The sequence below is a fragment of the Magnolia sinica genome, chromosome 4 (assembly GCF_029962835.1).
Source record: "Magnolia sinica isolate HGM2019 chromosome 4, MsV1, whole genome shotgun sequence".
NCBI classification, from domain to species: Eukaryota; Viridiplantae; Streptophyta; class Magnoliopsida; order Magnoliales; family Magnoliaceae; genus Magnolia; species Magnolia sinica.
In genome coordinates, this window is record NC_080576.1 from 29,974,309 (window position 1) to 30,046,397 (window position 72,089).

The 72,089-nt window shown below is 40.2% G+C and overlaps 1 protein-coding gene and 2 non-coding genes across 4 annotated transcripts; all 3 read right to left on the reverse strand.

Annotated features, from left to right (window-relative positions):
- Nucleotides 1-631: 631 nt before the first annotated feature.
- On the reverse strand, nt 632-27,873 carry LOC131242942 (proteasome subunit beta type-7-A-like). 2 transcript variants are annotated; one of them, XM_058241929.1, is made up of 9 exons: nt 27,714-27,873; nt 26,129-26,285; nt 8,613-8,754; nt 7,856-7,952; nt 7,676-7,745; nt 7,487-7,591; nt 6,861-6,959; nt 6,690-6,780; nt 632-1,021 (listed from the first exon to the last, which is right to left on the reverse strand). In XM_058241929.1, exons 2-9 carry the CDS (start codon nt 26,270-26,272, stop codon nt 945-947), a joined length of 825 nt encoding a protein of 274 aa, XP_058097912.1. In that variant the 5' UTR covers nt 26,273-26,285; nt 27,714-27,873; the 3' UTR covers nt 632-944. The 2 variants fall into 2 exon arrangements, with proteins under 2 accessions (XP_058097912.1, XP_058097911.1); XM_058241928.1 differs by having other exon boundaries at nt 26,129-26,281; nt 27,714-27,872.
- A 23,366-nt stretch (nt 27,874-51,239) lies between these two features.
- Nucleotides 51,240-51,346, reverse strand: LOC131244783 (small nucleolar RNA R71). The gene has a single exon (XR_009170560.1). It is a non-coding gene; the product is annotated as a small nucleolar RNA R71 (small nucleolar RNA).
- Nucleotides 51,347-56,252: 4,906 nt separating this feature from the next.
- LOC131244817 (small nucleolar RNA R71) lies at nt 56,253-56,359 on the reverse strand. The gene has a single exon (XR_009170590.1). It is a non-coding gene; the product is annotated as a small nucleolar RNA R71 (small nucleolar RNA).
- Between the last annotated feature and the right edge of the window lie 15,730 nt (nt 56,360-72,089).

Sequence of the window (72,089 nt, forward strand, 5' to 3'; positions counted from 1 at the left end):
CTGTATCGGCTAGATTTTTAGGATCCAAGGTAAAAGGAGGTGCTGGCTTTGATGGGCTGGATCTAATTTTAATCCCCTAACCCCATGTGGATAGATTTAGCCCTTTCTGGAATCCAGGCAGGAGACATGCATTTGAGCATTGCATGCCTAAGCACATTTGTTTTGACCTATGCTTTTAGAACAAGAAAAGGTTGATAGGATCCACTATATACACCACCGCATGCCTACCTGGAGCAATTGGAACTGTTGATCTGGCAGCTCACCATGGGGTAGAAGGCCATACCCAAAAACAATGGTGATTTTACAATCATAGCCATCCATTCGCATGTAGACCGTTGCTCGCTTTTTTAGTTCAATCATTTTATATATATCACATTCTTGTTGTGGCCCACAAAACGACAGTTGGATCTCCCGATTACCTGAAAGAGTGTCACATGTTTGGCTGGTTCACCTCCATCCCATGAGCCTCCATAGCCGGCCCATAAGACCAATGACAATGTTCTCTCTTCAACTCATGTATATGGAGCAAAAACCAAACATCTTGAATGGACACAATCCGAACCTACTGCTTTTTTCTTTTATAAATTTTCTTCACGCTGCTTGTTTGATTGATGGGAACTGCAAGAACTGATAACTTTTGAAGCACTTAACTGGAGTGTTAGTGTGAAACTAATGCAGATCTAAAAACATATGGTTATGGTTTAAGACATGAATGTCAACAAAGAGGGGTGATTGAAACCCAAGAATCCTATTCAATACAACATATCCACCTGGCTAGCCAACAGAAAGGAAAAATGAAAAGATAGAGGCCATCAAAAGAGGATAGAAGAAACAATTCATGTGTTTTGAGGGGGGGGGGGGAGGGCGTTCTAGGAAGAGGACATGAAGGTCCATCCATCTGATTCCTCGTCAAAACATACGTTCTCATCCATCATAAAGGTGTCTTACTCTTCCATTGCATCTCCTTCAACCACTTCCACTTTGTTCTTCTTCAAAGGAGTGATTTTTGTGGACAGAACCTCTGTAACATACAACATTGTAGCTAGGAATTAGACAAATCTCTCATGATACTTTAAAAAGCAAAGCAAAACTTTGGTCCTTTCACTTGATATATCAATGGTATTAAATTAATTTTAAAAAAAAAAAAAAAAAAGAGGTTACGTTGCGGCCATAATGGCTGTTACATAAGGATAATGGTGGTGACACTTTAACACTCAATTAAAGAAAAGGCTCATAATGGACCAATACAAGCCTATACATTTTTTTCCTTGAAAAAATTGCAAACATTACAGGGCCGCAAATGGCCCTTATCTTAAGGGCCATACAGCTGGACAATACAGCCACCATTACCGTTATTGAATATTAAAAGGCCAATATAGATGGCAAAACTGAGCCGAATGCCTGAACTAAAGAAGAAGAATCATAGCATGTCCATTTGACATGTAAATAAGCACCCTAGTGGAGTACAAACATATATGAGACTTGCTATTAGAGAGACCACCTTGTTTCATTTATTATTTTGAAAATAAAAAATGCACCATCTCACATCTTTCTAATTAGTAATTAGATGCATCCTCTAATAAATTAATTTGCTTTGCAAGACGAACGAGATCACCAACTCTATAGCTAGAGAAGAAATAAAAAGAGGGTCAATTTTCACAGGCAACCCATTCCATCTTCCTTACCTCTCTCTTGTAATTTTTATTGTTCACCAAAAGAGGCTATAACAGGGAAAGCACAAACTCCAAAAGGATGTGGGAGGAGGTAGTAAGAAAAGCCTATTGTTTAACTGAGGATATGGTCCTCGATTGAGTGGAATGGCATAACAGGATTCATGTAGTAGTCCCATTTTGAAAGAGACACTTCCACGCTCTTGCCTGATTCCCTTCATGCTCAATGCACACGACCGAACCATCTGATTATAGTCTCCACTCTTCATCACTTCATAATCCTATGGGAATACTAGGCTGCTTTGATTGACCCATCCTTCCTACTCATCACTGCAGCACTTAACGTCTCTTCATGCCACTTTCTAACTGCCCAACACCATCCCATATGGCATTGCAGGTCTAATCATTGTCTTAGAAACTTCTTAACCTATAGTTTCATAGGCATGCACTGATCCATGATCACACAACACTGCAGAGCCACATCTTCACTTACACCATCCAGCTCAATTCTGAAAACATCGTCATTTATATCCCATCCTATTGAAAAACAGAGCCAAGGTAATGAAACATTGGTTTAAGAAATCTTTCTTCACCGCTATACTATGCTTACTAAAGGTAACGAAACATCAATTTGAGAAATTTATGCCTCTAGTTAGTATGAAATCTTCACCTCCAGAGCATACAACAGTTCTATGGAAATACAGAGACCACACCTTACCACAAGCTAGGATAATAGAAGGGGAGAGATCACGGAGGAAGTTAACATCGCTGACGAATTTTCATCAGCAGGGAAGAGGTGGAGAAAAACCAGCATCTTTCTTTTTAATTGGTAGAAAAATTAGTCTTCCCAAGTTCAATCAGTTTGGAAGGCAACCCAAGAGTAAGGGCACAAGCCAATCTCTCAATTTCAATGAATTATAGATTCACTATATAGTAATAAAAGATGGGGACAAGGTAATAAATGCCAGTCAAACAGGGATATTTCACAACTTTAGAGTATCAAGGACACTTGATTTCAAAATTATCTTGGAGAATAGTTTGGATTAAGCTATCTCATCCCATCATCCCATTATCTTAGCCTTGTCCCACCTATTCGGGTTCAGCTTTATGAGTCCTGTTTTGAAAAAGATTGAAAACAAGAATTCTCAAGATTGCATGGCAAAAATTCGACAACCAGCATATGATTGCAGATTGGAAATTTGTTTTCTATATGTTGGACAGATTGGGGTTTGGTTCTAGATGGAAAAATTGGATGTCAAAATGCATGGCATAAGCCCATTTCTCAGTGCTAGTTAATGGCTTGCTGAAGGGGTTCTTCAAAGGTTCCCGCAGTCTAAGGCAGGGCGAACCCCTATCACCTTTCCTATTCATAGTGGTGGTAGAGGCTCTTAGCAGGATGCTTGATAAAGCTAGAAGGTCAGGCTTCATTGAAGGTTTACAGTTGAAAACACGGACTTTCAGATCACCCACCTTCAGTTTGACGATGATACTCTTCTGCTCGGCAGACCAAGCTCAAGTGGACAATATGAGCACGATTGTCCAATGCTTTAAAGCAGTCTTGGGGCAAAAGGTCAATATTTCAAATGTGAGATCCTCAAGAGTTAAATCTCGGAGATGAGGAAGTGGAAGGTCACCCCAACTCTTTGGGATGCAAGAAAGGAAGCTTCCTTACAAGTTACCCTGGCCTTTCTCCTTGTATCGGGAAACCAGCGTTGTACTTGTGGGATGTAGTAATAGACAGAATTAAATGCAAACTCTTGGGGTGGAAACGCAGAATATAATCTTTAGGCGGCCACATCACATTGATTAAGGCAATGCTATCCAATATGCCTCTATACTTCGTGGCTCTATTCCACTGTCATCTCGTGTAATAGAAAAGATTGAGAAACTCCACAGAGACCTTCTATGGAGGGCGGCAAACAAAAGGAGGAAGTTCCATTTAGTGGTGGTGGTTGTGGGTGGGTAGGCGGGTGGGGGGAGTCAAGAGGCCTTGGCATAAGGTCAAAAGTTTATTGTTACAAGGTTATATCTTGCGAATATGGCGAGGATGAAGGGCATTGGTTTGCTGCAGCATCATCCAGATACAGGGTGTGGAAATCAGTCTAGAGGGTGGCTGCCTCTTTCAGAGAGCATGTCTCCTTCTCCCATGGCAATGGGACCCACATTCACTTCTGGAAGGAGTGGTGGTGCGGGGATACTGTCTACGTGGAGAGTTTCCATTGTTGCATATGGTGGTGAGGGAGAAGGATGTCTTCATCTCCCAGAGTATTTTGAGGGTGGGGGGACCATGGTTTGGACTCCCACCTTTAGAAGAAATTTCATAGACTATGAGATCCTTAACTCTGTCAGATTGATGGAAAGGTTACAAAATCAAGGTATTCTGGAGATGGGACGGGACAAGTGGGTTTCGGATCCTTGCAAGACTACTAGAGGCTTTTCAGTCAAGTCAATTCTACTCAATCCTCAAAAACTCATAATGCAAGTCAAAGATCCCATCCATCACATTTGGAAATACCCAGGCCCACCTCAGGTAGTGGCTTTCACCCGGTTGGTGGGAAAGAACAAAATTTCTAACTATCGAAAATTTGAGGAAGAGTATGATCCTCCCAAATGGGTGCACCATGTGTCTGAAAGACAAGGAAACAGTAAACCATTTGTTCATCCACTGCATTTTAGCTCAAAAGATTTGGACGAAGTTTTTATCCCTGCTGAGTACTAGCTGGGTGATGCCTTGCAGTATTGGGGATCTCTTTTCCATGGGGCTCTGCTAAATTGGGAAGGAAGAGAGACAATATGGCGCCTTTCCCTCATTCCAGTGCTTTGAGCAATATGGCTCGAGCACAACTACAAGGCTTTTCATGACAAGTCGTAATGCAAGGGCATTTTCACACCAGACTCGAGTGAGCTGGCCTATAGGATGCAGGGATACACTCAGGGTGGGCGGCCCGTGTGAGGCAGACCCTACCCATGTGAAGTGGGTGGCTCATGTGAAGCGGAACCCATGTGAAGTGGGGCCCACAAGGGGGGTTCGGCCGAGGTCCTAACCCATGGGATGTGGGGCATGGGCTATGAGAAGGGATCGATTCACCATGCTCTATCAGTTTGAGCATTTACAGCAAGTGGTTAGTTGTCCTACATCAAAGTAGTATCAAAGTGGGAGGTCTCGTGTTCGATACTCCTCACCGGGGGTGATTAATGTCGGGGCATTTTCACACCGGGCTTGAGTGGGGTGGCCTTGGGATGTAGGGGCATACTCGGGTGAGCAACCCGTGTGAGGCGGGTGGCTCGTGTGATGCAGGCCCCACCTGTGCGAAGCAGGTGGCTTGTGTGAAGCGGAACCCATGTGAAGTGGGGCCCACGAGGGGGGTTCGGTCGAGGTCCTAACCCATGGTATGTGGGGCTTGGGCTATGAGATAAAGGGATTGATTCGCCATGCTCTATCAGTTTGAGCTTTTAGAGCAAGTGGGGGCTTGAGTGGCGTGGCCTGTGGGATGCAGGGGCACATTCGGGGTGGGCGGCCCGTGTGAGGCGGGCCCCACCCGTGTGAAACGGTTGGCTTGTGTGAAGTGAAACCCATGTGAAGTGGGGCCCACGAGAGGGGTTCAGCCGAGGTCCTAACCCATTGGATGTGGCGCTTGAGCTATGAGATAACGGGATTGCTTCTCCATGCTCTATCAGTTCAAGCTTTGAGAGCAAGTGGTTAGTTGTCGTGCATCAAGTCGGCACCTTTGGGGCAAGTATTTCACAAAGCTAGAGGAATGGTCCTGGAATCAGTGCATGCTACCAAGGTGTTCAAGGATAGCTGGGTAGAGCTTTTCCAAGGCTCAGGAGTTCTATCATTTTTGTACTAATCGGATGATTTCTCATCATCCACATTATCTTTGTTCTCCTAGCTTTTAATAAGAGTTCACCTACAAGAAAATTTGACAAGCAAACCACCCAATGTTGTCAAAATCGTTACCGCATCGCAAATCGTAATAAGGGTTGAATCGTATTGAATCATAAATCGTATTGTAAATCATAAGATTTTTATTATGATTTTCTTAAAAATATGAAAAATATAAATAAATTAGAGAAGAAGAAGAAAAAAAAAAAAAAAAACCTCAACAATCATCCTTTTTGCCATCAATATGCACCAAGTAATACCATATCATGACAGTGTTAAAGGATTCTTATATTTCCTTTCTTTTGTCTTTCAAGAAATTTTTCTTTAAAAAACTTACAAGGATCCTTTAATAATTTATGTTCTTACTACCTTTTTTGAATGTAAAATTTCATTGGAAAAGCGGCATTTGTGTTTGTTGACCGACGGAAAAATATATTTTGATTTTTAACTATCATTCCACAATACATGCAAGTCAACATGATCATAACCATTCATAAAAACATTCTGGATAGGTCATACATCGATTTGGTGTTTTGACCACTTAAGAAGTAAGAAATCATTAAAAAGAAAAGCTTTACAATTTTCATTGAAGAGAATATATATCGTTTAATCTCTTATAAACAGCAAAATAAAAATAATTTACCTTTTCTAAACGATTCCTTTTTTTAAGTTTTTTCTAAATGATTCTTAAAGCCCCCACCAATTTAAAAACATAAAATGAAAGCCAAGTAAAGCTTAAAATGGGGGGGGGGGGGGGTAGACAAGTATGATTTGAATTGTAAATTGGGATTGAAATCATAAAATCATAGGATTCATATAAAAAGGAATTCAATGGTGGGATTCAAATCGTTTTGCTTAAGATCATACTCAAATCGTAAATCATAGGATTTTGACAACACTGCTACCACCTAACATCAACCGTCCACCTTAATTGGGCTAAGGTTCTAGGGACCAGCAGACACAACTACTACAAGGCGGAATTTGCATTAAACTATACATCCATATATAAATAATAGCAAAGACAAAGGAAAAACAAATTCATCATAACACTTATCATGTTTGCATTGGCAAAATGTAATTTAGAGATGTTCGCATTGATAATATGTAATTCAGATGTAAATGAGGTTACTAACCAGTCTGTCCCTTAGTAAAGGAATAGCCCCTTGAACTGACATAGGTCCGAGGATTTGGCAACTTGTGATTTCTCAAGTACTCGGTGCAGCCCTGTACATCAAGATTTGACAAGAATAACTAAAGGTCCATGGAAACACCAATAACAATATAATGTTTCATCAAGTACAGACCTTGGTTATTACGCAGACGTCAACATTGCTACCACTCCCCAAGTCATTGAAAATTCCAGAGCAAATCGCCTCAGACACAAGCTTTATTCCTTCGTCTCTCTACAAAAGAAATCCCATCACCTTATATTTCATGTTAACAGTATCCAGAGATCTAGTATTAAGGACGCACGTTTCTATCTTCATCAGTGAAGGCATGAGAATTCACAATTGTGCAATTCTAACTGAAAGATGGCAAAGAGAAACACATCCAAAAATAAATAAACTACTTCCACAGTTCCACTGTCATGTCAAATCTTCTATGATAAGAGATGAATGGAATGGTTTCCAAGAAATCAAATAAAATAAAGACCAGAACAGCTTCTACCATGAAATCATGTTAAATGGTCTAATTTAGTCTGAGACTCCTGTTTGCTATCCTTCTTGAAAGGCTAGCTTGGTTCATGAGGATGTGTCACTCTTTCTCGAAAGGATCTCAGCAGCTACAGGCTGCTCTGTTCTGGAAAAGCATCCATGCAAGCCCTACCTCTTTGGCACGGCCTTCTGTGTTCTTTCTCAATGACAGCATAACAATGATGATGCAAAACATTGACTAAGGAGCAAAATGCAAATCTAGCAAGCAAACTTACAGTCAAGCCCTCTCTGTATTTTGACTCAAAGATGGCCATCGCAGCAAGAGAACCAGAACCCATGGTTGCAAATGGCAGAGTGTCAGTTGAACCGTGAGGGTAGATCTGCACAAGATAATTGTTCAATCACAAAAATTTATGCAAAAAATGCTGCATCCTTCATATGCCTATATGCAAAATCAAACTTACAGTGTGCAAATGCGGTCCAGTAAAATCAACACCGCCAAGGACTAAAGCAGCACTAACATAACCTTGGTAACTGGCCAAGAGTTAAATATTGTCAGCCTCATCTAAAGTATCATGAAGTGTACAAAAAGCTCCACTATCACAAATATAGCATTTTTGAGGTCTGGAAAAAGATATGTTTACCTAAAAAGATGAGATTTCAAAAGGGTAAGAGCAGTAATGACCCTTGATTCACGGCCGGTTGCATAGCGGTGTAGCTGAAGCTGAGAGCTTACCATATCTAGATAAATACAAACAGAAATCAAGATGGAAACCAATATCACTACGAAGAATACAAGTGACGGCGAATGTGAATGGCAGCTACAAACAGAAATCAAGACGGAAACAAATATCATATAAAGAATGCTATTGAAGGTGAATGTGAATGCCAGCTAAGACGGTGCATGACTGCATGTTACTGCAGTGTGCAGAGATAGCAGACAAGCATCATGATAGCTCCCACCAGTCGTAAACATTTTCTTTTAGATGGTAGGCATAAAGAATTCATCAATTGTGAAACAGGAGGTACTATATGGCACTTGGCCCAAACTGAAGACACTTTTATTTGGACCAGCATTCCATACGAGTAGGGTCAATCCTTCAGTGACCTAGCTGATTGGACATTCCATCAGACATTCCCAGCCACAGAGTGGACATTTTCTCGATGCATTTTGTTAGCAATATTTTACTTCAAACCATTCATTCAGGCAGAAAATACAATGAATAGGATTTGTCTGACGGGAGTTCTTGCAGCACCCAGCATGCACATTGAAACCTGGAACACTTCCAAAAGTCGATCACTTGAATGGGATGCTGGCACAATATGAATAATCCATTACTTTTTACTTTTGATCATTCTTCATTACATGCCAAGTGTTACATTTTTCCTCCATAAAAATACCTGTTACGGCCTCTGTATCAGCAGCAGTTCCTGCACCACAACAGTAAATGTTTGGAGCCATGTAATGAATTTTTTCACAGTTCTTATCACAAACGATTGGTCCCTCTGTTGCCCTAGTGTCGGCGCCAAGAATTACGCCATCCTGAAGAGAAAAATTGACAACAAGGAGATAATACCATAAACTATTGGCCAGAAAGAAAGAATGGCTAACTCACTGCCAAAAACTGGCTTCAATTAAAACAACGAGCTGTAGTAATAGATTCTATTGAGGTTAACCAGATAGAAAGTTTGTGGTTCTCAAATTTTGCTGAGGATGTGCATGTTAGAGAGATGGAAAGCATAGGATTGGGGTCTAAGGTTAGAAAAGTAACACGCTAAAAAGCTGATGATTGGCATCCAGCCAGGAGAGGAAGGCATGCTGGCTTTGGCGAAGAATTTGGAAGGTTGGATCTCTTCCGTCGACATACCTTGGCTTACCACTGTGTGTGGGTAAACGGGCTAAGCAGTTTTGGGATGTTGTCTTGGAGACAGTGCAATGAAAAGTTTCTGATTAGAATACCACGCACTTCTCTTTGGTTGGTCTCATTTCAATTTAAGTTGTCATCTCTAACATGCCCATATACTAGGTAGTGACGCAGGACAACTACCCACATGTTCTAAAGGCTTGAACTAATAGAGCGTGGCGAATCAATCCCTTTATCTCATAGCCTAGGTCAGGCCCTCGGCCAAACCCCCCTTGTGGACCCCACTTCACCTAGGTTTCGCCTCACATGAGCCACCCGCCTCAAACAGGCCGCCCACCCCTAATGTGCCCCTGTGATGTTGACATCAGAGGACCTACTCGAGTGTACCAGATACGGAAACAACTACCCACATTAGCGTAGGTTTCTTTGTGGATGGGAGACGAGTTCCGGATGGGACCCGCTGGTCCATTTTGAAGACCCCACATGCATTGGACGTGCATCAGGAAGACCCCACTTTGGGATGATACATGTGGGCTTCTTAAGAAACCATTTTAGTCATAGGATTTTCATTTCATGTCGATTCGATCGTTGGATCTTGTCGATTAGGCCATCAGGCCACCAAATCTTCCAGATCTAGGCCCCTTGGACTCTGATCTTACTTCATTTATGTTTTTTGTTATTTTTAGGATTTATTTGATAGTTGAGATTGATAATAAGTGTTTTGGTTTTCTTATTTTGGATGATAGGGTCATTTCACTTAAATGAGTGGCATAGTTGTAATTATTCTAAATTTTTAATTATAAAAGCACGGGAGGGGTTAGAGGTCCAACCCTAATGGTGTTATTGAGAATTTAAAAAATAAAATAAAATAAAATAAAATTTAAAAAGCTCTCGTGTGAAGGAATTTTCCTCCTTGTGTTTTAGGTTTATGAGAAACCTTCCCTTCCAATTAAATTGTGGAAGGATAGAAGCTTGTTTAGTGGTGGATTCCCCAAGGTACATTGTTCATCTTTCTCTTCTTCAAAAGGTATTCTTCTTCTTCTCGTCTTCCTCTTTTCCCTTCCATTACAACCTTTTTCCTCCTCGTGTTTTAGGTTTATGAGAAACCTTCCCTTCCAATTGAATTGTGGAAGGATAGAAGCTTGTTTAGTAGTGAATTCCCCAAGGTATATTGTTCATCTTTCTCTTCTTCAAAAGGTATTCTTCTTCTTCTCGTCTTCCTCTTTTCCCTTCCATTACAACCTTCTAAACCCATCAAAACCAAACTCAATCATATATCTTTTTTTTCTCCTTTACATATATGTCCCCTGTTTGGGGTTTTCCCTATTTGATTTTCCTCCAAAACTACCTAATCCCTGGATCTTTTGAATCTCTAAAAACCCCATACCTAAATCTCCATCCATGAATACAAAACCGTAATGAAAATCTGAATTTTTGTGAAACGTTCCTTGCTAGGCCATTTTAAAGACCCCACTTTGGGATGATACATGTGGACTGCTTAGGAGACCATTTTAGTCATAGAATTTTTATTTTGTGTCGATCCAACTATTGGACCTTGTCGATCAGGCCATCGGGCCACCAAATCTTCTAGATTTGGGCCCCTTGGACTCTAATCTTGCTTCATTTATGTTTTTTTGTTATTTTTATGATTTATTTGATGGTTGAGATTAATAATAAGTATTTTAGTTTCTTTATTTTGAATGATGGGTCATTTCACTTGAGTGGCATAGCTGTAATTATTTTGGATTTTTATTATAAAAGCATAGGGGGGTGGACGTCCAACACTGGTGGAGATTTGAGAAGAAATAAATTAAATTAAATTAAATTAAAAAATAATAATAAGTTCTCTTGTGTGAAGGAATTTTCCTCATTGTTTACTAGGATTTTTGAGAAACCCTCCCTTCCAATTGAATTGTAAAAGCGTAGAGGCTTGATTGGTGGTGGATTCCCGAAGGTGCATTCTTCTTCTTTCTCTTCTCCAACAAGGTATTCTCTTTCATCCTCTTTTCCCATTCCCATACAACCTTCTCAACCCATTAAAATCCAACCCAATCCACATTCTCTCTTTCCCCTTTCCTATCCACATGTGGACCCGCACGTGCACAAGCACCCATGCACGTGCGTCCGTACGATCAGACATGTGTGGGCCCCCCGTTTGATGTTTTCCCCCCTTAATTTCTCTCCAAACCTCCCTAGATCCTTTAAATCCTTAGAAACCCCAATCCTAAATCTCCATCCATGAATCCAAAACCCTAATGAAAACTTGATTTTTTTATTTTTTATTTTGAAACTTTCCCCAAATCAAAATTTTGCTTGCATCATTATCTATCCACGTGGTTGTTGCACTAAACATGCTAGATTGGAAGTCCCTACTTCCAAGTGGGACACTCTTGAATTATTTTATATTTTCGTGCACCGCATATGTGGTAATCTTCGCGTTATAAATCTGAATTTCCATATCTATTATGTGGATATGCTTGATTTTTTGTTAATTGCTGAAATTTATGTGTAAATGATCTCTCATCTTGCATCCTAGGATAGTTTCCATCATCCTACATCAAATTTGGCATCAAAGCAAAGGTTTAGCGTAGGTAGTTGTTCGACAAAATTCCTATACCCATCGTAGAGCATATAGGTTGCATATAGCTTGCTGAATTTTCTAATTTTACTTGCTGAATTTTATGCTTAGGTATTTTTCAAGTCCTATGTTGCTGGAATTTTCAGATTTAGTGACTTTAAGACACAGTTGTTAAATTTTCAGTTTTAGCCTTATTAGAATCATTCTAAGGTTGTCCATAGGGTTAAGGTACTAAGGGTCACCATACATAGAACTCATGTGCATCATATAGCATCACATTAATCACCGTCAAATCTGATTATTTTTGGTGCACCGCATTCATCATATAGTGCACATTCAACTAGGTTGTTTCTCATTAAGATCATTTAGTGTATGCAAACGTGAACAGGTCTTGGTTTTGATCTATTCCCCACCATGAACCCGGATCATATTGCAAAGCTCTCGAAAAGATTAACCGCTGTTTGACAGCCATTGAAACGTACAATAAAACCATTGCTGCGCAATTGACTGCCAGAAACCAGCGTATCATGTGGCTAGAGGCTACCTCTCACGGTACCCCCGTCACCAGGGAAAACCACCAGTCTCAAGCAGGATGGCCAACAGATGAGGACCCAGTTGAGCAGGGTCCAGTCCCAATAGAACCCATTAGGAGTCATAATAAGAACTTTGGTCAGGGAGTAGGTCATGCAAGACCGCACGCTCCGTAGAGAGTCCTGTGATCATTATGACCCTGAGGAAATGGTTATGAAGAGCATCAAAGTTGATGCTCCCAGTTTTGACGATCGCTTGAACCCGAAGCAATTCCTTGACTGGCTAGCTGACATGATCACTTCTTCGAGTGGCATAATATGTCAAATCGCCGTCGAGTGAGGTTCGCTAGGATGAAGTTGAAGGGTCAAGCCAAGTTGTTCTGGACCAATATAGAATGGAAGGCAGAGCGGCATGGAGATGAACCCATTACATTATGGGTTGAGATGAAAGAACTTTTAAAAGAAAAATATGTCCCGCTCTCCTACTGTGATCACCTTTTGGACTAGTGGCAATCCTTGAGGCAAGGTTCGATGTCTGTATCGGATTACATCGAGAGATTCGAGGAATACATGATGTGATGTGATGTCGATGAGTCCCTTGATGTGACCCTGTCTAGTTTTAGGATAGGCTTGCGCCTTGAGATTAGGCATGAGCTCATCCCTGATGATGTTGAGATTAGGAGTTTGAACGATACCTAAGTGCAACTGACTATGAAGCGGTTTGGGTCTCATAATTCCAATGGCAAGATTGCTCCTCAAGGAGCCAAACCAAAGCCTCAACTAGTGCTCCCACCTATAATAGAGATGTTAAAGGTAAGGGTCTAATTAACACTAGTTTGAAGGGAAGTGAGCACATGCAGTGTTTCTGTTGCAATGGTCATGATCACCTCGCAAAGGAATGCCCAAACAAAGAGAGGTAAAGCTCTTATGATAAATGAGACAAGTGAGGATGACGAGGACAATTGCAACGTAGAGGAGCATGAGCTTGATTTGGTGCTAGTGATGCGGAGTTTGATGATCAGGAGACCCACACTCTCAGTAGTCAAATGCGCCTTTGCCCAAGCTAAAGAAAATGATGATTGGCACAAGAACACGATCTTTTGCTCATATACCAAGTGTGGAGAAACGAATTGTAAAGTGATCGTGGACAGTGGCAGATGTGTCAGCATCGTCGCTACTAGCACTGTGAGTCGACTCGGCTTGAAAGTTGCGTCTCACCCTCAGCCCTACAGAGTGTCATGGGTTGATGAGTCCTCCATTTCGGTCTCACAACGATGTTGCATCCCCATCCAGTTTGGGTCATATAAGGATTCGTTTTGGTGCGATGTAGTTCACATGGATGTCAACCACATCATCTTAAATAGGCCCTAGTTATTTGACTTGGACGTTACAATATTTGGTCGCTCGAATATTTGTACATTCATGTTTGATGGCAAGAAAATTAGATTGAGTCCTCTTCCACCCAAAAGCATACCGGGAGAGAAGGAGACCACCAAGAAGGGTAATCTTGTAACTTCGAGGAAGTCCAAACATGTCTCTTCATATCATTAATGCAAAAGAATTTGAAAAGGAGACTAAGGAGTTTTGGAGGTGTATGCCCTTGTGACTAGAGAGGCTGCCCCCCAGGTTGGTGTAGAGTTGCCTAATGAGGTGATTTCAGTGATGGATGAGTTCAATGATGTCCTTCCTAATAACCTCCCGAATGAGCTTCCACCTATGAGGGTCGTCCAACATGCCATTGATTTTGTCCCCGGGTCAACTCTCTCAAACCTTCCTCATTACAGAATGAACCCCACAGAGCATGAGGAACTCAAGAAGCAAGTTGAAAAGCTTCTTAGGAAAGTGTTCATTCAGGAGAGCATGAGTCCATATATTGTGCCCGCCCTTCTAACGCTCAAAAAGGATGGTACGTGGCATATGTGTGTGGATGGCAGAGTCATCAACAAGATTACCGTTAAGTACCAGTTTCTTATACCGCGTCTTAACAATATGTTGAACATGATGGTCAATGCCATAATTTTCTCTAAAATAGACCTTAAGAGTGGGTATCATTAAATTCGTATTTGCCCAAGTGATAAGTGGAAAATGGCCTTCAAGACAAAGGATGGGTTGTACGAGTGGCTAGTTATGCCTTTTAACTGACCAATGCCCCAAGTACATTTATGCGGGTAATGACCAAGGTGTTGAGACCCTTCATGGGAAAGTTCCTAGTCATGTACTTTGACGACATCCTTATTTATAGCATGACTAAAGAATAAAACCTCCATCATCTGAGGCAAGTGTGTGGGATCCTTAGGGCAGAAAAGTTATATGCCAACCTCAAGAAGTGTTCCTTTTTGTCTAGTAGTGGCATCTTCTTAGGTTTTATCGTGTCATCTGAGGCCATGTCTACAATCAGTTGGCCTGAGCCACATAATATTCATGAGGTGCATAGCTTCCATGGCTTAGCCACCTTTTATAGACATTTCATTAAAGGGTTTAGTTCCATCATGGCTCCCATTACCGATTGCATCAAAAAATGAGAGTTCCAATGGACAAATGCAGCCTCTAGGGCGTTCAAAGAGATTAAGGTCAAGTGACTGAAGCTCCTGTCATGCAACTTCCAGATTTTTCCAAGGCTTTTGAGGTCGCTTGTGATGCATCTGGTGTAGATATAGGTGGAGTGCTTAGTCGGGAACGACACCCTATTGATTTCTTTAGCGAAAATTAAATGAAGCGAAACAAAAGCATTCTACCTATGACAAGGAATTCTGTGCAGTAGAATAGTCCATGCACCATTAGTGACATTATTTATTACCACAGGAGTTCGTCTTATTCTCTGACCATGAGGCTTTGCATTATTTCAAATCGCAAAAGAAGTTGATCTCCAGGTATGCCAAGTGGGTCCAATTTCTCCAAGAGTACACTTTTGTGTTAAAGCGCAAGGTCGGGGTTAAGAATAAAGCTATCGATGCATTGAGTCGTAGGGTTGCATTACTCCACTCCACGAGCGTCGAAATCACTAGGTTTGAGCGTTTAAAGGAAGATTATCCTAGTTGCCCAGATTTTGGAGAGGGGTACGTATCGTTGTTAGATAATTAGTCTAGGGGTAGTCGTGAGTTAGTCCTAGTCAGTGAGTTTTTGGTTTATAGATGATAGATTGTGTATACCCCGTACGTCCCTCCATGACGTTCTTATTTGGGAGCTTCACGCTGGAGGGATAGTTGGTCATTTTGGGCGTGACAAGACTATTGCCCTAGTAGAGGAGTGCTTTTTTTTTTTAGCCAAGTCTCAAGCGAGACGTGACTAACGTTACAAGGCAATGTAGGACTTATCAGCTGGCAAAGCAGAGGAAGCAAAACACCAGTTTATATACACATTTGTCAGTCCCCCACGCCCCATGAGTTGATATTAGCATGAATTTCGTACTTGGGCTCCCCAAGATGATTAAAAAGGACGATTCCATTTTTGTAGTTGTGGACTAGTTTTCGAAAATGGCTCACTTTTTCCCACGTTCTAAAACATCTGATTAAGATATTCTTTGGGGAGGTAGTTCGTCTGCGTGATTTGTCGAAGACCATTGTGTCAAATTGAGATGTGCGGTTTATGAGTTATTTTTGGAAAACTCTATGGCACATGATGGGATCTAAGTTGCAATTCTCTTCAACATACCATCCTCAGACTGATGATCCGACAGAGATTGTCAATCAAAGCTTAGGGAATCTGCTACGATGTCTGGTGGGAAACCATATTAGGACCTAGGATGCAGTTTTGGCCGCAGCCTAGTTTGCATGCAACAATTCCATCAATAGGTCCACAGGAATGAGTCCATTTGAGATAGTATTTGGGTACAAGCCTAGAACGCCTATAGGTCCCATACCCATGTCCGTTTCACACAGACTATCTGAGTCCGTAGAAGCATTTGTATAGCATATTCATGACTTGCATAGTGATATCAAAAAGCGCATTAATGTTAGTAACCAACATTATAAAATCTCTGCACATTCACATCGTAGGTTTAAGGAATTTTAGGTGGGTGATTACATCATGGTCTGCATTAGGCCCGAACGATTCCCACAGGGAACTGTGAGGAAATTACATGCCCGCAGTGCAAGTCCATATAAAATTTTGACAAGAGTGGGCCCTAATGCGTATGTGGTGGATCTTCCATTTGATATTGGCGTTAGTGCAACATTCAACGTGGAAGACCTTGTGCCATGTGACGGGCCCACATGCATCTTCTAACCCTCCAGCAAACATTTCTCTTATTTCAGATGATGGTGTTCTTGTCCCCAGCCCCAGCACATGGCCTTTACTTGACTTTACTTCACAACAATTGCCTTCTCTTCCATCACTACCAGGTAAGAAAGAAGAGACTGAGGCTATTTTGGACCACCAAGTGGTCTCTACCCACCATGGAGAATATCAAAAATACCTCGTGAAGTGGAAAAACATAACAAAGTCAGACAACACCTGGATTATAGAGGCAAAGTTCCAACACATTGATCCTGGCCTCCTCGAGAGTTATCACATCTTTATTTCATCAGTGGCAAATTCTTCTCCGCTGGGGAGAATTGGTGGGGACATCGGAGGACCTACTCAGGTTTACCAAAGACGAAGGCGACCACCCCACATCAGTGTAGCTTTCTTTGTGGATGAGAGACGAGTTTCAAATGGAGCTCGCCGGGCCATTTTGAATACCCCACATGCATTAAACGTGCATCAAGAAGACCCCACTTTGGAATGATGCATGTGGGCTGCCTAGGAGACCATTTTAATCATTGAATTTTTATTTTGTGTTGATCCGACCGTTGGATCTTGTCGATCAGGCCATCGGGCCACCAAATATTTGAGATTTGGGCCCCTTGGACTCTGATCTTACTTCCTATATGTTTTTTGTTATTTTTATGATTTATTTGATAATTGAGATTGATAATAAGTGTTTTAATTTCCTTATTTTGGATTGGGGGGGGACGTCCAACCCTAGTGGAGATTTGAGAAGAAGAGAGAGAGAGAGAGAGAGAGAGAGAGAGAGAGGCTCTCTTGTGTGAAGGAATTTTTCTCGTTTTCTAGGGTTTTTGAGAAACCCTCCCTTCCAATTGAATTATGGAATGGTAGAGGCTTGATTGGTAGTGGATTCTCCAAGGTGCATTCTTCCTCTTTCTCTTCTCCAATAAAGTATTCTTTTTTTCTTTTTCTTTTTTAACACAGGTACCCGCCACACACCCACGCACGCCGTAGTGGGATTTCACCACCAATGGGTTTCGAACCGAAGACCTCGTGTTGAAACTTCTTGGAGTCTACCACTCGGCCAAGGACTGGAACCCTCCAACGAAGGTATTCTTCTTCTCTTTCAACCTCTTTTCCCCTTCCCATACAACCTTCTCAATCCATCAAAATCCAACCCAATCCACCTTTCTCTCTTTCCCCTTTCCTATGACCCGCAATTGTACACGCACGCATGCACATGCGTCTGTACGAGGGGCCTCATGTGGGCCCCCCATTTGGTGTTCTCTCTCCAAACCTCCTTAAATCCTTTGAATCCCTAGAAACCCCAATCCTAAATCTCCGTCCATGAATCTAAAACCCTAATGAAAATTTGAATTTTTTTGCGAAACTTTCCCCAAACAAGAATTTTACTTACATCATTATCTATCCACATGGTTATTACACTACCCACGCTAGATTGGAAGTCCCTACTTCCAAGTGGGCCACTCTTGAATTATTTTATATTTTTGTGCACCGCGCATGTAGTAACCTAGGATCTTCATGTTATAAATCTGAATTTCCGAATCTATTGTGTAGATATGCTTGATTTTACATGTTGATTGCTGAAATTAATGTGTAATTGATCTCTCATCTTGTATCCTAAGATAGTTTCCATCGTCCCACATCACTATCCTTCTTTTACATGTTGTCATTCACATTGACAAGTTAAGCATGAATGATAGTTATGCTCTAACCCTTTTTTTTTTTTTTTTTTTGGGGGGGGGGGGGGGTGTATTTTAATCTTTTTACCCCTAGTGGCACCATTATAATCTCCTTCTTCTTATTAATATAAGTAGACTAGCATATCATAATGATAGACTAATCCAATCTCTCCCCACGTTTCCTCTCTTCTCCTCTCGTTTCTCCTTCTCTCTTCTTAATCTTGTCTTTATTTTCTCCTCTCTTTTTGTTCTTAAATATGAACTACAATACGATGTTGACATTAGCAAAGGACCAGTAGCAGCAATCATTTTAGAATTTTGTAGAACATCACTCTGATACCAAGTTGATATTCAACAACAACAACAACAACAACCAAAAAAAAAAAAAAGAAGAAGAAGAAGAAGAAAACAAGGAAAAGATTAAGAAGAGAGAAAGGAGAAACAAGAGGAGGAGAGGAAATGTGGGGAGAGGTTGGATTAGTCTATCATTGTGATAGACTAAGCTATTATATTAATAAGAAGAAGGAAATTACAACAGTGCCACCATAGGGTAAAAAAGACCAAAATAACCCCCCTTCCAATGTAACTAAAAAATTTCTTTTATGGTGGACCGGGATAGAGAAGAGAATAGATTATGAAAGCAGATCATTTGTTTGGAAATATGATGTCCGAGAGAGATGTATTACCCTCGTGTCATCATTGTATAGGACATCGGGATGGAGTGGCTTTTATGAAAGGAGTGACTTTTGAGGTCGACAATGGAGTTATATGGTAATTCCATGTTCTAGCTTGATTTTCCTAGGGTTATATAGAATAGACCCACTCAGACTGTCAGACTCTCAATGTTTTAGTTTGAAGAGGAGTAGGGAGGTTTGGTCCTAATGCTTTCATAGGCATCTAAAGGATGAGGAGACTGAGTGCATTCCCTTTGGTGGAACGGGTTGGGAATTTCTAGCCCTCTCTCACCGCCGTTGACAGATGGAGGTGAAAGTTTTATTCATCAAGGAGGAGATTCTCAGTGAAATATGAATTATTGCTTTCAGATGATAGAGTTGATAGTGCCGCCTTGTCACCAATGAGCCTAATATGGCATTTTACCAGGAGCCCCAAGGGTGATTGGTGGCGAAAAGGAATATCCTTGCTATTGATAAGCTTAAAATGAGAAGCGATCACAAATGGATGCATTCTCCATCCCATCCCCCAAAAAATTAACAAAATCTAAGATTAAAAAGATCAGACTTATCCAACAAACTCGCATTTTTCACAAATTCTAGTAACATAAAAGGATCGGGAAAAAATGGCTTTGCTTAGAAACAAAAGTAACATTCTCCAAAACAACTGCAATTGAATTACTTTCTCTATACACATGCATCAAAATTGCTCTTTGATATCATCTTATTCACATCAAAGATGTGGAGAAGATTCTTACCCTATTTGATCTGGGGTGGGTCATGCCATGAGAGCTCTGTGGCCTTTTCTCATCTTGGCATTGAGAGTTCTCCATGACAACTCTCCTCGTCGGCTAGGTTGTGGTTGATTTACAAGGTGAAAGTAATAAATGTACTTTCAACAACAGATGCGATTTCAACTAGGTCTTTTTCTATAGAAGAAAGGGTCATTTCATGAGTGATGGGGCTCACTCTTTTTGCAAATTTGAGAGAGAAGATCTCATAGGAGACAGGATTAATTTGAGATACTATTCTAGTGTTGGTGAAATTATGGGATGGCTCCTCACCATCATTTCCTTGTTGTGTCCCTTCTCTTTGTATCTTTCCCTTGTTTTTAATAATATTTAGCATAGCTATTTGAAAGAATGTGAAAACTGGGGGAGAGAGATAGATGATTGATCCGAGATCCATATAAACTACGGGAGAATCCACTATTTTATCACATATCAGTATTTTCATATCAGAGATTCCATGATTATGCTTCTTCATAGAGGCAATTCAATGACCAAATCCGAGAGCCATCAAGGACCATGAGCTATGTTTTAAACTGAGGAACCAATCAGCCTCCTTTTTGCTTCAAAGGATGTCCAAAGTAGAAATTACTATATTGATTGATGAAAATCTCAACTGGCAACTCAAATAAATTTAGTTTTATATTGCCTCAATACTAAATAAATAAATAAATAAAATTTAAAATTTTAAAAATTTTAAAAAAAAAATTAAAAAGAAAGATAGAAAGAAAGAAAAAAGGCTGCTTGTCAATGTTCCCAATCAGGAAAAATGTTGGACACCTTACCAGCAAGAATATTAACTATAAATTTCCCTCTCTAACTACACAGGCAAACAAAATGTTTAGCTTAGACGCCATGTCACAAATCTCTTTAAATGTGAACATCAACTTCCGAGGTTCCAATTAGACAAAGAAGCACACAAGATGGCACTTTTCAGTAACCTTCCACAATTAACACCCCAGAAAATTTGCTTCGAAAGATTCTCCATGCTTCCCTAATCCCTAATGGCCTTTGGCTTCAGCCACATTAGCTACCCCCAACCACCCGCCCAACAGGCCCCAAAGAAAAACACATGTGAACGTAAGACCCACTGCTACCACACCTTCCCAGGTTAACAATGAAGCACCCATCAAAAGAAAGCTTCCACATGCAAACAGGCAGATTTTGCCAAAATAGATGGACTTATCCCGCATCAGCTTGCTATCAATCAAAGCTGCCCAATCCCTAAGCATGGTAAAAACCACAATTCCCCAAAAATCTTCATTCAATGAGGGACTCGATGAACTACACCTTATCCTTCAAACAATCTTAGACATGAACACATCATTAAAGATGTGATTAATCATCACCTTCCAAATTTCTCGATGCTTTGTTCCACACATGATATCCGTGTTCAATGGTGATTCATATTTCAGCATCCAAGTAGCTTTTTTTTTGTCTTAAATTGAAAATTATAGATAGAGAATCATGGAAGTGAAGGGAAATTGCCAAAACTAAACCAGTTAATTATATTTTGTTACATTGCCGGGTTGAGCAGATTTGAGCATCTTTTACTGATTTTCTTGAATTGACTAAAGCTGAAGAGTTTTGACCATGATTGAACATTCTACTTGGACAAAACCAAACCAATATAAATAAGTAGAACCAAATAGATGTGTCCTCTCCTATGCATGTGAGGAATCAATTTCCCACTTGGTGTTGCACTTTCTTTTCCTTTCTTTTCTTTTTTCTTTTCTTTTTGTTTTTTTTTTTTTTTTGGAGTCATCTGGGAAAGTCTCCTCTCCAAATACAGCATCGCATTGAATTTTTCCTAACACAGAGCTGGAGACTGTGGGCAGCTAGCTTCTTCTGCTTAGCTCCAATATGGTTGAGTGCTGTGGACATGTCCACTTTTGCAGTTATATGGTTCATCTGGGCTGGAGAGGAACTGTAGAATCTTCAAAGGGAAATCTAGTTCCACAGAGCAGCTAGTGAAAAAGATCATTAGGAGCAAGGTGAGCTGGGCCCAGATTGACCACTGCTTTAGAGGCCACTCACTCACGGTTTTGGAAAGGAATTAGGCAAAGATTCTTTGGTGTGGGTCAACTACCAAAAGATGGCATCATGTTGGGTTCCACTATATCCGGGCTGGGTCAATTACTCCTTTAGAGACCTGGGTATTATTACCTATGGTTTAACTAAGAATATAGCCCCTCATAGAGTTGAATTGCAAAACAGGATTCATGTAGCCAACCCCAATTACTTGAGTCGGGATAACTGATAAGGCTTAGATGATGATGATAATCCTTTAGAAATCCAGGGCCTCGCGGTGTGCGGGGTTGATGGGCAGCAATATTGGGTTGCCTCCGGCTAGATTTTCTGGCCCCATTGCTCTCAGATTTAAGTAAAGGTGAAGCTGCTGCCCTCCTCCATTCGGTTTCGGTGGTGCCCCTTTTTAATTATTTACCTCACATCATAAATGGGCACTCTAAGAACACAACTTCATGGGTCAACAGCAGTGCTTGTCCATGGAAGTTAGCAGCATTAAATAGATTCTTAACTTCCATGTAGGGAAGATTATTTCCTCTCTCTCCATACCAAAAGAAACAAATGAGGAGGCTGATTCCCTTGCTATGCTGGGCGCAGGCAGTTTTGATATGTTAGTTGAAGATCTGTGTTAATAGTAGCTGATGTAATCTTCTATCCAGGCTGTATTTTCATTTTTTTTTTCTTCGGGTTTCTTCCTTGTAGTCTTATCATGTTGTTTTAGGTGCACCTTCCCCCCTTCTTGTTGCGAGTTTGTTTTCTGTAATAAATGTTAGCATCGCCCTTCATAAAAGATTTAAAAAGAAAGAAGAAGAAAAACTTGACTGTTTGGGGTGGCTTTTTTAATAAGCCAAATGGCATTTTCTGCTATAGATAGTCAGGGAATGTGTTAGTTTCTGCAGGAAGCCTTTAGCAGGATGTTAGAGAGAGAGCAAGGAGTTGTTTTGATTAAGGGGTTTGAGGTGGGGGGAGGGGAGGCAGATTTCTCATTCATAGTTTGCTGATGAAACTTTTATCTTTTGTGATGCAAAGGCAGATAGTGAGATACTTCGAAGTTGTAGAGGCTTGAGGGTCAATATCTCAAAAAGTGAAATGTTGGTTATTCATAATACAAAGGAGGAGGTGGAAAACTTGGAGGGGTTCTTCAGGTGTGGGGTAGACACCTTCCCATCTACATATCTCAGATTGCCGCTATGCATTGGTAAGACACCAAAGCACCTTTGGGATATTCATTGAAAAAATAGAAAGATAACCGTCAAGGTGGAAGAGTAGGTAATTTTTGTTGGAGGAAGATTAAATCTCTCCAAGGCTACCATGTCTAATTGGCCGATCTATTTGATATCGATGTTTAAATCCCCGAAGTCGGTATTGGATTGGTTAGAAAATTCAAGGCAAGATTTCTTGCGGTAAGAAGCGCGGATTCGCACTAGCTCCATTTGATTAGGTGGGAGGAGGTTTGTAAGCCAATTCGGGAGGGCGGCATCAGGGTTAGAAGCCTAGAAGTGGTTAATGAAGCTCTTTTGGGAAAAAGCCCATGGCAGTTTGGAATGGATGGCAGTCCTTAGAAGGAAGTGGTGGTTTCAAAATATAGAATAATGGAGGGAGGATGGTGGATCAAAGGGTCTTCTTTGCATAGAGTATCCAGGGTTTGGAAGGCAATGGAAAGTGTGGTGGCTAAATTCAATATGGGAGTTAGATTTGTAGTTGGTGATGGAGAAAGAATCTAATATTGGAATGATGTATGGCTAGGGGAAGAATCTGATTCTGGAATTGAAAGTGTAGCAACTCAGCTGGCTAGAGTTGGCTATGGATGGTAGGTAATCTTACCATTGCTTGACGTTTCTCAAGGGTGGGAGAAAAGTTGGTGTGGTCTCCTTCATATAGAAGGAATCTTTTTGAAGAGGACATGGAAGAATTCGGGAGTCTCTCTGAAGACTTTAGCCCTATGCCTAGGGTGAAGGATACCATGATGTGGAAATTGGAGAAGTCAAGCCGTTTTTCCGTTCAATCCTATTACGGGTTTCTCACTAGAAGGGGTAATTCAAATGTGGATACAACAGCTTTGGAATGGAGATATGGGCCCCTCACAACATTGTGACGTTCATTTGGTTGGTGAGAAAAAAGAGTGCGCTTACCATTGATAACCTTAGAAGTGGTCTATGAGCATCCCCAACATGTGCTTCATGTGCCTTAGTGATGCGGAAACGATAAATCACTCGTTATCTATTGCCCATTCGCTAGGTCATTATGGGAGAGGTTTTAGGGGGGTTTTCATGATTCCATGGGTGATGCCCAAAACAATTGAAAAGATGTTGCTTGCGTGGCACAGTGGAGGCGCCAAGAAGAATGGAAAGATTTTATGGCAGCTCTCCTTGTTGGCAGGGCTTTGGGCAATTCGGGTTAGAGAAATATTCGGTGTTTCAGGGATAAGAGTGGCTTGGTCCTGAGTGTGTTCGATCGGGCGGATGTTCTTGAATGGGCAGGTAGCTTGAATATCCCTATAGATTGTTTCTTGTGGCTAGAGGTGGGCAACTTGGGCCCGATCCGATGGATCCGACCCGACCAGACCCGACTCGGTACCGTTCCGAACAGAATCGACGGTCTAATCGGGTCTGATCGATTCTGATCGTTCAGATCCGATAGTTTTTCGGGTCGGGTTCGGATTGACCCTGATCCGACCCGACTTGACCCGAAAACCTGATCTGATTGGATCCGGACAGATCCAATCCTACCCGATCCGGAGTAGTTTTTATTAATCCTTCTACTTTTTCTTATGGTATGGTCCACTTGAGCTTTGGATATGCATCAATTTTGAGTTCAACCACTAAAATAATCTGCAAAAACGAATGGACGGTGTGGATAAATCACACGCATTCAAAGTGGGCCCCAACAGAGTTTACTGTGTCCAATAGCAAGTAAATTTGTCGGTGTACCGCACACAGCTATGTAGCTAGCTGTAGCCTGTAGGTGCTAGCTGTGTGTAGACACTAGCTATAGTTACGTGTCATGCCAAGACGAGCACTGACGCTCCTCGAGCTCCGAGTTGTCCGAACGTTTCAAAGGATATCAAAATTAAATGGGCCCCACAATGATGTATTTATTATATCTACACTGTTCATATATTTTTAGAGACCATTATAGAGCATTGTTCAAAAAATGAATAATATCGAACGATCATGTGGACCAGATCACAAATAGCAGCAGAGAATGATTTTCACCGTTAAACAATTTGTGTGGTCCACATGATAGTTAGATCTGTCTTAATTTTAGTCTCAAGCCTTAAGACGAGCTCGCCAAATGAATGGACGGTTTGGATATAACACATACCCCACCATCAGACCCATATAACTTGCTAAACTCAATAAAGCAAGTAACGTACTTAGCGTGAAAAGAAAGTCTCTGCAGGCACGTCAACGTAATACATTAATACATTAGAGAAAGCGTGATACACATTTTTTATAGTCACGTGGGGCCCACCTTCATGTATATCTGTTATCTAAGCCGTTCATCCATTTTGACATATCATTTTAGCCGTTGAACAAAAAATTACGATACATTAAAGACTAAAGTGGACCACACCGTATCAAATGATCCGAATAGTGCCCAACCCGATCCGACTCGGTTTCCCTGACCGAGTCGGACTCAGATCGGGTCAAGTCAATCAAGCAACGGATCTGTCCGAGTCAGGTGACCTGGACTCGGTCTCGAATCGGATCGATTTCAGGTCAGCCTATTAGAATTTCGGATCTAACCAAGTTAGGCCCAATCCGGTCCGACCCGGACCGATGCCCAGCTCTACTTGTGCCCCTCTTCGGGTTTTTGTAGGTACTGCGCTTGTGGCGCCTTTTAACATAATTGCTTTCATTTTCCAAAAAAAAAAAGTGTTAGTTTCGCATTCAGCAATATTTGGCAGTAGTCACTAGTCACATGGTAACATGCAACCTTAGCTTCCACGAATGATACACACTGCAAACAAAATGGGGGTTCTCGAACCACTACTGAAGAGAAGCGTGGGATGGCCTGAGGTGTGGATGGTGACATCCAGGAACCAAGAACAAGAGCAAATCAACTTCCCTTGGAATCAAACTATAAGTTTGACCAGTTGAAATTTGGAATTACAGAACCATATAATCATCAAGAAACTCTGAATTTGCAATGTGCTTGGGCTTGTATTTTTTCTGCTTCGGCGTTTTTCTAATAAAAGTTGTGGTTGTGGTTATCTCTCGGAAAAAAAAAAAAAAAAATCAAGAAACTCTGAACCATCAACATCAGGCAATGTGCAGGGGATTGTTGCTATCAAATAAGACCTGATTTGTGAATTCAGGTAATCATCCGCAGAATCAAATGAACTGTTGTGCATTCAACAATGGCATAAATACAAGAAAAATGATTGTACATAACTAAAGTGTTTTAGTATGATCTGAGTTTTATAATGCTAAATCAATAGAAACAAAGAGAAAAATAAATAAATGCCCAAGAGAAATAAATAAATAAATACCCCCATGTAATGAAGAGTGCTACTTTGCAGAAGGACCAAACAAAAGTATGTACCTGGAAAACTAAACCAACAATGGTGGTTCCAGTTTTTCGGAATGATGGAGGTTTAACACCTTTCTCCGAAAGCATTTCATTTCTTCTACATAAATCGAAACTAAACCCACCCTTTGGAGGAACATCTATTACACTTTTAGCCATGCTGAAAACCTACCTACGACATCAAGAATGCACAATTTCAAAATGGAAATCTGAACCAAACATTAAATAATCAAATCTTCCTTATTGAGGATGTATATGAATTCAACGGAAACTTGAGATATCACCTCCAACTCAACCCAAACAAGCAATGTAATACAGTGCAAAATGCTGGAATGAAATAGCTTCGCTAGTGCTTATGTCTGATCCATTAACAAAATATATAAATAAAATTAAAAGGAATCCGATAATTTCACGGAATTAGACATTTACAAAAAAAGAAAGGCCCAAATTCCTGTCGGGGGTCAAATCTCACTAAAGGTAACATAATTGCAATTTGGAGCCTAGAGCTTGATATGAATGTTACAGAAATCACAAATTGGTTATTTCTGCTTCTTCTTCTTTTTCTTTATGAAATTAACAAATCCCACTGAAAGTAACATGATTGCATTTGGAGCCTAGAGCATTATATGAATGCTATGGAAATCACAAATTGGTTATTTCTGCTATCTTTTTTCTTCTTTTTGAAATAAACAATTTTATTAGAAATGAAGGGGACTACATTCGAGAAAGAGAGAAGAAGTTATGTACGAAGACACCACAATAGCACCTTAGCCAAAACATCAGCTACCTGGTTTACTTCTCTGAAAGCAAGGACACTGGTCTCAAAAAAGATAAAGGACATTGTCCAGGGTTCCTAACAGTTGGTTAGTTCTGCTTTACTAATAATTGCAATTCAATTCAATAGTGCATCCAAACATGCCCTAAGGAGAGGGTGCCAACTCGGAAAAACCTTTTTTCAATCATGAGGAACTCTATTCAAAGAGTATGCGTGCATCTGCAAACACCGAATACAAGTGCCACAGACATGCCAAGGTGGTGCACACATGCGAGATCCAAGACAGACATCAGGTAGCCCCAACTTCTAACAACCCTTGGCCCAAGAAACTGACACCGGCCCACTGATCAGGCAGACCACACTAGACAGTTTAAAAGAAAATCCGACCTTCACAAATACATGTTCGGATTCAAAGAACAGAGCTGCCAGCCCGGTCTTAGGCTGTTACGAATTACCAAGCGGCACAGCCTGCCTGATCGCACTGCAGTACTAATGTTCAGCGCATGCAGATACATGGATGGAAATAGAATTCCTCTTTCTAAAGATAAATCATGAATCTTCTAATGTTCAAAGGATCGTCATATATGATACATTCCTTCTCACAAGGGGTGATGGAATACAAATTGTTCGTAGAAATTTCCACACGAATCAATGCCTCATGCAATGGGTTTTTTGTTTTTATTGAAGGGTTTCGAATAGAGACCGAAGAAATAGAGATCAAACAGTTTTCACATAGATAAGCGAGAGAGAGAGAGAGAGAGAGAGAGAGAGTATAAAAACCCTAATTTCTTTACAGTAAATTGGGTAGAAGCAAGAGAACGATACCTGTGGAGTTCTTCGATTGGAGAGAGACGTTTTCTATAGGTTGCTATGGGGCGAGAGAGAGAGAGAGAGAGAGAGAGAGAGAGGGATAATAAGGGGTGAAGTTTGCCTGGGTTTTGCGAGTTGACAGAGACGCCCTCAACACCTATTGGGGAGGGATTGAGGTGCGGCCCTTACGGCCCACTTTAATTTATTATTCCGTGTCCATGCCGTCCATACGTTATGAAATATCATTTTGAGAGAACATATTCTAAAAACGTATCCAAATGTTGGTGCCAGTTCGATCAAAAAAGGCCACATGTGTAAACAAGGGCTTTGATTAGTTGGTCATGTGAGGGTAAAATGGCATGCTAGTCTATTTAAGTCAAAGGTTTTGATTGAATAGCCGGTGCCCTGCATTGAGATGGATAGACTGGAGATTGGACTAGAATTCAATTATCCTCTCAACCACTAGTCTGTGCTCTGTTCAAGGGATTGGTGAAGGGCCAGGGGTTAGTCATTCCAAATGAGTTCTTTTAACCTTGTAACAATAGACATGAGTTTAAGTATAGACTTTTTCTTTCATCAGTCTTTTAAGTTTGTATGTATCTTAAATGAACAAAAATGTATAAATAAATAAAATAATGTTAAATACTACTGATCTTATTGATATCTAAAATGTACAATCCATTAAAATCGACATAGTAATAATCAACGAGAGAAATAAATAAAAACAAAACAAAAGATAAATACATGATTTATCTATTAAAACAAACGTCGGACGATCGAGGTGGGTGATCAGTGAGATGTGACCGAATTGGTATAATCAACCAAATTGGAACTCAATTGAATATAATCCTATAACTTAAGATTAAAGATATTTACTTTTATTCATAAAGTGAGTCGTTGCGCCGTAGCTATCTACATTGCAACTAGGTTAAACTAAAGAAAGATAAATGTAAAGTAGATATAAGTGTTTGGCGTAGGGCTTCGAGTTCTTTTTCGTGTGCTCCTTTTATAAATTGTCGAGGCAGTGTAACCCCTCGCTGGGCCTCCTTGTTGCTTTTGGATCATTTACACTCACATCATAGTTATGGATATGGAAATCACTTTAATTGATCCAGAACTGGCAACTTGCATTAAGATGAAAGGACTCTAATCAGATTTGAACTCGTTGGCTTCTCAGATCTTCTTCTCGTAGCTGATCCTTCACAAAGATGTTTATGGCCCACTAAAGATCAGGTTTGGAACCTACTAAATTTCTCTGATAAAGACAACTAGACCAAGATTTGTGAGCCTCAAGGTCTAGTTCTAACCAATCATAGCCAGTCAACGTCTCTACCAATGTCCCACCTTGTCAACTTCAAGGTGTTGGACGGTCCAAATCAAACCACCTCCTGCATTTAACCATCCATAAGATGATGGTTCAAAGTGAGATGGGGTTTGACACTTGATATCAATTTGTCATCAGACCAGTTTGGATGGAGTTTCTGTTAGTGCACTGGGTATATTGTGTTTGTCAATCATGCGAGTCTTTATTTCATGTAGTCGATTGAGCCTTTGGAAGCTGAAGACTGAAGACATGAGATTACAAGAGCATCAATGAGCAAATAAAAGGTAAATGAGGTGCCTTGGTGACCCTAACTCTTGACCCAAGATAACCCTTGAATTTCTGGATATTTATATTAATAGGTAAACCTTGTTGATTATCTCATAGCCTTAAGAACATAATTAGAACATGATAAGTAAGGCTAAAAGAAGTGCGAAGCTGCTGTGAAAACATACGCCCAAAACAACAAATTTTGAGTGGTGCTCGATTGAGCAGACCCTTTGGGGTCTTCGATGTCTCGATGGTAACGAATAGGAAGTCAGATATATTCAGCAAGAATTGATAATTTTATTTGATTTTTTCAATGGCATTGAACAGGTAACCAATATATGGTCAACAAGAATAAATCATATAAACTGATTTTTTCGATAGCATTGAAGACCATTTGATGACATCAATAGAGCCGTTATTTACCTATTTTTTACCACTGGACCTCAAACTTTTTATAAAGGGCATTCGGTTCTTGGGCATTTATATGTGTTTTTGGTGCAACAGAAGTGTAGGTGAATTCATGATCATATACATTATCTCAAGTCTTTAAACAAATGAGTTCTAAGTCATCTTCCTTGATATTAACACTCGAATGAGAATTCCAACCTCCACCTTGAAGATGTGCTCGAACTCCTTCATTTTTCTAGAAACTCAACCTCTATAGGCATATCATTGTCTAAATCCTTTAAAAGACTCATCTAGGTGAATCTCCTAGGAAATACAATTTCTCATTAGTTATATGAGATTCAACAACCTCCTATCACCTTAGTCACCTCAAAGGAGCACTACATGTAAGGTGTGTAATCTTGGAGTTGGAGCCTTGGCAAAGCATCGGCATCATAATCAGGGGAGCAAAGGAGAGTTGATTGAAGTACAGGAGAGCATCAACCAAGCAACCCGAGATGACACTACAAAAGGGGCTTGATTCGATAAGTAAGTTGTCAAGTGTAAGAGTCTGTATACTTTGTTTCTTTGTATAGGATTGAGGGTAACAGTTTGTGACCGAAACTCAACTATATTCTTATGTAGGACCTTAGCTCTTGTGCAGGGCCTAAAACTTATATTCTTGTGTAGGACATTGGCTCTTATATATGGCTTAAATCAAGTCCATGTGTAAGCCATCATGCGCAGGTGCATAGGTGTTAGTCTCTGTGGGAGCTTTCGACAGGAATAAATGTAGATCATTGGACTAGGTACGTGGTTCTTAGTTAGCCTATGGAAAATCAGCTAAAGTCTCTTGCGGAAGCCTCTGATGGGAGTATACGTCAGTAGGTTCTTGTGTAGGACCGATGTTTGTCGCGAGCCTATAAAAAACTACATAAAGTCTCTTGCGGGAGTCCTTCCTTATGTAGGATTGTAAAGGTTAGAGGTTAACTTGATCTAAAATCTCTGATAGTGAAATTTGGTACACTCGTGGGTTGAGTGCATCCACCAGGAGTGGAATAGAGAAATTAAACCACCATACATGCTTGTGTTTGGGATTGTATGTCACGCCCCAAAACCCAGAAATCGGATTCACAGGAATCACTTTCGCCGAGTCAGGTGCCGACAGCCTCCGTAGTACCCCATTCTCGGCTCCTAACGTCCATACGCCAGATTCTGATCTTGGGATCCTACAAGGAGAATTTTTTTTTTTGTACATTTAACTCATAATAAGCATAACCACAAGATTACCCAATTCACAAAGGCAACATCATCATCACATATCCACTAATATAATCATTTGAGTACAATGCTGAAAGGGAAATACATATATCAAAATCAAAGCTCCAGAAGACAACTGCACGCTCCAAGCTCAACGCTGCTGCAACCTAATAACACCTGCACGCATCTATCGTGCATAAGCTTATAGAAAGCTTAGAAAGTGGTGAAAGTGTGTGCACAATGTAAGTGCCAAGTATGCAATACAATGCCATAAATCAGACAATGGAATAAATAAAAATACTTACAAGATACGATATCAGAGTAATGCGAAAACCTACTGATAGGGCCATAAATACCATCAGCCTTATCCAGACCATACGATGCAGAAATATAATAAAAACAATATCATATACTGATGAAGCAATGCAGATCAGCTATGCAATGCGGAGATAGCAAGCCAAATATCAGATGCCGATGATGCAAATGCAATATGCAAATCCTGATGAGTCCACGAATACGGCCAGTCGTATTTAGGTCGTATAAATGCATAAACATAGTAACCCCAGTTACCATATGTTGCGAATGTAATGCGATATGCGGTGCGAATGGAATGACCATGCTGGAGTGTGAAGTCGGGATGATAGTACGTAGTATCGCAGACTACGGGGTCCACCACAAGGGACTTCTATCCAAACCAGTCTCATACCTAAATTTGGATAGTCAGACTCAATGTGATAAACTCCTAATCTCAGGTTAGTCGTGCGCCCAACCGAAATTCTGGTCATGCGAAGGTACACATAGCAAATAGTTACGCACCACCAACCCGAGTGGATAGTGAATGAATGAATATGCAATTCCTGCTCAATATATATGTCCACATATCAGTACGGTTACTCTCTGAAAAAAATCACCGGGGTCTATTACACTCCAAACCAAATTGTCGCCCCATCACGCGCAACAAGGTGAGTGAAAGAGACCTCACTATCCGCTGCCAATATCGGGCCTGGCTCGTCGATAGCGGACCCATTCCTCAAGTTGGTCAGACTCAGCCTAGCATTGTCCCCTCCTCTCGGGCAGGTAAGGCCATATCCCCTTCCAACCGACCACGACACGGTGGGAGATGCGGCCTAAAGGTATGCGGCCTTCATGCGCTCATGCATCCACTCGGTTTAGACGTTGAAGCAACCTCTGGAACCAAGAGGGTTTAGGGACTTTTACCCAGGGATATCTATAGCACCCCATGTAGAACAGATTTCCGGTGTCTCATCTGGCCATCCATGAAATACAGGTGGACGTTGCGGCCCTGATATCACTAGGGCGTACAGTAATCATAATGCAAGGTGCATGAGTCATACAATCCAGTCATGTATCAATCCTGTGAATATCATGCGCTCATATGAGATAACCTCCGCCTATCAGGGAGTCTCATAACAACATGCTCAATGACAAATGCAATGATCAACCTCATCTCATAACAAACATGCAGATTGATGATGCGTATGGGTATGTATCATGATACTATGCTGTCACATACTCATAATCGGTATCAATAACCGACATCAACAATCGATTTCGACAATGTGGACATTTAACCAGCATTACCCTCAAGGAATGACCCACATAGAGTTTACCATATAGTGGACCCATGGCCTCATACAAGGGCCTAGTATACAACATCATAGGCCTCACTCAAGAGCTTAATACATCATAATGGGCCTTTCACATGGGCCTCACATACATTACATAGGTCTCAAATGCATCAGGCCGAGGTCGAATGCTCATCAGAATGGGCCTCAATAGTAGGAATCGGCGATCGGAATCAGCCTCGGTGATTGACTTCGATAATCGACCATAACAATTGGAATTGATTAATAATCAGCCTCGATGATTGGAATCGACAATCGGCCATAACAATCAGAATTGATCGATAATCAGAATCGACAAATCGATCACAAGAATCAAATCGATCGATAATCAGAGTCGGCAAATCGGTCACGTCAATCAGATCGATCGACAATCAGAATCGGTAAATCGGTCACGAGAATCGGATCAATCGATAATCAGAATTGACAAATCGGTCACAAGAGTCGAATCGATCGATAATCGGAGTCAGCAAATCGGTCACGACAATCAGAACGATTGATAATCAGAATAGGCAAATCGGTCACGTCAATTGAAAATTGGCAATCGGTCACGTCAATCGGAATCGGCAATCGGTCATGATAAACGACCTCGATCGCTAATCGGCAATCAGTCAAGTCAATCGAAATGGACAAATCGGTCACGTCAATCGAAATTGGCAATCGGTTATGATAAACGGCCTTGATCGCTAATCGGCAATCGGTCAAGTCAATCCGAATCGGCAATCGGTCACGATAATCAAAATCGGTAATTAGCGTCGATAATCGGCACCGATAAATAGGGTCGATAATCTGCGTCGGCCTCGATAACTGGCACCGGTAATCAGTAGATAAACAAAGCGGGGTTCATAAATGATCAGCCGATCAACCATAGTATAAAGATCGACACTCAACCGTGGTTATATCAAATCCAATAGCACGGAGTCATCCGTCTATAGTGAATGGGGCCCACTGATTAGGGTTAACCCACTAAGAGAATGATGAGAATGGACCTAACAAAACCTAAGGGAATGTCACAATGTGGACATCCAACCATCATTGCTCATCAATGTGGACATCTAACCAACATTGCTCCCAAGGAGTGGCCCACATAGAGCCATACGCATAGTGGCCCTTGGCCTTACGTACAATCACGATGGGTCTCAATTATGTCACATAGGCCTCGTCATATGGGCCAACATACATCTCATCGGGCCTCGAATACACAACAGGTGGACCTCGCACCTGGGCCTCAAATATATCATAACGGGCCTCACACCTGGGCCTCATATGTTAAGTGGGCCACCTCACATGGGCCGCATTATATGGGTCACACCATCGACTTCATGTATATCAAATAGGTCGCATCGGTGGGCCTCATATAAATCAAGTCGGGCCCGCCCTTATGTATTTTAAGACCTGACCTATTCATAAGATAACATAGGGATAAATGGAGTGAAAACAATATCAGCTTAATTGGAAACTACTATAGCCCTTAAAAGTTTGAACGGTGGATGTCACTGTCTACTATTTAAATGGTGGGGTCCACTCGAACTTTAGATCTGACTCACCACTATCTTCCCATGCTGTAAAATGTCTCATAATTGGTTGGACGGCATGGATATAACACTTACATCATGGTGGGCCCCATCGTTCAAATAGTATGCAGTGTCGATATACATTAGTGTTGGGCCTGCTGCCAATAAAGGAGCAGCTAGATGGCTGCTGCACCACAATTGGCTGCACTAGGAGGGCAAAGGTGGGTCCCACGTAGGGCCCACCACCGTATACATATTATAAAATATATAATATGAAATATATATAGTATATAATATATAATATATACTATAATATTTATAGTGGTGGGACCCACACAACTCACTGTGGCCAGATGACAGTGGGCCCCACCAACGAAACAGATGGACGGCGTGCCAAAACACATACATCATGTGGGGCCTACAGCCCAGTGACGTTCAAAGAGAGAGAAAGAGAGAGATAGAGAGAGAGATAGAGAGAGAGAGAGAGCAGCACGTGGTTGCCTCGCCTCTTTTCTTTTCCTTTTTCTTTTTTTTTTTCTTTTTTTCCCTTTTTCCTTCTCTGACACAACAGAGGTGGGTTCCATGCAGGGCCCACCATATATATATATGGGAAAAGGTACAGCGTGCTCGTCGAGTTGTGTGGGCCCCACCGTTGATGTTTGCCAAACATCTAACCCATCGGTCAGATGCACCATTCTAGCGTGGGCCTAGGTCTCAAAAATCAAGTCAGTCCGTGACTTGTGTGGGCCGCACCAGAACAGTTAAGTGGGCTACCCTCCATTGAAAACATTCATAATCATTATCAGGCCCACCGAGATGGGGTTTACAAATCCAGCCCACCCATTGCGGGTGTCCCACTTGAATGAAGGGTCCAGACCAAGTTTCAGCCGTATCCAAATTTCAGGTAGGCCCTCACCAGGTGTTTTTATATGTTTTAGGCTTGTCTTCACATGATTTTAGATTCTGTGGCCCACCTGAGTTTCGTATACGGCTGATTTTTGGGTTATCCCATAATTTAAAGGGGACGTGCCAAATGCACGATGTTGATGTCCGAAACGCATCACAATGGGGCCCACAGCTGGGGCCGTAAGGCCCAGCCTGTTCTTCACGCCAGCGCAGCAGTGCCTGCGTACGCTGCTGACAGCAGCAGCGCCTGCTGCAGCAGCCTCCCTTTTCATTTTTTTTTCGTTTTCTTAAGGTTTTTTACATCCGGGACCCACGTTAGGGAAATCCGTCCCAGCTGTTGGATCCCATGGATCAAGACAGACCCATCAAGCCCAATATTCATGGTATTTTGGTGTATAGGAACATCAGATTAGTTTTTAACGGTAAAACCACTGTTTTCCCTATGGCATGGCCCGCCTGATAATCGGATTGGCCTCATATTTTGGCTCAACGTCTAAATTGAGCTAGGGAACGGAATGGACAGCGTGGATTAGATCGATACATCAAAGTGGGGCCTACATGAGGGGTCCACCCAAAATTTTTAATCAAACTGATATTTTTGCTTTAACGGACAGGACACCACACTGTCCGTTCACCCTTCACTGAAGTCTAGCGTTCAGGGACGTTGGACGGGTTTTGGATACAACATATATCTAGGTGGGCCTTGCTCAGGTGGGCCACCAAATGTATTGGATGGTGTGGATGAGACATACATCAAGGTGGGGTCCATCCGAGTGGGCCACACGGCCACACCATTATCAAGAAATAAGGAAAGGGAGAGAGGGAGAAAGAAGCACCCACCTCAAGGCTCTAGATCTCCTTCTCCTTCCACCTTCGGTCTTCTCAGCTTCAAGGGAGGGATTTTAACGGTGGAGATGGGGTTTGGAGGGTTGGATTAGGAGGGGCTAAAGCTTGAAGTTGTTGGATTTAGGAGCTTTCATGGCCGGTTGGAGATTGAAAGGAATAGAAATGGAGAAGGAGGGAGAGGGATAAGAGAGAGATATGTAATGATGGCTTTATAAGGCTATCATTAATTGTAAGGAGGCATGCCATAATGAGATGTAAGACAATCAATGCTTGACTAAAAAGCAATGATGACTTTGGGTGATGTCACCTCAGTTGAGAATGGTGCCATATGATAAGTGGGTCCCGTAACATGCGGTCCATGACCTTTATAGTGTGCGGGCCACAACTTATGATCTAGACATAGGATTGGCGCACGAGACGCATCGTCGGAATCACGGCGACGATGCGGTTGCAATGGTGTAGGTTTATGGCTAAATCGCTTCAGGTTTACAGGATGGAACTCAAGGTCATGCGCAAATAAAATTTAAGGGTCGCAAGTTGCTGAGATTTGACCGAAAGGACTGCGAGATCATACGGAACGAAATGGACACTAGAACACGGGCTTGACATTGTCGTTTGTGCAATTGTTTAATTATACTTATGTGATTGAATATTTAATTATATGTATACATGATTAGATGAATGTTAGGAGTTGATAGTAGTGTATCCCACACACAAATGTACAATATCATGTTTATAAACTAGTAGCTTAATTGGTGTATCATTTGTAGTGTATGTGATTGGACCCTATATTGGCTTGGAAGCCTTAGAGTTAATTATTTTGCTTAGATTAATTTATATATTAGCTTAACTCGGCAATTGTGGTTTTAAAAGATAAAAATTTTATTAAGTCTTAATCACCCCCTCTAGGATATAACCTTCATTCCTTAGCTCCGCCAAGCTTCCGCATATGCAGCCTTGGTAATTTAATCACACCACATGTGAATTTTCAATTCCCTCATTCTCTTAATTTCGATTAATATACGAAAAGGAGAACCTGATCTAGCTGATGTATCTGTCTCTCCTGAGTTGGGTCTGATCCATGGTTGGATTGGCTTAGACAATGGTTTGATGTCTTGATATTCAGAACCTTTTAGAACATTGTTGGTTCTTTGAACATCTCTAAGAAGATTTCCCATTTTAAAAGGACAGTGAGAGACGACCTCACCGGAAAATATCATTACCAGATTCATAATTAGATACGTATCTTAACAGGACTTTTATAGTTGTGTTAAGTACGTTGTCTCATAAATGGGCACGTTGATCGTGGCTACATGGCATGCGATAATTCATCCCTTTAAAAGCATGTGTAAAAGGTTGTGTTATCACTTTAATAACGGAATGTGTAATGCTGATGGAAGATCAACTAAAGATCTCTTTGGGTTCGAGTATGACTTCTGTGTATGTCAAACACATACTGTCACCATGTGGCAGTTTTCTATTGGACCACGTCAGGTGCTAATCGTGGCCACATGACATGCGATAATTCATCCCCTTAAGAGCAAGTGTAAAGGGTTGTGCTATTGGATTAATAATGGAATGTGTTAATGCTGACAGAAGATCAACCAAAGATCTCATTGGGTTCAAGTATGACTTCCGTGTATGCCAAATATGTAGTGTCACCATGTGGTAGTTTTCTATTGGACCACGTCAGGTGCTGAAAATGGGTGTAAGAACCCATCATTTGAAATTTTTAGCTTATAATAAATACATAAATAATGAAAATACTTAATTTAAAGTTCAAAGTATGAATCAAATGTTGAATTGTGAAGTTGCCATAAATGTAATAACATAATCATAAAAAATGCTATGAATATGATACTTTCATAAATTTAAATAATCGTCATCTCTTACAATACCATAATCAAGTAGATGACCACATTGCATTAACGCCCACGCACCGATACCTCGTGGTGAAGGACTCATTCATACATTAACTGGCCCATACGTATATCAGTGCACACACTTATATTCATACGCAATAAATAAAGGATACTCCAAATGATCCAATGAGTTATAAGGTCTTCCACATAAAGGACACGATCACCATACTTGCTAGCGTTATGGACTTTCACCTAAGGAACACAATCACCCTATCTGCTAAAATCTTTCAGATACATTCCTAGGGCAACGTATCTAAATTTTTTTAAGGACAACCCAAGGTAGAGCACTCAATAATTTTCACATTTTCATAATTAATTGAAGATGCATGTATATCATGAAGATGAATAACTTAACAATAAAATAATTTATTTAAAAGAATAAAAAGAATTCGAGATTTGAGAAATTTTACATTAATATCCTTAAAATTAGTTTGCAACACTTTAGTACAGAATTTTCACAAAAACCTAAAAATTAAATCTTATCAGAATTTAGTCCCTGAAATTTTCTGCAAGTCTCGATTTATTTCTTATAATTGTTTAGAATTTTACCTAGGACACCCTAGACAATACTGGAAATTTCGTTTATGATAAAAAAAAAAAAGAAGTTGATTTTTGGATTAATTTAATTATATACAAATATAAAATGATTATTTAACAATTTCAATGTTTCCCTTAATAAATTATAGAGAATGTTTTATCAAAACATAATAATTAAATTATTTAAATTTAAAATTTTAATTTAAACCAAATTTTTTAACTATAATAGAAATTTATAAGTTTTAATTTAATATTGTATTTTAATTAAAATTCCCACCCAATAAACTTAGAAAATCAAATAAATCAAAATTTATATTAAACGATGAATTTTTAAAATTTTATTTTTTTTAAAAATAAAAATTATCATAGACTTAAATCTAATCTAATTTTAAATTAATTAATTCTTAAAATTGAGAATTTAATTTCAATTACAAACTAACTTAATAAAATTAATTTTAATTCAATAAATTCTAAAATTAACAAATTTAATTAACCTTAACAAATTTATTTTAAACACTTTAAAACTAAATCTAAATTTAACCAATATATATAAATTAAATAATCCTATAACTCAGAATGTAATATGATTATATTTGATGAGTTATTGGTTAATTTAGAATTTTATATAATATATTGAATTAAAGTTTAAATCTCGCAAGATTAATCTAAATAAATAAATTCTACTTTATATAAATTAAATTAAATTATATTATGAATTATTTAAATTAATAATTTTCACATTTAAAATTATTAATATAAAATTTAGTAATTAATCAATAAAATTTCAAATTTTCAAATTCAAATCAATTAACAAAAAAAATTTAGAAAACAACATATTCTTCAAATATGAAATTTCAGATCTAAGATAGATCACCCACCTTCCGCATTGAACTAATTTAAACTCAACCCAAACTCGACTCGAACTCATTGGAAATCTCTCTCTCTCTCTCTCTCTCTCTCTCTGTAACATCCTATAAAAATTATGTACTAGACCTTAGCGTGTATGTGAGAGTTACTATTAGAACGCCGTATAATCTAAATTCGCTACCATAGTTAGCCTAAAGATAAGGGGATTCAGGATGATTATGACTGAATCAATATTTTTGCTAATTACAAATAGGACACACTATGAACTTAGCTAATCTATATCTTAATTAGTGCTCATAAGAAATCTCATTACCTGATTTATTTCAGAAATGTCTGATTTAACCAAACAAGCTCTAAATTGCTTGATAGTGAACCACTGAACCCGAAACTATAAAAAAATGTTCGTCTTAGGGTGGCTTGACGTCCATCATGGAAAATTTAGCTAAGATTGTGCATCGAATCATTTAACTTGGGCTCACAACATGAGCGCATGAGATGTACAAATGCCCTTAAAAACTATTAAGAATTTAAGTTAACTGTCCCCATTCGATCTTTGCTGAAATTGTGGCTTTTGGACTGTTAGATCATGATCAAATTAAGGGCATTAATCTAAATTAATATCCTACACATATTTGTATAACCGCGATACCGATTGATGACTAGTGACCTTTGAATTGACTTCTAATCATATATGTCGATTAGCGCATCCAAATGGTGGGTCGATTAAAGACTTGCGCGAATGTAACAACCCGTACTTTTTACTACTCGGGTATTACCAGGTTAACGTAACTTAGTATAAACACAAACCTGACTTATTTGGACATTTACCCCCATTTCAGCCCAAGTCTAAACGCTGAGAGTCATATGCATTTATAGATCGAGTTATTCGTCCGTTAATTTTCAAAATAGACCATTATATCATCAAGAAATCAACACTGAACCTCAATAGATTTATTTTTAGGGTCTAACTATGATGAAACTTCAAGCAACACTCTGTTGGTCCAATCGAACCATACATTATCAAAATTCACCATATATTTTCATTTAAATAGTCCAAGGAGCCTTATGGCTACTTGATCGAAATTTTAAGGCCATGTGATCAAAACAAATCTAGATCATCTAGTTGATATTGGTCACTCAAAGATGTCTGTGATGATCTAAATCATGTAAATAGTGGGCCATTAGACCTTCGATCTTTGGTCGCCCTTTAGTCAAATTCAAGCTTGATTTTCCACACATGTATAATGGTTGTCATCCCCCATGTGAAATACCATTTAAGTCGAGCTCTCTTGGATGACTTTCACATTGGGAATGGCTCACAACATGAGACCAAGTAGGGCCCTTTGCCAACTAATTCGAGGCCCTTCGTAGGTGATCTGAATCGTTCATTAGACTAGACCCTAGCAAGACTTTTAACTATAAATGAATCATATATTACAACCCACGTGATAATGGGATCAACTTCACTTTGAGCTAATGACCACCGCAGGTGAGCTGCATCAGATGAGCGGAGTGGATTTCCCACAAACAACAGTATGGGCCCCACCTTTGTGCCTACTTGTGCACAAATAGGTGTGTACTCGCAAACCACCTAGTCTAGGAACCCGATCAAGTCGGGTTTGACCTGACCGAACTCGTTAAAGGAAAGGGTTCTCCCCCCCTTTCTTCAGCTTTGCCACCTAGCATAATTCAAATGGATGATGTCCGTTTTGATTTGTTGTGGCCCACCACCTTAACACCTTGATCCGATCTGAGCCGTCCATCTAGTTTAGCATCAGATTTCAACCAGAACCCTGTAAGTCACCCTAGTGATCTTGTGCATGTGCACTAACATGAATAATTCCAAAAATGGGAATCAGTTGTGCTTTTATAGTTGGAGAGACTCTTTCCTCCCCTTAATCTGTGTGAACCAGCAAGAATTGATCTTGGTCGTTCATTTAGATCATCATCAACCGTTCGATGCACTGTGACACGAATCGCTGGCTATTTAAAACTGAAAAGAAAAATCTAATTGTGGAGTGCATGTGCAAGTAAGAAACCCTATATTGAATCTAGGTTGTGTATTCTCTTGATCCAACGGTCTTGAAGTGTTAGGGCAAGCCATAAAGGAAGGAGGTATCAGTCGAGTTAGGGTTCTCCATTTCTGACGACTGTAAGAGAAAATTGTCTAAATCTTTCCTCTTCAAAACCTACCACTCAAACCTTCATGGAGCTTCGATTTGAAGCATCCATAAGCTTTAATGCAATGATTTAGACCATCTAGAAGCTCCATTTTGAAGAAAAACCCATCGGATGGCGATTTGCCATTAGCAGTGAGTCGTCTTCCTTGCCAAACTTTCCTGTCGATCGATTTTAAGCCTTCATTTCAGCTCACTGAGTCTTATAGTTCTGGGCCTAGTTTAATCTAAGATCTGATTTAGAAGGAAGACAAAGAAAGGAGAAATGGATGAGAGACAGCAGTGGTGCTCAAATTCAGGTGCTGAGTTGTTCCGACTCACTAAGTCGAGTAGTTCTTAGATATGTCTGATACCATATTTGGTGTTGGTTGTCCAGAGAAATCCCTGACCAGAAAGATAGGAAATAGAGAAGAAAGGGAAGGAAGAAAGAAGAAGATGAGTCAAGAGAGAAAGAGCAACGAGTGAGAGAAGAAGCTCTTGCATTGTGCAACTCGGTTCGAGTCGGGCCATGTTTTGTGGCATGTCAAGGCGAGTCCCGACTCATTGCTATAGAATCCAGAAGATGTAAAAGAAAGGAAGAAGAATGGAGATAGAATGGGAGCAAATCAGGTGTTGCCGCATTAAGTTCGACGTTGTGTTGCATCGTGTTGATCGAGTTGAATCAGGTTGATGCATCCGAAGCTCTAAGTCTTCAAAGGCAAAGAAGATAAGAGGTGTGAAGAAAGCTTTTCATTGAGTTGTAATGATTGTGTTATTGTCGCGTTTGAGGCTGCCTCGACTCGCTGGTTTGGGTTGCTACTAAGTCGGGTAAAGTCCTATGTGATTCGGGTCGAGTTTTGTTGAGTCCAGCTGCCAGACATGAGTTGTAGAAAGAAAAAGGATTGAGAGAGGGAGTGAGTCAGGGGCATGGCTGAATTTGTCGCACCGGGTCGACATCACCGAGTCAACTTAGTCAGGTGGAGTCTAGTGTTTTGATAGCTCCACTTTTGTTGTTGGAAAAGAAGGGGGGAGAGAGAGAGAGAGAGAGAGAGAGAGAGAGAGAGAGAGAGACCTTGATGGCTTAATTAAGTTGTGTACTAGTTGAGTTGCTGCAGTGTTGATTCAGTGAGTCACAATGAGTTAGGGAGTGATTTCAACCTGTTGGCATGTCGTTGTCAGTCTAGCAACTCAAGCCCGAATCCAGCTTGGTGCAGAGCTTTGGTAGAAGCAGTAGATGGGCTTGATCGGGCTTAGATTTAAATCGAGTTGGATGGAATCTATCTTATCGAGTTGACTCAGTGAATATTCATTGAGTCCTTTGTCTTTTGTGGACTAATTTTGGTTAGTGGTTTCAACATTAATAGCTGATTTAGTCGGTTTAGATCTATTGTGCTCGTGTTTGTGTTCTCTCACTGGTTCATAGTCGAACTCAAAATCGAGTTGGGTTGAATCATGTGAGTTAATTCTTTATTAGAAAATTAAAATTCACTTCAATTAGAGTGTTGTTCGGCCTCTATTTTTATTATTTTGGGTGAAGTAAGGTCTTCAAATTCCTATATTCAAGTGAGTTGAAGCGGGTTAAATTGCACCCTTGAAGCGAGTTGAATCATAGTCAAGGTTAATATATTAATGTTTTATTTAGATTTGAAATAGAGTTAAACTATATTTAATTAAATTAGTATGTTGATGTGTATGTAGGGCACCTAATTTCCCATCTTTTTTTTCCACACTCAAATTCATGCTTAAACAAAGTTCTTTGGTGTCGAAGCGACCTCTTGAAACTTCAAGTCGAGAGGTTGGTTATCTCCATGCCTTTAAGTGTGGAAATTTAGATTTAATCATTTAATTAGATGTTGTAATTATGTCATGAAACTCAAATTTTCCTAAAACCCTATTCCTAGGTTTAGATTAGATTTCTAATTAAAATCCTAATGTTGAATCCTAATGATGCGATTATTGGTAAATTAGGTTAGGACTTGATCCTGTAGCTCGATCTTGCATCCTATCAACACTAGATCGAGAATCAACTTAGAAGGTGAGCATCACCATTCAAGCTTTCCTACACTGTGGTAGTTAGTTTAGTTTATTTATTTCTATTACTTGCTCAATATAGTGCTCAATGGAATGAGCAATGTTATTCATATTTGAATAATTCTTTATCTAGGATTGATGCTTAGATTTCAATTCAAAAATTTTAAAATGTTATGGATATCAAAATTCTCTATTTTGGTTTAAGATAAGTACTTTACATTATAATTGTTGTTGATGATGTATGTTAAAATGATTGTGTCTTGTCTTGCCACTTGGAGATTATCGGATATGTATATCGAAGGTCCTTCGAACTAGTGGTTGTTTTGGGAATAGATTAAAAATTATTTGGTTGTAGCCTTACCATGTCTTATCATCTTGTGGATCATTTGTGCCCATGTGGCTCATGGGTTGAACTCTTTTTGGTGGTGTCCTTGGATGGACTTGATGCTAATGCGGCTTGTTAAGAAGAATTCCCTTTCTGTAGATTTATATATGAATTTCTGATGGTAAGGGCTATTTGATGGATCATGATAAGCCACTAGTTGTAGAGGTTTATATAAATGAAATATTTGTATTTCTTTGCATTACAAACACTACTTATAATTGTTAAAATATATTACAATCCTACTTGCTAAAGTCTTATGAGCCGGGGATGATGGTATCAGATACAACGCCCAAGCTATCGGCCTACGCTGGATGATAAGTTCCCCATAGTGACGTTTGAGCTTTCTTAAAATGTTTGTTTATAATTGAACTAATAATGGTTGGGATAATCATGCATTACATAGCATACACGTGATATTTTGGTGGCCAATCTGGATGTTGTAGCACGTACTCTTTGTCATGTTATTTTTCACTAGCTAGGACTATTGTTGATCAATCCAATTTTTGTGATCTTGCTACTTGAGCTCGTACTTAGTGTACTTTCACTAGTGACTAGCCACTTGAGATTGCATGTGGGTTTACCCCACTCGCGGGTTTTGTCCAAAGTCAGCTAGATGCATGAGCATCCCTAGGTTGATGTGCATATACATACATTCATGCATTTAAATAAGATTGCATTGTAAATTATTTTTTTACGATTCTTACCACCATTGACTAATGTGATGGATTGTAATATCATTTGTTATGATCATTATCAATAGTTTAGTATAGACCTACCTTGATAAACTATGTTTAACTATTGTAATGGTTTGGTAAATTCTGAGGGGTATACCTTACTGGGATACCCATTGACGCTATCAAATTATATTCAGTTGTTGTAGGATACATAAATGATGTATAGGTGGGTGCTCATGTGGAGCATGAGGAGGTCGATGATCTTATTGCTCTATATTCTAGATTTCACTTATATCAATTTTGCACTTCCATATATTTGTAAATCTTGATACATTGGTTTGTATAAGCCCTATGGATAGCCGCTCGTACATCTTGAATGTATATTTAGACTTTTCTTTATGTTTGATTTGTTTCTCTTTTGCTGTGCCACTCTAAAACCATTTTGATGTTGAAAGTATTGGGATTTTTTTTTTTTTGGATTCGATATTGTCTGATATAGCCCATAACTGTGAAAATTGGTTGGATTTCTTTTTGGGGAAATGTGTGCCCATGGATGGGCTGGATGATATAATTTTGGATGCTTATCTTCTGCCAAGCTTGGGCAGTTACTTTTGATTGCACTTAATATATATTTCCATACATGATGATATCTCTGAATTTACATTTCTAGGGGAATGCTTACTAGTTATGGAATGAAGATTACAGCTTAAACTGTCCTTGACAGGGTTTAATTATGCTATGAACGAATGTTTTTAGCACGCTCTATTCTCATGCGTATCTATGTATCAACTGTCATCTATGGAGTATTAACTACTTTTTGAGGATATGTTTACATGCTAGAAACTGCTGATCATTTATTCTATGAACTGAGATTTCTCTGTCATGAGTTGTTCTCCACATGGCTCTCGTATTGCCTTACTTATCCTAATTTCTTTAGTGTCAACTTCAATCATTTGATCTGTTATTAGTACATCCTAACCTTTGTCAATGACTGACAAAAAGGGGAAGAACAAATCCCACCATGAGAACACTTTGGATATATGGTTTTAAGCATGATGATGTAGGTGATAGGGGGAGCAGCTGCAAGAAAATAGGGGGAGCAGCTATTTTGATAAATTGTGTGTGAACTCCATAGTATCTTTGTAAAATTATGTAAATTTCATGTACACACAATTTAGGATGTTGTTCAAGGTGTGTTTTAGGTGTTTTGTCACATAATTGACAAAGAGGGAGATTGAAAGTGCCCTGTTTTATTAATTAGCATGAGTGTTGAGTCGATGAGTCAAGTGGGCCCCATATGAAGATCATTTAAGACATTGCCTCAACCGGATGTGTGTTCAGAGCTCATAATAGGTAAACTTAGCCTTACATCCCATGTACCACACCCAGGTATATAAATCCTTAAAAAGTTATAACAACATAGGAGTTTAAGTATGAAAACTGATTTTGCAAACAGGAAAATTCCCTAAGTTTTCAGCTTTCTTTGATGTATTGGGATTACATCGATGATATTGAACAAATGTTTTCGATAACATCAATACATCCTCGATAACATTGAATTGAGGTTTTTCATGTCCAACAACCAATATGATATTTAGACAATATTCCCGATGAATCGAACGAGCTTCGATGACATTGGAATTCAAATTCCGATGATATCGAGCAAGGGTCGATGTCATTAAATTTAGGCTAGTCTGTCTTCAGCAAGCTTCAAAGGTAAATCGAGAATTTCGTCGATAACTCGAAATGAGCCTCGATGACATTGGAATTCAAATCCCGATAACATTGAGGGAGATTCGATGTCATCGAATTCGAACAAGTCATGACCATCAAGTTTGATAGGAAAATCATCTAGATATGATCGAAGAATCAAGCTACCCTCGATAACATCGATATTCAAATCTCGATCATATCGAAACTAGGTTGATGACATTGATTTCGGACAAAGGAATGTCCAGCAATCTCTCAAGGAAAATCTTCTAAAAATATCGATATATCGAACTAGGGCTCGATATCATTGACATTTGAAATCCGATAATATCGAAGTAAGCTCGAGGACATCGAAGCCAACCTATTCATATCCAGCAAACTTTCTTAAAATATTCATTAAAAAGATCAATGTATCGAAACCACCGTCGATGAAATCGAGATTCAAAATTCAATAACATCGATGAACGTTCGATGTCATCGATCTTCAGTAAAAAAGGTCCAGGTATATACTTTAGTTGAGTTTGTATAATCGAACCTTGATTCGATGGAATCGAAAGTATACGTTCGATGACATCGAAGCAGGACCGATGATATCGAACTCAGTCAGAAATTGACATCTTTATTATTGTTGGTTCTTTTTGCCTATATAAGGGAAGCTTGCCCTTGGTTGCTAGATGGAGAAAAAGGAGAGAGTGCTTTGAGAGTGTTATTGCCTATCATCTATCCTAAGCCCTTTTTTCCATAGGGAGTTCATCCTTCAATCCACCCTCATCATTGATATTTCATAGAGTAGATTGGTGTATGAACTTCTTCATTCAAGGATCTTCCAGTTACCATCTTAATGGCAAATCATTGAGCTGGAATCCCTTGAATGCTTAACCAACTTGGAATCTCTCCATCACTTTAATAGATAATATTTATTAGAGTAGATTCCAAGATAACGTTAACTTAACCCATTGCCTTTATTGGGATATCATCAAGTGTTGCGGATCAAGGGAGCTGAAGAATCTTCATCATTAAGGAGGAGATCTTCATCAACGTGCTTAATGGGGCTCACCTACATATCGGTAAGTCATTAGATTCCAGAGACCCTATTGATCATTCCTTGTGTAGGTATGGGTCACAGGTGCTTCTCACCCCTTTTAAGTCCTCATAGAAGGCCTCCAACGGGAGAGTACGTGTGGGTGCTGTGTGTTGACCCTTGCTCTTGTGTAGGGCATAAACTCTAGGTTCCTTGTGTGGATCCTTGGCCTCTGTGACCTAAAACTTAGGTTCCTTGTGTGGATCTTTGACTTGTGTAGCCTAAAACTTAGGTTCCGTGTGTGGATCCTTGGCCTTAAAGGCCTAAAACCTTAGGTTCCATGTGTGGATCCTTTGCTCTTGTGTAGGGCATAAAAGTATGCTTTTGTATAGGCATATTTAGATACTTTGTGTAGGTCTTAGAGTCAACCTTGTGAAGTTGTAAAGTTAGAGGTGAACCTAATTTAAAACCTCCGTTAGTGAAATCTGATACACTTAAGGGTTGAGTGTGTCCGCCGGGAGTGGAGTAGGCACGTAGCCCAACCACTATAAATGATCGTTGTTGAGGGTCAAATATTGCATAGTAGACCCCATTTATTACATGGATTTACGAACATGGTACTGTTTAACAGCTCAATTTAATCGTGTTTGTGATGCAAGGTGTATTTACGAGCTTGGACTGAAAAATGGTGCTAAATGCATGGATTTGACGCTCTAGAATCACCAAGGCAAGGGATGGACCCCAGGGGAGTGAGATCGACAGATTTACATGCTAGAGATCCGAGAAAATCGAGAAACTGAAGCTCAAGTGGCCCGAATTTGGTCCAGAATGCAAGATCACAGGGTTCCCACTATTTGCTCGGCTCGAAACTTCATACATGGCTTGAGGACCATGAATTAACTGCACACGTCGAATTTCAACCGTTCGATCCCTGTGAAAGTGGCCTAACAGACAAATTAGCCCCTAAAATCCAGATTATGGGCCCACCTGCAATCTGGATATGCCTCAAATTTAGTCCCAACGGTTAAAAAGATATAAGAAAAGAGATAGACGGAACGGATTGTACATATACATCACGATGGATCCCACATGGCCACTACGTGTACACCATGTGCACGGCACTGGCCGTGCATAAAAACCAAAAAAACGGGTCAGCATGCGCTGACCCGTCTTCTTTGCGTAACTAGCTTCAGCGGACGGGCGTTCATCCGTCGATTTTTACCAGTGGGCCCCACTCATCATCCGTTTACAAGATCTGGACCGTCCATCACGTCCAGAGGGGAGGCTGGACCCCCGCCTAGGTGTCCTTCTATTCCCATGCGTGCACACACGTGTAAATAACGATCAAACGCAGGATGGACGGTGAAAGAAAAGATTCAATGGGCCGAACCAAAAGACATACAGAAATACCCTTTTCCAGCTAGTTTTTCGAGAGGAACGCAATGAACGGATTAGATTTTCCTTCTGAGGTCAATCTGGGACCCATCAGCCATCACAAGGCTAAATGCGCAGGCTTTATTTCATAACAGAACCGGCGGACAAATCTTGTGGGCCACCACCGTACACCAACGATCTAATCTGGACCGTCTATCAGGAGCCTACATGCCCTCTCATCCAAGCCTAGGTGACCGAATTTCAGAAGACAATGAAGATTAGTTTTCAAACCGTCTAAAAGAAGACGAACGGTGCAAGAAAAATCTCTGTGGGCCACACCGAATGCAAGCCATACCACGTCATTTCTAACTAATGTTTCGTTCTTCATCTAATGGACGGCTTGGATTCTTCCGCTGATATCAGGAATGGGCCCCACCAAACAACCAGCGTAGGTTCTCTTACGCACGTTGCTTTGCGTAAGTAAAACGCATGCCTACTGCGTTGCGTAAAGAAAACGCATGTAGGAAGTTCTCCGACTCCAGCAGGATCTACACGCAGCTACTGCCTTCATTGCCTATAAAAGTAAGAGAGAGAGAGAAAGCAAATTATTCTGGATCCAAGCTTTGGACGAGCAGCGTGGAGGCCGTTGAAGAAGAGTATTTCTTTCCTATTTTTGTTTATTTCCTTTTCTTTTTTGAGATTTAGTTAATCATGTCTATGAGTGACTAAACCTCTTAGCTAGGGCTAAGAGGTGAAGCTTGTAGTGAGATGGGAGACTCTATTTTATGCTTTTAATTTAATTTTAATTTATGAACTGAATTGATTTTAGTTTGATTATTAAGGGAATGTTTTTAGCCTTTAATGGTCTGTTGTGACTGAAATTACAATAGATCTACGATGGCTTTGAGTATTTCTTTCCCCTTTTTATGTTTATGACGTCAAGAAGCCCTATTGTTCACCATCATCTCCTGGGCATGGTTAGATGACGGTACCCTTCCTAACCTTCATATCATGTTGATTGGTTTTTAATTAGTTTAATTCCGTTGTTTACTTTGTCTCCTGGGCATGGTTTGGTGATGGAATCCATTCTACTTCATATACCTTTCATCTCTTGAAAACTATATCAAAGGAAGTTCAGTTGATTTTCATGGTTACATCCTTCAACTGGATGAACATGGACTCTAAGTCCAGTTGAGTTCTTGAAACAGGCATAAGATTTTCCTGATCTCTACAAGTGGATCCTCTGAATCCCTAGTTTCCTACCTCTAAATTTCTTAAGTTTTACATCAATATTTCACCATTATTCATCAAATTATAATCAATTTAGATTTCATAGTCTAATTTTAATTCTACCTAGTTTCAAATAACGTACAGGTATCAGTCCCTTGGGATTCGACCTCGGTCTCACTGACTTTATTACTACATCACAACCCTATACTTGGAGAGTGAACAAGTTTTTGGCGCCATTGCTGGGGACTGACGGTTACGTTTTTCTGAAATTAACTAGTTTTAGGATTAGTTTAAGATTATGATTTTTCTAACTTTAGGTTTAGATTTTTCTGATTTCTAGAAACTAACCTGTTTTCCTGTTTTGTAGGATCCTGACACAAACTTCTAAATTAGTAATCCCTTTCTAATTCCTCTACTTTTTCTATTTTTTGAATTAGGGTTTGAATTTTAGAAATTTCTAATTCTAGTATTTTTCTATTTTTAGGAAATAGTTTATGTTTAGAAACTTTCCTCTTTTGTTTTCTTTTACAGGATCTTAATATAGGAACTTCTCATTTGGTACCATCTTTCTAACTTCTTTTCTTACTTTCTGTACTTTTCTAATTTTAGATTTAGATTCTTCTTTTAAGTAACTTTCTATTTTCTAGTTTTAGAAATTTTTCCTTTTTTAGAAACTAACTTTCTATTTTTATTTTTAGTAACTTTCTAATTCTAACTCTTTTAGAATCTAGCTTTGTTTTCTAATTTATTTTTAGAAATTTTCTACTTGTAGACTTTTTGTTTAGAAACTAACTTGTTTTATTTTCTTTTGCAGGTTTTTAACTGAGGGACTCCAAATTGGTAACTTCTTTCCAACCCTCTCTTTCTTTCTAGATTTTCTTTTCCTTTCTTAGGATTAGGTTTCGAATTTGATTAAGGGCTGCGAGTGTTTCATGCCCAAGTGGGCCCGTGACAACACTCGACGTCTCTTGACTGATGGAGGACTGGTTGAGGGGTTAACCATCCATTGCAGGACTAGACACCACTCGAAATCCCTTGAGTTAATTGAAGTGATGGCTGAAAATCAACATCTTCTACCCCAACCTAGGGTGAAGGACATTCAGGATGAGAATGAGGTGTATCAAGCACCCCCGCCTCGTATTTTACGAGATTATTTATAACCAGCGGGGCTGAGTACGCCCTCATGCATAATTTTTCCTGAAAATACAGGACATATGGACATCAAGCCAGGGGTTATCCAACTCCTTCCTAAGTTCCATGGGCTTGAATCTGAAGAACCATATCTACATTTGAAAGAATTTGATGAGATCATAGCCACTTTATATTTTCAAAATGTGTCTGAGGACACAGTTAGGCTGAAACTCTTTCCTGTTTCCTTGAAGGAGAAGGCTAAGACGTGGTTACATTCACTGCGTCCTAGATCCATTGGCACATGGAATGATATGCAAAGGAAATTTATAAAGAAATTTTTTCCACATCATAAAACGACTACCCTTAGAAAAGCAATCATGAACTTCACCCAAAAGGAGGATGAAACATTTTACTAATGTTGGGAAAGGTTCAAGGATTTGGTCAGTTCATGCCCACAATATGGCTTTGAAACGTGGTGCATTACAAATTTTTTTTATGATAGACTAACATCTTCCATGCGCCAAATGGTCGAGACAATGTGTAATGGAGAATTCATTAATAAAAATGTTGACGAGGTATGGGATTACCTCGATAGTCTTGCTGAAAAAATACAATCATGGGACTATTACCCAAAACCGAACACCACGTCTAGGCCGACTCAATCTAAGGAGAAAGGTGGATTGTATCTCTTGAAAGAAGAGGATGATCTCAAGTATAAAGTAACTACGCTCATAAGGAAAGTTGAGGCCATGAAAGGAAAGAAGGATAAGGTTAATGAAAGTGTTTGCGACATCTGTGATTGCAACATTCATACAACTGAAAATTGTCCTACAATACCCGCCTTTCGAGAAGTGTTGAGTGAATAATTTAATGCCGTAAATAATTATCAAAGACCTTTCAATGGACCGACCTCTAGTACGTACAATCCTGGCTGAAAAAATCATCCAAACTTTAGTTGGAGAAATGGACAAACTGCTACCCCTCAAAGTTTCTTTAATCAAAATCCAAACCAGGGGAAACCTCAAGAAGAACCGGTTCAAAATTTCATGCAAGAGCTGACCTAGGCAATGCGAGATTTTATGCAAAAAATGGATTCACGTATAACGATTATAGAAAAGGGGGTGCTTCCTGCACAACCGCTCTCCAATTCTAAACCGCATTACAAGATAGGTGATCCCAGCTCTTCAAATCAAATGGAGCACGCTAAATCCATCACCACTCTTAGGAGTGGGAAGATCATTGATAAAACTCTTTCGGTTAGGCCTGAAAAGCCTCAAGAACCAGAAGAGGACAACAATGATGGATCTAGTGATGCCCCATAAAAATTAGAACTGGAACTTATAGAAAAGCCAGTTGCTCCATTTCCCCAACAGTTGGTCGCACCAAAACCTCTCTCTAACTCTCAGGATATCCTAGAGGTGTTGAAGCAAGTGAAAGTCAACATTCCTCTACTTGATGTCGTAAAACAGATACCTTCATATGCCAAATTCCTGAAAGACTTATGCACGACCAAACGACGGCAGAGTATTCAAAAGAAGATCTTCCTAACTGAGAAAGTGAGTGCCATCCTAAAGCAAGACGTACCACAGAAACTCAAAGATCCCGGTAGCCCAACCATATCATGTGTAATCTGTTGAGGGTCAAATATTGCATATTAGACCCCAGTTTTTGCTTGGATTTACGAACATGATACCGGTTAATAGCCCGCTTTAATCATGTTTGTGATGCAGAGTGTATTTACGAGCATGGACTGAAGAGGAAGCTTAAAGCATGGATTTAACGCTCTAATGATACTAAAGGCAAGGGATGGACTCCAGGGGACCAAGATCGACAGAATTACACGCCAAGGATCCACGAAAATCGAGAAACTGAAGCTCAAGCGGCCTGAAAGTCAGCCAGAATGCAAGATCAAGGGGTTCCCGCCATCCGTTCAGCTCAAAACTTCATACATGGCTAAGGGCCCACAAATTAACCGTACATGTCAAATTTCAACCCTCAGATCCCTCCGGAAGTGGCCCAACGGATAGATCAGCCCCTAAAATCTTGATTTGGGGCCCGCCTGATATCTGGATATACTTAAATTTCATTGTTCATGCCTTAAAGTAGATGAGGAAAAGGATGGACGGAACGGATTTCTCACAAAAATCTCAGTGGACCCCACTCAAGAGAGTGCATGTGCACAATGTGCATGCACTCGCCGTGCACCGCAATTGTCCCAATCGGTCAGCATTACGCTGACCGATAACTTCTCAAAATTTCGAAAACGCACCAGTGTCTTCACTACGAAGCTGCGGTTTTGGCCAGTGGGCCCCACTAGACGCCCGGAGGGATGATCAGAGCCGTCCATTTGATCTGTAGGATGGCCAAGACCAGTTCCTAGGTGTATTTTTGCCACCATGCAAGCATTCGTGTGGATATCTCAGCCGAACGGATGATTATCGGTGAAATAAGAAGATCTTCTGGGCCACATCAAAATCAATAAAATCTCACCATTTCCAGACGATTTTTCATTGGGAATCTAATGGTCGGCGTGGATTTCTCCATCATTGTCAATATGGGACCCACCGACCATTACAGCGCGAAGCCGGAACCTCTGTTTCGCAACAGAGGTTGCGGTCCGATCTTGTGGGCCACCATGGTCGATGATCCAGATAATCGGGACCATCCATCAGGCCTAAAAGGGCCCCATAAACATGGTCTAGGTGGCAAAATTGTAAGAAACATCGGAGGTCGGTTTTCGATCGTTAAAACTGAAGACAGACGGTGGAAAGATTTGATTTGATGGACCGCACTAAACCCGAGTAAAAGCACCCCTTCCTAATTGAAATTCCGAGAGGAATTCAATGGACGGGTCGGATTTCTCTATTGACATATTTCATGGGCCCCACCAAGCTTCAACGCAGCTCCCCTGCGTATGGATTACGCACTTACAGCGCGTCCGGAATTTGCTCGGATTTTTTAGGCTGTTACACGTCCATAGAGAGGATCGGTCCAATGATCCAGACCGTCCAAAAGCCGGAGAAGGGGGTTTTCACCCTTCTTATGAAGGCATAATTACTAAAATGGGGGATCTCTTCTCTTGATCTCATATTAAACGCAGCTGTTGGTGCTGCACATAACAAATATTCGCAGTCCGGTTCTGCTGCAAACGGAAGTATGGAATAAGGTCGGTTCTTTCTAATCCAAACCGACCTCCATCACTCTATAAAGGGAAGGCTTGGAGCTTAGGATGGGGGGTGGAACGTGGAGCCAAGAACGGGTGGAGTACGGGCGATCTTCAAAGAGTTCTTTTTCTTCTCTTTTGCTTAATTGTTGTTTATATTTATTTAAGATTTAACCTAATCATAGTCGGCTAAACCTCTTAGCTAGGGCTAAGAGGTGAAGCTTGTAGTGAGATGGGAGACTCTATTTTTTTTATTTAACTATTAAATTGTGAATTGAGCTTGATTGTGGTTTGATTATTAAGGGAATGTTTTAGTTTTTTATGGCCTGTTGTGACTGAAATTACAATGGGTCTGTGATAGCTTTGAGCATGTTCCTTTCCTTTTATGTTTATGACGTCAGGAAGCCATGTTGTTCACCATCGTCTCTTTGGCATGGTCGGATGACGGTACCCTTCCTAACCTTCATAGCATGTTGATTGGTTGGTAATTAGTTTAATTCTGTTGTTTGCTTTGTCTCCTAGGCATGGTTTGGTGATGGAATCCATTTTAATTCATATACCTTTCATCTCTTTAAAATTATATCAGAGGAAGTTCAGTTTAATTTCCATGATTCTTGAAGCAGGCATAAGATTTCCCTGATCTCTACAAGTGGATCCTCTGAATCCCTAGTTTCCTACCTTTGAATTCTACATATCTTAGTTTACTATTTCATCATTATTCCTCAAAGTACACTTGATTTAGATTTCCTCTTAGCCTAGTTCTAGCTCTACTTAGTTTCAGATTACGTACAGGTTTCAGTCCCTTGGAATTCGACCTCGGTCTCACCGAGTTTATTACTACATCACAACCCTATACTTGGGGAGTGAACAAGTTTTTAGCGCCGTTGCCGAGGATTGATGGTTGCGATTCTCTGTAATTAATTAGGTTTAGAATTAGTTTAAAATTAGAATTTGACTAACTTTAGTTTTAGGTTTTTATTTGATTTCTAGAACTAACTTGTTTTCCTGTTTTGTAGGATCCTGACATAAGTTTCTAAATTGGTAATTCCTTCCTAATTTCTCTACTTTTTCTACTTTTAAAATTAGGGTTTAAATTTTAAAATTTTTCTAATTCTAGTATTCTCCTATTTGTAGGAAATAGTTTATTTTTAGAAACTTTCCTCTTTTGCTTTTAGAAACTAGGTTAGTTATTTCCCTTTTTAGAAATTAACTTTCTATTTTTATCTTTAGTAACTTTCTAATTTTAACTCTTTTAGAATCTAACTTTGTTTCCTAATTTATTTTTAGAAATTTTCTACTTGTAGAATTTTTGTTTAGAAACTAACTTTCCTATTGTGTAGGCTTTTAAGGTAGAAATTTCTAATTCGGTAAGCTTTCTCTCTACTTTCTATTTTTCAGTTCTCTTTTAGTAATTTACTTTCTAGTTTAGAACTTTCTTCTTTTAGAAACTAGTTTACTTCTATCTTTCTTTTTAAGGATTTTCTAATTCTAGAACTTCTCTTTAGAAACTGACTTGTTTGTTTTCTTTTGCAGGTCTTTAACTTAGGGACTTCAATTTGGTAATTTCTTTCCAACTCTCTCTTTCTTTCTAGATTTTCTTTTCCTCTCTTAGGATTAGGTTTCGAATTTGATTGAGGGCTGCGAGTGTTTCATGCCCAAGTGGGCCCGTGACAACACTCGACGTCTCTTGACTGAAAGAGGATTGGTTGAGGGGTTAACTATCCATCGCAGGACTAAACACCACTCGAAATCCCCTGAGTTAATTGAAGTGATGGCTGAGAACCAACTGCTTCTACCTCAACCCAGGATGGAAGACATTCAGGATGAGAATGAGGTGCATCAAGCACCCCCGCCACGTACTTTACGAGATTATTTACAACCAGCGGGGATGAGTACGCCCTCATGCATGATCTTTCCTGAAAATACATGACATATGGACATCAAGCCATGGGTTATCCAACTCCTTCCTAAGTTCCATGGGCTTGAATCTGAAGAACCATATCTATATTTGAAAGAGTTTGATGAGATCAGAGCCACTTTATATTTTCAAAATGTGTTTGAGGACACAGTCAGGTTGAGACTCTTTCCTTTTTCCTTAAAAGAGAAGGCTAAGACGTGGTTACATTCACTGCGTCCTAGATCCATTGGCACATGGAATGATATGCAAAGGGAATTTATAAAGAAATTTTTTCCACATCATAAAATGATTACCCTTAGAAAAGTAACCATGAACTTCACCCAAAAGGAGGATGAAACATTTTACCAATGTTGGGAAAGGTTTAAGGATTTGGTCAGTTCATGCCCACAACATGGCTTTGAAACGTGGCGCATCACAAATTTTTTCTACGATGGACTGACATCTTCTATGCTCCAAATGGTCGAGACAATGTGTAATGGAGAATTCATTAATAAAAATGTTGACGAGGTATGGGATTACCTCGATAGTCTTGCTGAATAAACACAATTGTGGGACTATTACCCAAAGTCGAACACCACGTCTAGGCCGACTCAATTAAAGGAGAAAGGTGGATTGTATCTCTTGAAAGAAGAGGATGATCTCAAGTGTAAAGTGACTACGCTCATAAGGAAAGTTGAGGCCATGGAAGGAAAGAAGGATAAGGTTAATGAAAGTGTTTGCGGCATCTGTGATTGCAACATTCATACAACTGAAAATTGTCCTACAATACCCGCTTTTCGAAAAGTGTTGAATGAATAATCCAATGCCCTAAATAATTATCAAAGGCCTTTCAATGGACCAACCTCTAATCGTACAATCCTGGTTGGAAAAATCACCCAAACTTTAGTTGGAGAAATGGACAAACTGCTACCCCTCAAAGTTTCTTCAATCAAAATCCAAATCAGGGAAAACCTCAAGAAGAACCGGTTCAAAATTCCATGCAAGAGCTGACCCAGGCAATGCGAGACTTTATGCAAAAGATGGATTCACGTATGACGGTTATAGAAAAGGGGATGCTTCCTGCACAACCGCTCCCCAATCCTAAACTGCAATACGAGATAAGTGATCCTAGCTCTTCAAATCAAATGGGGCACGCTAAATCCATCACCACTCTTAGGAATGGGAAGATCATTGATGAAATCCTTCCTATTAGGCCCGAAAAGCCTCAAGAATTAGAAGAGGACAACAATAATGGATCTAGTGAGGCCCCACAAAAATTGGAACTGGAACTTCTAGAAAAGCCAGTTGTTCCATTTTCTCAACGGTTGGTCGCACCAAAACCTCTCTCTAACTCTCAGGATATCCTAGAGGTGTTGAAACAAGTGAAGGTCAACATTCCTTTACTTGATGTCGTAAAACAGATACCTTCATATGTCAAATTCTTGAAAGACTTATGCACGACCAAATGACGACAGAATATTCAAAAGAAGATCTTCTTGACCGAGAAAGTGAGTGCCATCCTAAAGAAAGACGTGCCACAGAAATTCAAAGATCCCGGTAGCCCAACCATATCATGTGTAATCGGGAACCATCGAATTGATCACGCACTTCTTGACTTAGGAGCGAGCGTCAATCTGATTCCCTACTCGGTATACAAACAGTTAGGTTTAGGTGAATTAAAACTCACCCTAACCACACTACAACTTGTTGATCGCTCTGTTCGTGTACCAGGAGGGATAATTGAGGATGTGTTGGTCCAAGTTGATAGATTTTACTACCCTGTAGATTTTATCATCCTGGACACTGAACCCATCAATAACATGAGCACTCAGATTCCCGTCATTCTTGGTCGCCCATTCCTTGCCACTTCAAACGTAATTATCAATTGCAGGAATGGTGTCATGACTATGTCTTTTGGGAATATGACATTGGAGTCAAACAACTTTTTCAATAACAGCAGAAACTTAGAGGATGATGACGATTTCCACGACATTAACATGATTTACTCTTTAGTGGAAGATACGACACCTCTGACCTTATCCTCTGACCCTCTAGAGACGTGCCCGGCCCACTCCCATGATTTTGATGATGACATGATTAGGGAGACGTGTACCTTGCTTGATACTACACCGGTACTTGAAGTTAACCGGTGGAGGCCACAATTTGAAGAGTTGCCCCAAACTGATGTAGTGCCTCTACCGTCTAACCTTAAGCCACCAAAGCTTGACCTAAAACCTTTGCCCTCTGATTTGAAATATGTCTATTTAGGTCAAGATGAGACATACCCGGTGGTGATCTCTGCCCACCTAGAGAAAGAACAGGAGAGTATGCTCATATCTACTCTCATTGAGCATAAGGGAGCCCTTGGATGGACGATAGCGGACCTCAAGGGAATCAACCCCTTGATTTGTACTTACTGCATTTATCTTGAGGATAATGCTAAGACCGCTCGGCAATCACAACGTATACTAAATCCAAACATGAGGGAAGTGGTTAAGGCCGAGGTTCTTAAACTATTAGATGTGAGTATCATATACCCCATATCCGATAGTCAATGGGTGAGTCCAACTCAGGTGGTTCCTAAGAAGTCCGGGATCACCATCGTAGCCAATGCTAATAATGAACTCGTGCCAACTAGAGTTACTACTGGTTGGAGAATGTGCATTGACTACATGAAGCTGAATACCGTCACGAGGAAGGACCACCTTCCTTTGCCATTCATTGATCAAATCTTGGAAAGGCTAGTTGGTCATTCCTATTACTATTTCCTTGACGGGTATTCGGGCTACAATCAGATTAAAATCGCCCCTGAGGACCAGGAAAAGACTACATTTACATGTCCCTATGACACCTTTGCCTACAGAAGGATGCTATTCGGATTATGTAATGCCCCTGCCACCTTTCAGCGATGTATGATGAGTATCTTTTCTGACATGGTGGGAAAATATCTAGAAGTCTTCATGGACGATTTCTCTGTTTTCGGTTCATCTTTCAGTGAGTGCTTAGAGAGTCTTAAATGTGTGCTGAAAAGATGTGAAGAGAAGAACTTGGTACTTAATTGGGAGAAGTGTTATTTCATGATTCATAAGGGAATTGTCCTTGGACATATTATCTCTTCCAAAGGAATCGAGGTTGATAAGGCAAAAATCGATCTTATCTCTAACCTACCTCCACCAAAGAACATACGGGACGTGCGATCCTTCTTAGGACACGCAGGGTTTTATAGACGATTCATAAAGGAGTTTAGTCTCCTCTCTCGTCCCTTATGTAATCTTCTGTAAAAGGACGCACCATATGAGTGGACTGAGCAATGCCAGGAAGCTTTCACCAAGCTTAAGGGCATGTTAACTACTACACCTATCATGCAACCACCCGATTGGAGCCTTCCTTTTGAGCTTATGTGCAACGCTTTTAATTATGCTCTTGGAGCAGTTCTAGGCCAGAGAAAAGATAAGAGGCCCTACGTCATTCATTACGTAAGTAGAACTTTAAATTCTGCCCAAGTGAACTACTCGACTACGGAAAAGGAACTCCTAGCCATAGTGTTCGCTTTGGATAAATTTAGGTCCTACTTGATCGGATCCAAGATCATCATCTACACAGATCATGCGGCACTTAAGTATCTTCTTTCTAAGAATGATTCTAAGCCCCGCCTGATACGATGGATCCTTCTACTCCAAGAATTTGATTTAAAAATTAAAGATAAAAAGGGAGTAGAGAACGTAGTGGTCGATCATCTGTCTCGCCTTAATACCTCTGATTCCCCTGAGGCGACCCATATCAATGACATGTTCCCTGATGAACAACTGTTCAGAGTCTCCCATTCACCTTGGTTCGCTGATATTGCCAATTTTCTTGCCACAGGTTCCATACCGACGCGTTGGACTGTACAAGATAAGAGGAAATTCTTTACCAAGGTACGCAACTTTTTCTGGGATGATCCATATTTATTGAAATATTGCCTAGACCAAATCTTGAGGAGATGTGTGCCAGACGATGAGCACTAGAGTGTCATTTCCTTCTGTCACTCACAGGCTTGTGGTGATCACTTTTCTGCTAAAAAGACCATGGCCAAGATTTTACAGTATGGCTTTTATTGGCCCACTATGTTCAGGGGCACTCATGAGTTTTGCAAGGCTTATGAGCGTTGTCAAAAATTGGGAGCATTATCCCGTCGAAATATGATGCCTTTGAATCCCATCCTTATCATAGAAGCATTTGACTGCTGGGGCATCGATTTCATGGGACCATTCCCCCAATCATTTGGAAATTTGTATATTTTGCTCGCCGTAGATTATGTCACTAAATGGGTCGAAGCAATTCCGTGCCGAAATAATGACCATCGCACGGTCATTAAATTCTTAAAAGAGAACATCCTTTCGCGGTTCGGGATGCCTCGAGCCATCATTAGTGATGGGGGCTCACACTTTTGTAATAGACCATTCGAGAGCTTAATGAAGAAATACGGTATCTCTCATAAGGTGAGCACCCCATACCATCCACAGACAAGTGGACAAGCTGAGATTTTCAATAGGGAGATCAAACATATTCTAGAGAAAATGGTTAAGCCTGATCGTAAGGATTGATCAATACGATTGACCGATGCCTTATGGGCATACCGTACTGCTTTTACAATCCCTATTGGAATGTCTCCCTTTAGATTTGTCTATGGAAAAGCTTGTCACTTGCCTGTAGAGTTGGAACATAAAGCGTACTGGGCGATCAAAAATCTAAATTTCAATCTGGACAATGCCGGCTCGCTACGTAAACTTCAATTAAATGAACTTGAAGAAATCCGGAACGATGCGTATGAGAACTCGAGAATTTACAAAGACAATGAAGGCGTTTCATGACCAACGTATTCTACGGAAATCATTCACACCTGGTCAAAAAGTCCTTTTGTATAATTCTCGATTACATCTCTTTCCAGGTAAGCTTCGATCTCGTTGGACTGGCCCTTACATTGTGGTCACTGCGTATCCTCATGGGGCCATTGAGATAAGAGATCTTGACAATGGTAAGGAGTTTAAAGTAAATGGACATCTCTTAAAGCCATTCGTCGAGAAATTTGATTTAGAGGACATGTCCATACCTCTGACTGATCCTGTTTACCAGGATTGATCTCCTAGTCTGATGGAGGTATAGGTAGGTTTCCTGTTTTCATAGGACTAGGGTAGTTTCCTTTATTCTGTTTTAGGATAGACGGTAAACTTAGCGCTCCTGGGAGCCAACCCAGCTTTTCATTCCGTTTCATTTTTCTAATTAGTTAGTTCAATGTTTGTGGGTAACATTGCTGCAAACCCTCACGAGACTACAACTCGTCCACTAGGGGCAACCTAGGGGTTTAAAGGCTTGTTGCATACGCTAAATGCAATCGAGAACACCTGCGAAAGTGGTGTAGGTAAGATTTTATTTTTGTTATTTTTATTTTACTTCTGTTGGTTTCTCCCTTGTGCTGACCCGCTCTTACGTAGATATTTTTAGAAAGCCTCTTGATTCTTTCGTCCAGGTACTATCTTTCCATCACTCCTCTTATATTTTTACTGTCCTATGTGCACAGCATGCTTACTTCCTTTACATTGAGAACAATGTAGATTTTAGGTTGGGGGTGGGAGATTAGGTTTCCTAATCAGTGTTTTCTTGGTCTTGAGCAAAAATTGTGAATTTTTTTAGAAATTCTTGTGAATTTGATGTGAATTTGACATCCATCCGTGACTTAGAATTTCAAGATACGTGATGTTGGTAATTTATGACTCTTGGATTCAGTTATTTGTTAGATTTCACATTTAAGTTTAAATTGTTAATCCTTGATTAGAAATTTTAAACATTGATTGAGTCATAATTTCACAAGACACATCTCGCTTGCACATTAAGATTTCAGTTCGATATGGAATGTGTAACTTGGTAATCGCTAAGCTTGAAAGGATTGAGCAAATAGTCTTCACCATAGGTTTGCTCCCTACAGGTGAAGGTTTGATTCCTCAAGGTTGACATAAAAAAAAAAAGAAAAATATTTTGTGGGCGACTGGTTTTTACCATAGGTTTGCTCCCTATAAGTAAGGACTTGATTCCCCTCTCCATCGATGGAAAATCAAAAGCTAGAAGAATGAAAAGAAAAACTGTAAGGAAAGTTTGGTTGTCTTGAATACCCTTTTTGATTATCAATGTTATTACAAATTTGATGACTGGATCTTTTAATGATGATAAGTCGAGATTACACTATACACCCATGAAACTCAATGATTAGAATTATTCTAATTGATGGATTAATACCTTGAACTTGATATTGATATTTACTGTGTGCTTGAATCTAAGAGAAAGTTATGCCTAACATTCATGAACATTAGAATTCTGGAATTTGAATCGTTTTTCAAAAATCACTCGAGAAATTCTCCTATGATTCTCAACTTAATTTTCGCATATTTTGCTCGGGACTAGCAAAATGCTAGTTGGGGGTTGTGTTGAGGGTCAAATATTGCATATTAAACCCTAGTTATTGCTTGGATTTATGAACATGATACCGGTTAATGGCCCGCTTTAATCATGTTTGTGATGCAGAGTGTATTTACGAGCATGGACTGAAAAGGAAGCTTAAAGCATGGATTTAACGCTCTGATGACACTAAAGGCAAGGGACGGACTCCAGGGGATCATGATCGAGGGAATTACATGCCAAGGATCCACGAAAATCGAGAAACTGAAGCTTAAGCGTCCTGAAAGTCAACCAGAATGCAAGATCACGGGGTTCCCACCATCCGTTCAGCTCAAAACTTCATACATGGCCAAGGGCCCACAAATTAACCGTACATGTCGAATTTCAACCCTCAGATCCCTCCGGAAGTGGCCCAACGGACAGATCAGCCCCTAAAATCTTAATTTGGGGCCCGCCTGATATCTGGATATACTTAAATTTCATTGTTAATGCCTTAAAGTGGATGAGGAAAAGGATGGACGGAATAGATTTCTCACAAAAATCTCAGTGGACCCCACTCAAGAGAGTGCACGTGCACAATGTGCATGCACTCGCCGTGCACCGCAATTGTCCCAATAACTTCTCAAAATTTCGAAAACGCACCAGTGTCTTCACTACGCAGCTGCGGTTTTGGCCAGTGGGCCCCACTAGACGCCCGGAGTGATGATCGGAGCCGTCCATTTGATCTGTAGCATGGCCAAGACCAGTTCCTAGGTGTATTTTTGCTACCATGCAAGCATTCGTGTGGATATCTCAGCCGAACGGATTATTATCGGTGAAATAAGAAGATCTTCTGGGCCACATCAAAATCAATAAAATCTCACCATTTCCAGACGATTTTTCGTTGGGAATCTAATGGTCGGCGTGGATTTCTCCATCACTGTCAATATGGGACCCACCGACCATCACAGCGCGAAGCCGGAACCTCTGTTTCGCAACAGAGGTTGCGGTCTGATCTTGTGGGCCACCATGGTCGATGATCCAGATAATCGGGACCATCCATCAGGCCTAAAAGGGCCCCATAAACATGGTCTAGGTGGCGAAATTGTAAGAAACATCGGAGGTCGGTTTTTGATCGTCAAAACTGAAGACAGACGGTAAAAAGATTTGATTTGATGAACCGCACTAAACCTGAGTAAAAGCACCCCTTCCTGACTGAAATTTCAAGAGGAATTCATTGGATGGGTCGGATTTCTCTATTGACATATTTCATGGGCCCCACCAAGCTTCAACGCAGCTCCCCTGTGTATGGATTACGCACTTACGGCGCGTCCGGAATTTGTTCGGATTTTTTGGGCTGTTACACGTCCATAGAGAGGATCAGTCTAATGATCCAGACTGTCCAAAAGCTGGAGAAGGGGGTTTTCACCCTTCTTATGAACGCAGAATTACTAGAATGGGGGATCTCTTCTCTTGATCTCAGATTAAACGCAACTGTTGGTGCGTTTTTGCTGCACATAATAAATACTCGCAGTCCGGTTCTGCTGCAAACGGAAGTATGGAATAAGGTTGGTTCTTTCTAATCCAAACCGACCTCCATCACTCTATAAAGGGAAGGCTTGGAGCTTAGGATGGGGGGTGGAACGTGGAGCCAAGAACGGGTGGAGTACGGGCGATCTTCAAAGAGTTCTTTTTCTTCTCTTTTGCTTAATTGTTGTTTATATTTATTTGAGATTTAGCCTAATCATGGTCGGCTAAACCTCTTAGCTAGGGCTAAGAGGTGAAGCTTGTAGTGAGATGGGAGACTCTGTTCCTTTCCTTTTATGTTTATGACGTCAGGAAGCCATGTTGTTCACCATCATCTCCTTGGCATGGTCGGATGACGGTACCCTTCCTAACCTTCATAGCATGTTGATTGGTTGGTAATTAGTTTAATTCTGTTGTTTGCTTTGTCTCCTAGGCATGGTTTGGTGATGGAATCCATTCTAATTCATATACCTTTCATCTCTTTAAAATTATATCAGAGGAAGTTCAGTTTAATTTTCATGATTCTTGAAGCAGGCATAAGATTTCCCTGATCTCTACAAGTGGATCCTCTGAATCCCTAGTTTCCTACCTTTGAATTCTACATATTTTAGTTTACTATTTCATCATTATTCCTCAAAGTACACTTGATTTAGATTTCCTCTTAGTCTAGTTCTAGCTCTACTTAGTTTCAGATTACGTACAGGTTTCAGTCCCTTGGAATTCGACCTCGGTCTCACCGAGTTTATTACTACATCACAACCCTATACTTGGGGAGTGAACATAATCTGGAACCATCGAATTGATCATGCACTTCTAGACTTAGGAGCGAGCGTCAATCTGATTCTCTACTCGGTATACAAACAGTTAGGTTTAGGTGAATTAAAACTCACCCTAACCACACTACAACTTGCTGATCGCTCTGTTCGTGTGTCAAGAGGGATAATTGAGGATGTGTTGGTCCAAGTTGATAGATTTTACTATCCTGTAGATTTTATCATCCTGGACACCGAACCCATCAATAACATGAGCACTCAGATTCCCGTCATTCTTGGTTGCCCATTCCTTGCCACTTCAAACGCAATTATCAATTGTAGGAATGGTGTCATGACTATGTCCTTTGGGAATATGACATTGGAGTCAAACATCTTTTTTAATAACGATAGAAACTTAGAGGATGATGACGATTTCCACGATATTAACATGATTGACTCTTTAGTGGAAGATACGACACCTCTGACCTTATCCTCTGACCCTCTAGAGACGTGCCTGGCCTACTCCCATGATTTTGATAATGACATGATTAAGGAGACGTGTGCCTTGCTTGATACTGCACCCGTACTTGAAGTTAACAGGTGGAGGCCACAATTTGAAAAGTTGCCCCAAACTGATGTAGTGCCTCTACCGTCTAACCTCAAGCCGCCGAAGCTTGACCTAAAACCTTTGCCCTCTGATTTGAAATATGTCTATTTAGGTTAAGATGAGACATACCCGGTGGTGATCTCTGCCCACCTGGAGAAAGAACAGGAGAATATGCTCATATCTACTCTCATTGAGCATAAGGGAGCCCTTGGATGGACGATAGCGGACCTCAAGGGAATCAACCCCTTGATTTGTACTCACTGCATTTATCTTGAGGATAATGCTAAGACCGCTCGGCAATCACAACGTATACTAAATCCAAACATGAGGGAAGTGGTTAAGGCCGAGGTTCTTAAACTATTAGATGTGGGTATCATATACCCCATATCCGATAGTTAATGGGTGAGTCCAACTCAGGTGGTTCCTAAGAAGTCCGGGATCACCATCATAGCCAATGCTAATAATGAACTCGTGCCAACTAGAGTTACTACTGGTTGGAGAATGTGCATTGACTACAGGAAGCTGAATACCGTCACGAGGAAGGACCACCTTCTTTTGCCATTCATTGATCAAATCTTGGAAAGGCTAGTTGGTCATTCCTATTACTGTTTCCTTAATGGGTATTCGGGCTACAATCAGATTGAAATCGCCCTTGAGGACCAGGAAAAGACTACATTTACATGTCCCTACGACACCTTTGCCTACAGAAGGATGCCATTCGGATTATGTAATGCCCCTGCCACCTTTCAGCGATGTATGATGAGTATCTTTTTTGACATGGTGAGGAAATATCTAGAGGTCTTCATGGACGATTTCTCTGTTTTCGGTTCATCTTTTAGCAAGTGTTTAGAAAGTTTTAAATGTGTACTGAAAAGATGTGAAGAGAAGAACTTGGTACTTAATTGGGAGAAGTGCCATTTCATGGTTCATAAGGGAATTGTCCTTGGACATATTATCTCGTCCAAAGAAATCGAGGTGGATAAGGCAAAAATTGATCTTATCTCTAACCTACCTCTACCAAAGAACATACGGGACGTGCGATCCTTCTTAGGACACGCTGGGTTTTACAGAAGATTCATAAAGGACTTTAGTCTCCTCTCTTGTCCTTTATGTAATCTACTTTAAAAGGATGCACCATACAAGTGGACTGAGCCATGTCAGGAAGCTTTCACTAAGCTTAAGGGCATGTTGACTAGTGCACCCATCATACAACCACCCGACTGGAGCATTCCTTTTGAACTTATGTGCGACGCTTCTGATTATGCTCTTGGAGCGGTTCTAGGTTAGAGAAAAGATAAGAGGCCCTACGTCATTCATTACGCAAGTAGGACTTTAAATCCTGCCCAAGTGAACTACTCGACTACGGAAAAGGAACTCTTAGCCGTAGTGTTCACCTTGGACAAATTTAGGTCCTACTTGATCGGATCTAAGATCATTATCTACACAGACCATTAAAAAATTCGACGTGAAGGCGTTTCATGACCAACGCTGGCTCATTACGTAAACTTCAGTTGAATGAACTCAAAGAAATTCGGAACAATGCATATGAGAACTCAAGAATTTATAAGGACAGAATAAAGGCGTTTCATGACCAACGCATTCTACAGAAATCATTCACACCTGGTCAGAAAGTCCTTTTATATAATTCTCGATTACATCTCTTTCTAGATAAGCTTCGATCTCGTTGGACTAGCCTTACATTGTGGTCACTGCGTATCCTCATGGGGCCGTTGAAATAAGAGATCCTGACAATGGTAAAGAGTTTAAAGTAAATGGACATCGCTTAAAGCCATTTGTCGAGAAATTTGATTCAGAGGAGATGTCCATACCTCTGACTGATCCTTTTTACCAGGATTGATCTCCTAGTCTGATGGAGGTATAGGTAGGTTTCCTGTTTTCATAGGACTAGGGTAGTTTCCTTTATGCTGCTTTAGGATAGATGTTAAACTTAGCGCTCCTGGGAGGCAACCCAGCTTTTCATTTCATTTCATTTTCCTAGTTAGTTAGTTCAATGTTTGTGAGTAACATTGCTGCAAACCCTCACGAGACTACAACTCGTCCACTAAGGGCAACCTAGGGGTTTAAAGGCTTGTTGCATACGCTAAATGTAATCGAGAGTACCTGCGAAAGTGGTGTAGGTAGGATCTTCTTTTTGTGATTTTTTTTTGTTATTTTGTTTTTGTTGATTTCTCTCTTGTGCTAACTCGCTTTTACGTTGATATTTTTGAGAAAGCCTCTTGATTCTTCGTTCAGGTACTATCTTTCCATCACTCCTCTTTTATTTTCGTTATCCCATGTGCATTGCATGATTATTTCTTTTACATTGAGGACAATGTAGATTTTAGGTTGGGAGTGGAAAATTAGGTTACCTAATCAATGTTTTCTTGGTCTTGAGCAGAAATTGTGAAAATTTTTAAATTTTTCTGGAATTTCGTATGAATTCAAAGTGATTTTGACAACCATCTTGGATTTAAACGTACAAGATATATGATGTTGGTGATTTATGTCTCTTAGATTTAGTTGTTTGATAGATTTTACAGTTGAGAGCGACTTATCAATCCATGATTAGAAGTTTTAAACATTGATTGAATCATAATGTCACAAAACACATCTCGCTTGCACATTAAGGGTTCAGTTCGATATTAAAGGATTAACTTGGTGATCACTAAGCTTGAAAGGAACTAATCTAAGAAATTGAAAGGATTGGGTGAATGGTCTACACCATAGGTTTGCTCCCTATAGGTGTGGATTTAATTCCTCATGGATAATATGTGAAAAAAGTTGGGTGTACAGTCTTCACCATAGGTTTGCTCCCTATAGGTGAGGATCTGATTCCCCTTCTTGGTGTTACTTTTACTAGAAAAATCAAAAACTAAAAAAATAAAAAATAAAAAGATGATCTGTGAAGCAAGTTTTGATTTAAGTCTTGGTTATCATGAATTTTCTTGTTGGTTACCAATGATATCCTGAAATAGAGAAGTGAATTTTAATGATGATAAGCCGAGATTAGTCTATGCACTTATAGATCCTAATGTTTAGAATTTTTTTAATGGATGGGTTAATGCTTTGAACTTGATTATGAAGTTTACCGTGTGCTTGAGTCTAGGAGAAAGTAATACCTAACATTCATGAATCTTAGAATTCTCGTATCTGGATTATTCTGCAAAAATCACTCGAGTTTATAGAAATTGTTCTGTAATTCTCAACTTATTTTTCGCATATTTTGCTCGGGACTAGCAAGATGCTGGTTGGGGGTTGTGTTGAGGGTCAAATATTGCATAGTAGACCCCATTTATTACATGGATTTACGAACATGATACTGTTTAACGGCTCAATTTAATCATGTTTGTGATGCAAGGTGTATTTACGAGCTTGGACTGAAAAAGGGTGCTAAATGCATGGATTTGACGCTCCAGAATCACCAAGGCAAGGGATGGACCCCAGGGGAGTGAGATCGACGGATTTACATGCTAGAGATCCGAGAAAACTGGAGCTCAAATGGCCCGAATTTGGTTCAGAATGCAAGATCACAGGGTTCCCACCATCTGCTCGGCTCGAAACTTCATACATGGCCTGAGGACCATGAATTAACCGTACACGTCAAATTTCAACCGTTCGATCCCTGTGAAAGTGGCCTAACGGACAAATTAGCCCCTAAAATCCAGCTTATGGGCCCACCTGCAATCTAGATATGCCTCAAATTTAGTTCCAACGGTTAAAAAGATATAAGAAAAGAGATAGACGGAACGAATTGTACATGTACATCACGATGGATCCCACATGGCCAGTGCGTGTACACCATGTGCACGGCACTGGCCGTGCATAAAAACCAAAAAAACGGGTCAGCATGCGCTGACCCGTCTTCTTTGCGTAACCAGCTTCAGCGGACGGGCGTTCATCTGTCGATTTTCACCAGTGGGCCCCACTCATCATCTGTTTACAAGATCTAGATCGTCCATCGCGTCCAGAGGGGAGGCTGGACCCCCACCTAGGTGTCCTTTTATTCCCATGCGTGCACACACGTGTAAATAGGGATCAAACGCATGATGGACGGTGAAAGAAAAGATTCAATGGGCCGAACCAAAAGACATACAGAAATACCCTTTTCCAGCTAGTTTTTCAAGAGGAACGCAATGAACGGATTGGATTTTCCTTCTGAGGTCAATTTGGGACCCACCGCCATCACAGCGCTAAATGCGCAGGCTCTGTTTCACAATAGAGCTTGCAGACGAATCTGTGGGCCACCACCGTACACCAACGATTTAATCTGGACCGTCTATCAGGAGCCTACGTGCCCTCTCATCCAAGCCTAGGTGACCAAATTTCAGAAGACAATGAAGATCAGTTTTCAAACCGTCTAAAAGAAGATGAACGGTGCAAGAAAAATCTCTATGGGCCACACCGAATGCAAGCCATACCATGTCATTTCTAACTAATGTTTCGTTCTTCATCTAATGGACGGCTTGGACTCTTCCGCCGATATCAGAAATGGGCCCCACCAAACAACCAGCGTAGGTTCTCTTACACACGTTGCTTTGCGTAAGGAAAACGCACGCCTACTGCGTTGCGTAAAGAAAACGCATGTAGGAAGTTCTCAGACTCCAACAGGATCTACATGCAGCTACTGCCTTCATTGCCTATAAAAGTAAGAGAAAGAGAGAGAGCAAATTATTCTGGATCCAAGCTTTGGACGAGCAGCGTGGAGGCTGTTGAAGAAGAGTATTTCTTTCCTATTTTTGTTTATTTCCTTTTCTTTTTTGAGATTTAGTTAATCATGTTTATGAGTGGCTAAACCTCTTAGCTAGGGCTAAGAGGTGAAGCTTGTAGTGAGATGGGAGACTCTCTTTTATGCTTTTAATTTAATTTTAATTTATAAACTGAATTGATTTTACTTTGATTATTAAGGGAATGTTTTTAGCCTCTAATGGTCTGTTGTGACTGAAATTATAATAGATCTGCGATGGCTTTGAGTATTTCTTTCTCCTTTTTATGTTTATGACGTCAAGAAGCCCTATTGTTCACCATCGTCTCCTGGGCATGGTTGGATGACGATACCCTTCCTAACCTTTATATTATGTTGATTGGTTTTTAATTAGTTTAATTCCATTGTTTACTTTGTCTCTTGGGCATGGTTTAGTGATGAAATCCATTCTAATTCATATACCTTTCATCTCTTGAAAACTATATCAAAGGAAGTTCAATTGATTTTCATGGTTATATCCTTCAACTGGATGAAGATGGACTCTAAGTCCAGTTGAGTTCTTGAAACAGGCATAAGATCTCCTTGATCTCTACAAGTGGATCCTCTGAATCCCTAGTTTCCTACCTCTAAATTTCTTAAGTTTTACATCAATATTTCACCATTATTCATCAAATTATAATCAATTTAGATTTCGTCTTAGTCTAATTTTAATTCTACATAGTTTCAGATAACGTACAGGTATCAGTTCCTTGAGATTCGACCTCAGTCTCACCGACTTTATTACTACATCACAACCTTATACTTGGGGAGTGAACAATCGTGTTTAGGATTGTTATTTGCATATTACTCTATTGTGTTTACTTTAAATGTTCTCATGAAGCATGTTAAAGTGATTATTTAAAACTGATAAAAATCACATCCCACACACAGTCATATAGTTCATCCATCATAGACTAAGTTTATATATTAATTAAATATTAAATAGTCTTATGATTCGATCCTCTATTTGGCTTGGAAGCCATTAGAGTTAAATTGAAAATATCTTGATAGTTCCATATTAAATCAAGATTAAGTTAATGGGATTTTAAATTGTCATAAAATTTTATAAAGTCCTATTCATCCCCCTGTAGGACACTTTGACCTATTCCTACTTCTACTAAAGTGGTCATTACCGCAATTTCAATTGCTACAAGTCACGTGCCTTGCAGAGAGGGTGTTCTCGTGCGACCCTATAGCTCCTCGTGCTCAGGTATTAATTGAGTCTCATTAATGTGATGGGTTAGATGTGTATAAGAGGGGGTGGGACACCCAGAACTCCTCACTTCTCTTCCTTTCTCTTTGCTATTCACCGGACCAGGCGATTTTCGGTAAGTCAGAAATCCTCTATATTTCCCTCTTTCTGGCAGTTTTCCTTTCTCCGACTTTTTTTTTCCTCTTTCCGGCTAGCTTTTTCTTTCTTTTCTTGTTCAACCAAGATGTCGGACTAGTCAAGAGTTAGGTCAGTGTCAAGGGCCTTCCACAATAACTCATACTACTCCCTCGAAAATACTCGTCCGAATAAGGTTGTCCCCTCTTCCTTAGACATGAGGGACGAAGATGTCGGATTTCAGGGTTTGAGTGATGAGGGAGTCTGGCCATGACTAGGGGGTCCTGATGCTGAAATTATGAAGGTAGGTGCTTTCTGCTCTACTATGACTGAGGTCGACCTAATTCGGGTCCGTGAGGATTATCAGATCCTTGAGTCGATCGTACTCCGAGCTCCACAGTTGGGGGAGGTGCTTGGTCAGCCTCGTGTAGGTTAGTTGACCGTCTATGTCATGGCTTTACAATGTGGCTTTTGTTTACCCTTGCACTCCATGATTCAGAGGGTCCTTGTTCATGTGATGCTAGCCCCTGGTCAGCTGATCCTGAATGCTTGGAGGGCCTTAGTCGGGACTTGTGTCCTTTAGTAGCAACTTGGCTTCCTTGAGCTATCTGTAGCCGAATTTTGTATTTGTATAAAGTTAAGGTCAACCATGTGAACCTGGGGTAGTACTATTTTTCGACCTAGGCCAATCAAGGTAAGGCGCTCATCATCGACAACCCTTCGTCTAATAAGAGGTGGAAAGACAAGTGGTTCTTTGTGTCCGGGGAATGGGCAAACCCAGCGA

Excerpts from the sequence above, each read along its gene's own strand:
- LOC131242942 (XM_058241929.1), bottom strand. The coding sequence starts at position 26,272 with ATGGCTAAAAGTGTAATAGATGTTCCTCCAAAGGGTGGGTTTAGTTTC. Across the intron at positions 7,746-7,855 it reads TTGAAATCTCATCTTTTTAG|TTACCAAGGTTATGTTAGTG; the intron begins GTAAACATATCT and ends ACTCTTGGCCAG. Across the intron at positions 6,960-7,486 it reads AATACAGAGAGGGCTTGACT|AGAGACGAAGGAATAAAGCT; the intron begins GTAAGTTTGCTT and ends TTTCTTTTGTAG.